At 44.6% G+C, this 72,089-nt stretch overlaps 1 protein-coding gene across 2 annotated transcripts; it reads right to left on the bottom strand.

Moving 5' to 3' along the window:
- Positions 1 to 36,527: 36,527 nt before the first annotated feature.
- SHOX (SHOX homeobox) lies at positions 36,528 to 57,998 on the bottom strand. Of its 2 annotated transcripts, none has more exons than XM_083611905.1 (5): positions 57,099 to 57,998; positions 52,776 to 52,984; positions 44,423 to 44,480; positions 44,207 to 44,298; positions 36,528 to 38,646 (listed from the first exon to the last, which is right to left on the bottom strand). In XM_083611905.1, the coding sequence occupies exons 1-5, from the start codon at positions 57,439 to 57,441 to the stop codon at positions 38,401 to 38,403; spliced, it is 948 nt and encodes a 315-aa protein (XP_083468031.1). In that variant the 5' UTR covers positions 57,442 to 57,998; the 3' UTR covers positions 36,528 to 38,400. The 2 variants fall into 2 exon arrangements, with proteins under 2 accessions (XP_083468031.1, XP_083468032.1); XM_083611906.1 differs by having other exon boundaries at positions 44,210 to 44,298.
- Positions 57,999 to 72,089: the final 14,091 nt, after the last annotated feature.

The raw sequence follows: 72,089 nt of genomic DNA, 5'->3' as shown, positions 1-72,089 counted from the left end.
AAACATTAAACACTTCCTACCATCAAACAGATCCGCTGGTCTCAAACAAAGTGTTCTGTGCTAGAAGAATCTGATGAAGATCCTTTTGCACAGCACTTTGGACCTGTTATATATTTTGGGAGTGTGTGGGGAACATTTAAATCTGCCTGCACGTTTTATTGGTTGCTTACTTAAAGGTTGCTAACTTTTCATACAAGATGCTTACACCCATTACTTATATTTCCCACACCTGTAAATCTTCATGGGCTAGAATACATATTTTATTCTATTTTAAATGGCATCCAGTTTCTGTCCTGCGTTTAACAACATTCACACGCACCTTGAGAGTGTGTGAGAAGCCAAAAGCTGTGATCAGGCCCATGTGTGAAAACACTCTGACAAGATGCAAGAGAGTGTCGGGCTGAGAATTCATAGACCTGGAATTCATTAGCAAAGTGAGTACAGTATCTTGTGGCTTAAATAAGGATTGTACACATTACAGTGTTACTGTCCCCCTTTGGTGTTACAATGATCCTTTAATATTCATGCTTTGATGTTCTCTCAAATGCAGGACTTCTGTTGGAGGAAGGGAACCTTTAGATCTCTAGATGCAACCCAAGCAGTTTTGCATACACTAGAGATGTCAGAAAAACCAGGCCCAGAAAATACATTTGGGGACTTGTAAAGACTGCCATAAAAAGAGATAAGCTTTACCAGTCCCCCAAAGTTTTCTCAGGGAGGGAAACTGGGGTGAAACTTGGGAATTTGTCTCCAATATTAATGTGAGCCAGATTTTAATATTATCTGACTTTATTATGTATGCCAGCAGTTGCCAACATAGCACCAAGGGCCCTCCCTGGTAGTCACAAAGTCTCTGAGCACACGCATACACACTCCACACTGTCCCTTTGGTCATGAGATCGTGAAGGTGATCACGAGTGCTACAGAATATTCCACACTTGGGGGGACGACTAAACCTTGTGTGGCAGTTCCTACACTTGGATCTTTCTGTGCATTGATATTAGGCAAACACTTTTATGGTTTTGTTTTCAGCTCCTGCTAAAAATGTGTTTGTTCCAGCAAGCCTAGCCAGGCATGTAATTTTGACACATAATTTTGGTAGAAATAAGTGTTTTTAAATTGCTGGTTTTATTTTCTTTTTTTAATTTTAAAAAACCCTTGCTTTTGATGTTTGTATTTTACTGACATTAAAATAAATATTTTAAACTGTCTTGTAACCCGCTTAGAAGTCTTTTGCTCTAATAAGCTTTATATAAATGGAAAGAAAGAAAGAAAGAAAGAAAGAAAGAAAGAAAGAAAGAAAGAAGCCAAGCTCCTGTGAGTGGGAGAAGCAGGCCTGCCTTTGTCCATGTCAAATATTGGCGTTTTCATTAGGAGAATGGTATCTAGACTTGCTGCATGGTGTATTGTCACCAAACCCCTCTTTCCCCAAATCCAGCCGGCAATGATGATCTTTTTTCAGTTTTTGTCATGAGCTGACAGATGATCCCATTAGCCGCAACTCTTCTCCATGAAGTGCAGTCGTGGGGAGACAAATAGACCTTTATGAAACCTTCGCTATTAACACTATTTGTTTTGCCACCAGTTGACAACTTTAGGAAATTGCTCATAATTGGCTGCTGTTGTGAAAGCACAGGACTCTCTGCCATTATTATGCTATTGATTTTCAATAATTCCTTCCCTCTTCCCACCCCGTTCTCCCCACCTTCGCTCTTTCCTCTCTTAGATGCTTTTGTGTTTCTGCTATAAAGGCCCGCAAAGAGAGTCGTTGAGTAGGGTCTGTTGTACATCTGGAAGTTCCATGTGGAAAGAGGCCCATAAAATGCACATCAGGAACAGCTGAAGTAGATATTTTTCCCTCCTTGAAGTGTTACATTTTCACCCTGGAAGAGGAGAATAGAATTAGTGTGTAACTAAACAGGAGGGCAGCCTCTGTAAGATATTCACACTGGTCAAAGGCTGATAGTTATATCACTACATTTAGAAAGAAAGAAAGAAAGAAAGAAAGAAAGAAAGAAAGAAAGAAAGAAAGAAAGAAAGAAGAGAACATCTCTACAAGAAAGAAAGAAAGACTGCCTCCATTGGGTTGTTTTAAATATTCATTTGGTAACACACAGATTTGTGTGCAATGGCTGATGAATCCAGTCTTGTTGTTGATGTTGTCATCAGAAACTAGACAACGAAAATTGTCCTCACTTTCATAGAGATTCACCACCCACCCAATTTCCTTTTCAGTGTTCATTCCCCTTTCTTAATTGATCTACACTAATCTTGCAATACAAAAGTGTTGTTGTATATTATTACTCGGTACCTGCTTGCGTTCTTTACCTTCTTTTCCTACTCTCTCTGTTTCCCCCCTTTTTATTCAAAGTGCATGCAATTATGCCTGTGGCCCAAACTTTACATCTCCTGCTATGTTTCCCCTCCTCCCTTTCTTTTTCTTTTCTTTCTTTCCAGATGAAAGGAATAATGATGCTTAGAAGAAATGTAAAGACAGTCTAGCTGGTGCTTCCCAACAGGTAGACGGTTTTCTTATAAAAAATAAAAAAATGCTGACAAGCACTTAACGTTTCCATGCAGGGTAGCTGTCAGTGATGTAGAGAGATCATTTGCCATTCAATTAATACTCAGGTCTGAGATCAGAGGGAACGGGCGATGGCTTGGTGCTGCTTCTTTCTTCCACTTCATATTGTAAACCTGCCGTCGGTGTTGACTCACTTTCCTGGCCAACCTTTTTTTCGGGTTGTGGGGGGAGGTCACAGGAGAACTGTTTGAATTCTCTCCTCATCCCTTTTTTTGCTCCCGAGATGTCAAGTGATTACAATGAAACACTGGAAAAAGTCAAGTTCAGAAGATTTACCCCTCCCAGGAGATTTTTGCCCAGATCTGCTATAAAACTCCATCCAATCTTTGATCTTCCAACAACTTGTACTCTTCTCTGTTACTCGAAACCCAGCATTATTATTAAGCTTAAGTCAATGGCTTTAAACTTTTCAAATATTTACTCTCCTGCCTCCCAATGGGATGTTAACAATAAAAAGAATGAAGGGCTCCTACATTTGTTTTTACTTTACATAAACGAATTAGGTCCTTTCGGCTAGTCCCGTTTATACCCTCAGCAATGTAAACTAAAGGACTTAAAAGGCAGTCTGCACCCTTTTGTGCCAAATAAAAATCAGGAGATTTCAGGAAGGCCTCTACCTTCTCTCCCCTTCCTAAATGTGAATAAATGTCCTGGCCTTTCTTTTCATAAGGGAAACATGCAACATTAGCAGCCAAATTGTTTGCCTTTGCTTTTTTTTAGGGTTTAAAAAAAACACTTCAAAGGGGTTTCACTTGATTATATGCCTTCCCCACCCCCATGTTTCATCCCTCATAACCATTGTTTAATGAATTTTTATTAGAAAAGCATGGCTGCACTTATGCGGGGGGGACCTTTCTTTGAAACCAGGAGAAGAGAGTGTTTTCCCTAGCATTAGCCTGTTAGTTTTTAATATCAGGTTTGCACTAAGGTTGACTCCTGGTGCATTTTGGAACCATAAGCCAACAAAGTGAAGCTAATAGGAGAGGAAATAATGGAGGAGAGGCAAGAGAGAGAGCAGGAGAGAGAGAGAGAGAGAGTCCCTTTTGAAGTACAGACAGGAAATAAGTACAACTTTCTATTTCTCTCTCCTCCACCCCACCCCAAGCGCCATTTATTAAGTTTACTTCCCTCCCTCAAAGTTTGCATAGGAGAAAAAAAGCAAGGTTAATATAGATTTGGGAGGAGAAAGAAAGACCCATTGAAACCGAAAAGAATCGAGAATTGTAATACTGTAATGATTGAAATGTTGGGGTTGCTCTTTGACCCATCCTTGTCATTGGAAGCCCAGGTGACTCCAGTGGCTAGGAGCACCATGGTATACCAGCTGTGATCATTCTTTGCCACTCTGCCTCAGGCATTGGTAACCTCAAAATTAGACTACTGCAATGAGTTTTATGTTGAGCTGGTCTTAAGTCCGGAAGTTTTGCAGGTAGTGCAAAATGAACAAGCATTATGTCATCCTTAAAAGAGCTGTACTGGCTTCCAGTTAGTTACTGACTCAGGTGTAAAGTTCTGTTCTTAACCTTTAGCCCTAAACAACTTAGGACCAGGTTACATGGAACAGCAACTTCTCCCTTATTGCCCTATTTGATCAATAAAGTCCTCTTGGTTTTGTCGCAACCAAGGGAGGTTCTATCAGTGGGAAGTCTTTTACTGGAGGGCTGTCCTCCCTATGGAATCACCTCCAACCCATCCATCCCTTGAGCTCAGGTGAGCACGTATTACTACATATCAAAGCATGTGCATATGCTTCCAAGCTTTTGCAGGTGCTTCTTCTCCATTAGGTTGATCATTAAATCCAAATATAGCTTGAACCCTGCTCTAAGTTTTCAGCAGGTGTGATGAGAAGGGTTCAGATGGTGTTCTACAGCTCATTGCCAAATGTCAACCACCTTACAGCTATCCAATCCCACTTCACTGCCACCCATTTCATCAAGCTTGCACGCTGCTAGACAATTTTCAGAGGACTTCTGCACCTGTAAGAACTCACTTGCTACAATAGAGCAGAAGAATATTTAAGGATAAATGCAAAGCATGCTGTAGATTCATACAATTTTATCTCATTTTTATAGACGTGCCCTAAATTGAAAATTGTGGTATTGGTTACTTGGATATGCCTGAAGCCCTCATGGTAACTGGAAGATTTTAAAAACATTGAACACATCTAAGCTTGATCTAGATGTAGTTGCATGTAGCCATGTCAACAGAGTTTCGGGAAGGTGTTGCATATACAAATTTCCATTTGCAATGCAAGTATACATATGACATCAACCAAGAAAACACCATGCAGCACCATTGGGTCAGCCTTTCATTAGATGCTCATCCAGATTTGTTTCAAGGCCTGACAGAGTCACAGGTTGAAGAAAAGTCCTGTTAGATCAGACCAGAGGCCTACCAGGCCCTGAATCCTGTTCCCCACAGTAGCCAATGAGTTGCCTCTGGGAGGCTCACCAGCAGAACATAAGAGTTTCCACGTGCAGAATCTGCCTCTCCATGGATGTCGCTCTTTCTGAATTGGGCCATCAAGGGAAATATTTCACTTTTGTTATTTAAAAGATCAAGGGGGTGGAGGCAACCCAACTGAGAAAAGCAATGTGGCTTCATTCCCTGAGGAATGAAAACACTTCAGAAAAGGGCAAGGGGGGGAAACACCTAAATGCATGAAAGCTCATAAAAAACTAGATGATGTGAAAACGTTTTAAATCAAAGCAGCAGGTAAAGCTGGAAATAAGGTTATCCTCACTAAGGATCTCGATGTTCCACATTCATAGTAATGCTTCATTTCCTGCAGACTATGAGTAAATCAAAGCCTACTTTGGGCCCCCATATCTGTCTAAGATCTCATCTCCAAGAATTTATTATTTTGGCATTTCCCACATCAGCATTACCTCTGGTCCAAATTTGGGTAATGGAGTATAACAACATATTAACCAGTAATAAGCGTGAAATTTTTATCCCATTTAAAATGGATACTTAAGTGCAAAGGAAAACAAACACATCAGAAGTGTGAACGTTTCCACGGTGATTGGCGACCCAGGATTGAGAAAACAAAAGGACTTCGGTCAAAAGTGGAAAATGAAAAGAAAAGAAAAGTCTAGCTAATTGGTGGCACTTTTTGCTGTGAAAGAATGTGAGAGGAAAACTCCAAAGCAAGTTCGGAAAAGCGAAACAGATGTGTGCAATGTCAGGCTGGGCTATTGTTTTAGCTATGTAATCTCAAATCACTGATTTGATTTCACTTTAACAAGGGATTACTTTAGCAGGCAGTTTGGATTAACAGCAACACATATAAATAAACAGGCTACTCCTGAATTTTAAATACAACACTAACAAAAGGCCGGGCAAAAAGTACTTGGGGGGAGGGCGATTTTAGACATCCAGATTACAAACCCATTCCACAGAACACTGTCAAGTTATGTTTAAAATCACGGACCCTCCACAGGCCCAGATTTACAGAAGCCGTCATGGTTTCTGATTTGATTCCGGAATGTCTCGGTTTTCCTTAGGACGTCCCTGTTTACATTGGAGAAATGTTGGAGGGTATGGAGTTATGTGACCTGCGAGCCAAGGAGATGTTAGTATGCAAGCCAAACCCAGTCCCAAGCCAGGCCCACTCTCCTCAAGCTGCACCTTTCACCAGCCCTTCCCTTGATTGTCTTTGCCTAGCTAGATTGTGTCCTGGACCTGTGATGATGCTCTTGCTCACATGGATGGAGAGATGCATGTTGTGTGTCTGTGTACATGTAGAAACTTCTGAATTCTATATGGCCGGAATATATCCTATTGAAGAAAGGTAAGAGTTGCAGCTTTGGATCCACCCACTTTTGCCTCTGGCCCTGCCCCCTGCTGACATACAGCTGCCAGAAGGTTGCCCACCATGGAATCTGCCCACAGCTGCCAGAAGGTTGCCCACCTCGTAAAGACTGAAAGAAGTTCCCCACTTTTGCTTTAAAAAGCCTCGGCGCACTATTCAGACAACAGTTCCTGCCTTCATCTACTATGATGCTGGTTGCAACACAACAGGGCCTATCCTGCCTACCCGTAAATCAATCAATCAATCAATCAATCAATCAATCTTTATTACGGTCCAGAGACCCAACAAATCGTTACAAAGCAATGCACAATTCAGACAGCCTACCTCCAGGTTAAACAAGCATTTTGTTCAGACCTAAAGATAGGGATCATTGGTTCTTGCAACCACCGATAAAAACTTTGCCACTGCTAATGTTCTAGCGTTTGTCCAGTCTTCCAATAGGAACCTGACATAGTGAGCCTCTGATTTTCCTGGGGAAAGTAACAGCAAAGGTAATACCCATATATTTAATGGTACCAAGGCACCAGGAGCAGCTGCAGGACCTTTCCTTCCCAGATCCCATTGCTTGCTTGCAATCTGCTTCTATGTACTATGAGGCAACAGTAATGTCCCACTTGTTTTAGCAGATGGAGAAGAAAATATGTAAAGTGACCTAGGAAGGAAGGAAGAGGGCAGGAGGCACAGCACTGGTTGGTAACATTAAATGGTGGAGGCTGGTCCATTAGGGCCACCATGCCACCATTTCAGTCTGCCCTCAGTGGGACAAAATATATAAGAGATGTCCCCTGTGGTCTTCAGTCACACGCTTCTCTTAAAATCAGAGACAAAGTCACATTAATCACAGATCAACTGGATTAAAACACCACAATCCTAAACACGTTTACTTGGGAGTAAATTCCATATGGTGTTGCTGTATCTTAACACAAAAATAGAAAGTCCATCTGACCACATTTGGCAGGGTTTTCTCCTTTTTTCACATCCCGTTCTTTTGCTGGCAAGAAGAGGGACAGAGTGGATCACTGATGAAGCAGGACGCTGCCTGAGCCACAGTGGTGACAGAACGTTGAATGCACCTGGGTTTCATTTCAGTTCTCTCAGATGTATTGTATAAAGCTAAGTGTTTTTCCCCTATGCCACCTCATTTATTTGTCAGTGAGCTGAGTATTCCAAATCATGCTGCAAACCACAGAAACTACTAAGGGCAACTTCTTTTTTGCTGATTTCTCCAAACTCAGAATCATATAAGACAATCTACATAGGGAATGCCTAATTGCCATTACTTGACGTGTTTGCATAAGTGACCCAAATTATCTGGTCTGGAGAATAGGGTTGCAATAAATCTGATATGCCGCTTCAATCAAAGGACTGTGATTTAAGATGGGCAGGCTAGATCAGAGGCATTAGGCAAATAGGGAAATATATACCAAGTCAGATCATTGGCCCATTTAGTTCACTGACCATCAGTGGCTCCTCAGGGATTCAGGTAGGGGATATTCTGAGACCAACCTGGAGATGCTGAGGATTGGATTTGGGACCTTGTACATGCAAGACAGATACTTGACCACTGAGCTATGGCCCTTCCATGGAAAATATAAGTTTAGCTCCTAAATTCATGTTCTTCATTAAAGACCTAAACTTAATGCTAATTCCAGTGGTTGGAGGTCAGTTTGGTGTGTCAAATGACAGCGCTGAAAACGACTGGTTCACATTTCACTGAAAAAACTGGATTACTGATACAGTACTGGGAATACAAATTTATCTGCTGAATCACAACCGGAACATTTGGATTTATGGTATGTAGGACCCAGTTTTCCCAGTGAAATCTAAGCATGGATTTCCTGCAAAAGCGGGAAGACACCCATTCACTCTGTGTGAACATGGGTCTTCCTTTTTCATAGCCAGCGATAGGAAATCCATAAACTCAAGCTGTTTATTACAGCGACCAATAATCTTCTCTTCATTGGGAGTGTAATCATTGGCTTCATTTATGCAGGGTTGATTAGCTAACTCATTGACTATCCATTTCTTCATGTCACATTTTTCTTCAGTTCTACAATGAATAAGCATCACTTGGTATAGACAATCCAGGAATTAACAGAAAACTCAAACAGAAGCATTATCATTGGGTTGAGTTGTGGACAAGGCAATCGCTGACAAAAAATAATAACCTATGGTACAGTAGTTTTTTATTCTCTTTTAATCCCCTTTTATGTATTTTGTAATCCATATACAAAAGAAATAGATCAACTATGATTCCCTCTTTTAAAAACTCAGCATTAAAAACAGCATCATGAAGAGATAATAAATGCAAATGACGCAACATAAAAGGCAATACCAGTTGAAATAAACTATAATTTTCTTCTACCACAACCTAATTAAAAATGTCCTTAGCAACGATATGAAAAGAACTTTCAGTGCAAGGATGGGGAACCTATGACATGGCAGATGTTGTCGGACTACAACTCCCATCATCCCTGACAACTAATCATGCTGGCTGGGGCTGGTGGGAGTTGGAGTCCAACAACATCCAAAGGGCCACTGTTTCCCTATCCCTGGAAGCATTTATAGGTTGGGGGAGGGGTCAATAATGGTTACAAATAGTTAGTAAAGCTCCATCAAGCAGCTTCAACTTTATTAATTGGCATACTCCTACTGTGACTTGAGATGCAGGAATTTAACTGTTGGGTGTTTTTATGAACTCACTTCAAGCCTAGGTTTCTCCCTGTCAAATCAGTTTTCTATGTACAAAGAGTTTTTAATATATTCAGACATGTGATTCCCCACCTCCAGTCTATAATGGTGCACCCTAATAAATGCCATGTCACACTGCTGTTCCAGTCATCTGTTTGGAACAGAATCTCATGAATCACCCCCATGTCTGAAATCCCTAATTATTCTCATGTAGGTCTGAATCAGTGTAACTATATAGTCAATAGAACTAATGGTTTTCAATACCAAACAGAAGACTCAACACCTCTGCTATTGGAAAATGAAAGCTGTAAGGTAATTTGTCTTATCTCAATGGCTGCCCCCACACTTTTCACTGCCGCTACAAAAACAATATTATAATATTTGCATTACAATCATTCCAACAACAATTTAGAGTGTGTGGAGCTTTCTAATAATTTTTAATTAAATACAATGGATTGGGAAGCCTGTAGCAATGCAGCTTAATTTGGCCATCTATCAGCACTTCGCAACATTACCTTGACCAGCAGTCTGAAATATGAACAAACTGGACCTTTGACAAGGTTGAGTCCCAAGAGAGGAGAAAAGCCAAATGAAGATGAGGTAGAGAGAATGGACAGTAAAAAGGATCTAAAGAATTGAAATTACTGTCTGTTAACACTGGTAAATAAGAAAAATGGATACCAGTCCACACAGTTTTATTATCTTTAGACTGTGAGGAAACTGACTGATTTTTCTTGAGAATTTGTGTGCTTGTGGAGTTAGGTAAAGTTATAGCCTGATGAAGAATACTGGGATAGGACTTAGTTAAATATTGGCCTTCCTTTAAACACACATATTCACCTGTAATCTGTCATTCAAGCTAACGCAATGCTATTCAGATTTATATAAAACAATAGGGTCCAAACGTAGAGGCTCAAAGTGCCTTACACCAGAACAGTCTCAAAATGTGTTTTGTGTTTTTACAATGTATTTTTAAGCTGTGAACCGCCATGAGATCTACAGATGAAGGGAGATACAAAAAATTGTTTTATTTTTATTTTTATATAAGTACTTTAGAATAGATTAGCTAACATTCTTCCCGGATTTATTTCAATCTGATGAAAATTTTAGTTCCATTTGAAAGGTATTAGTTTGTTCTCTGTGTTCTGTAAGAGCTGCTTCTGATCCTACAGTGTATTGTCAGTGCAAAAGACAGAATATAAAATGCATGTACACTGTTTATATTGGAACCAGCACATGCACTTTTAAATCACTGCATTTCATGACAAAATACTCAAGAATGATCAGAAAAAGACCAGACTCAATAATATTTGTGATTCTGAGAAAACAGCAGTTTGAACATGTGTGTGCCATTCATGATGTAGACACGCATGTTTTGAACTTGGATATCTATTAGAGTGCACTGAAAGTATTATTAAAAGCAGCCGTAACTCTTAAATAGTCAATTTAACGATAAAATGTTCTAAGATCGTCAAGTCAATGACCTACTTTGCATCTGACCAGAAGGAACTTTTCACAATTGGAAAGTTGGATCTCCTTTGCTATCCCTGGCTGATTTAAACATTTCCAGCTCTGTGTCTTCGGTTTATGAAGTTTTAATGAAAATATATGTTGGAATACCTGCTACATGATGAGCCGCCGTTCATACATTGTTTTGGAATGGAAGATTATTTTTTGAGCCTCAAGAGGGGATTTGGGCCATACTTTTGTTGCTCTACAGCTCAGGACTTGCACTTTCAGTGTGTTTCTATCACTAAGATTAATTTTGGTCCTGCCAATATAATAAAGTGTGTTCACTGTGGAATTTGCTAGCACCAGTCTTGTGTCAGGACTGGCTCAAGACATTTCATTGCCTGAGGTGGAACAGAAAATGACAACAAAAATCCACCCCCAGCCAAGATGCACAGTACCCAAGGCTCTTGAGTTATTTTGGTGCCTCAGACAGAAAATCCCACAAGCACCTCTCCTTGAGAGTAAATAATAAGTTGAATAATTAGAGATTATTCAGAAAGGGGTTGAAAATAAAACTGCTAATATTATAATGCCACCATACAGATTGATGGTGCCACGTCACTCAGAATACTGTGTACAGTTCTGCTTGCCTTACCCCAAAAAGATTATTGTGGCACAGGAAAAGATTTCAAAAAAGGGGACAAAATGTTCTAAGGGTTGGAGCAACTTCCCCATGAAGCACAGTCACAACATTTGTGGCTTTTAGTTTAGAGGAAATGTGAGTAAAGGTGTATAAAACAGTACATGCTGTGGTGAAAGTGGATAGGAAGATTCCCCCCCCCCCCGCCCCGCTTTCTCATAATATGAGAGCTTGGGGTTATCCAATGAAACTGAATGATGGGGCACTTTGAGAACATGGTATTTGATTTGGCGGGCCTTTGGCCTGATGCAACAGGATCCTTCCTATGAATCCTTCCTGCCAGTGTTGCTGCTCCCTGCAGTGGTGTAGCAGAGGTTGCCAGTGTCCGGGGCCACGTGGAGAGGGTAAGTGGCAGGGGTGAAATGGATGGAGTACACATGCGCATTCAGCTGCCTAACAGTCTCTATGTCACCCCAGGAGATCACAGCCATAGAAATAAGAAAAGACGAGTCGCTCCGCTGTCTGGAGAGGTCACTTCCTGGTTTGCATGGAGAAGCAGTTTTCAAGGGAGCCCAGTGATAGAAGCATGCAACTGTATTAAGGCAGAACCAGGTGTTTAAATTTTGCGCCCCTGACAAGTCTGTGCCCAACACACTATGCCAGTGGCTCCCTGTTCACTTGTCCTCTCCATTTGGGCTCAGTCTGCGCCACAAACTTGAGAGAGAGCACAAGGTAACTAAGTGAAGGGTGCTTGTTCTATCTCCTAACTCTTTTTAGGGCTTGCAAGTTCAGAAAGGGGTGGTGAATATGCAGTGAGAGCAAGGAGAAAGAGAAGCAAGGCCAGGACCTGTTTTAGAAATGCATATTCAGAGAGGGAAGACAGGGATTCAGGTCTTGCTCTGTGGAAGACTAAGGAGGTTAATGGTTTTGGTTTAGTGTCCAGTCCTAAGACTTTGTACAGTGTAATTCAAAAGGCTCAAGAAAATGCTACATCAAAATGAGAGCAATTACAGCTGGGAGGCTAAACTTCTTATGACTCATTGCAGTCCACTCACTTCGTCACTTCTATATAGGTCTGAAATCCTCTGAGGAGTGATACAAATGAGTTTGCATTTTGATCTTTGATATTATTATGAAAATGACGTACAGCCAGACAACTTCCAATTAACCAAATGTTTTGAAATGAAATATTTTTGAAAAGCTGTTATATAGGAAGGAGGGTAGATTTTGAGGAGATTTAAAATGCTATGTATGTATAAGCAAAAGATTTGAATATTACACATGCACACATACATTCAGAGGGGGGGTTACTACTTATATTATGCATATATTTGATGGCATAAATTATTAGGCTGTGAATAAGACAGTGTTTTTATATAAAACATACCAATTTGGTTGGAAAGAATGCCGCATTAACATAAAACATTGGACCAACCTTTTCCAGAGGGTGGGGAAGACAAAAAAAAAATGACAAAAGAAAGAAAGAACTTTGCATGCTGATAGTGCCACAGAAGCCTCAATTATTCCATTTTTTTGATTATATACATATGTCAATCTTAGAGGAAAACTGAGCCCTAAGGCAAAATTCTCTTCTCAGATTCACACATCAATGGGAGATTCCACATGCAATTCCACAGTCCGTTGGAGCTGAGGGATAGGCTGTAGATCTGAGTGTAGAATTTTATCTGTTTACCATTTTAAACACTGTGTTTAAAGTATATTTATAACCTTACCTCAAAAAGAAAAGATAATAATCTCTGGATGAGACATTCCGAGGGGCGCCACAAGCTTAACATGTGTGGGCTTCCTCTTCTTCCCCTGAGCCTACATATTTGGCTAGCAATAGATTTTTCCAGTCTATTAGGTGTGCCTGGCTCAAATGGAATAATCGGTTAATTGATTAAATGGATTAATATGATTAATTTAGTCATCAATTACAGTTGAGTACTTGCAAGCATAGAAAACCTGGAGTCGAATCCTAGGAGCCTAGGAAGCAGCCTTACATGTTTGGCCATTTAGCCCATTGTTTTTCTCCAGCAGAAAGAAAGGTCTTTCACATCAGCTACTACCTGACCCTTTTAAGTAAGGGGTGGCGAACTTTCTTCAACCCAAAGGCATTATTATTATTATTATTATTATTATTATTATTATTAATTATTTCAATTTATATACCACCCTTCATCAAAAGATCTCAGGACAGTGTACAGCACTAGAAACACATTACCGATAAGGTACTGATGTTCTTAGAACAAAACCTGCAAGCAGAACTCAAATCCACCTGGGACGAGTTATGGATTGTTTCTGATAATTCTTGGGCCGTGTCTTGTGGGTGAAAACCCAGAAAACACAACACAAACCAAAGGAAAGAGAACCAGCCAAATATATATATACATGCTTGACGCCCCTCTATACCGAAATATGTCATCTCCTCAACGTCTACGTTTTCTTGTTTTTGCAAAAGTATTTCATATGTGAAAGTATGACCTCTTGCGAATTTTCAATTACCTTTTCTGTTTTGACGGACTAGAAATATTTACATTAATTGTTCCATACTTCTGGGACGCGGCTTAACAGCTTCCAATAGCCTCGTTAGACCATTTCTACATAGCAGCTTGTTGTTTTTTTCCTCCAGACACTGAGCCCCTCTCTTGATTTGAGCTTTAGCACTGGGGGAAGTTGGCTTTGGAAAGATGCTGGAGATCAAACGCTTGGCTTACCGCCGCCACCGCCGCCGCATCAACCATTCATATCAGTGCATAAATGTTACATTGCATAATTCTCTACGAGTTAATTTCACCCACATTCGGACTCCTACAACAGCCATTTGGATCCCTTTAGTCCCACTTAAGCCCCACTAAATATGCTTAAGTGATTCACAGGCGTCAGGTGGACCCTCTGGACTGGTGTTCATTTTCTCCTAAAAGCCTAGAGTGGCAATGATATCACCTCTTTATGCTTTGCCGTTTCAATTAGTGTTCAAAGGCTGTCGTTTCACTCATGCCATTTGCTCTGTTTCAACACCTTGCTGCATTAAGGCTTCCATATTCATTAGTCAGTATCAAGTTCATTAGTACACATCTTAGGTTCTCCATAACCTAAACAAACCTGGGAGCCTCTTGATCATGTTTCATACTCCGGTTTTAGAAACAAATCATTGCCCCTCATGCAGAAGGGGAAGAAAAATCACAACACAAGGCAGATAGAATCTGAATGTGGAAGGACAGCCAGGGACATCTGCTCATGTTATATATAGAAAAAGAAACTTTAAATGATAGGAATAAAGCATTCCTAAATAAAGCAGTTGCTCTTAGTGTTAACATGATCACCCCCCCCTCCCGACTAGTTATCTCCCAACAAAAATGTTTAGGATTTTTGTAAGCATTTATTTAAATTATCGTCCATTCCACCTGTTTCCCATTTCCCATTCTGAATGTTTACTTGGAAGTCTTTTAGGGTTTTTTGGTTTTTTTGACAACAGACTGAATGGATTTCAGACCGCAAAAGAGAGACAGACTGTGGGCCCTTTCAGACTGTCGCTATTTTCGAGTAGGATTCAATCACATTCCTGAAAATTCAGGTTCTGCAGTTAAAGCAGTCTGAAGCTCTCGCTCGAGAAACCTGCTTACCCTTCCTGCAAAGACTGGACATTTTGTGATAAGGAATGTGATGGGAGAATATCTCCTAAGATCCCTGCAATAAAAAATAAAAAATCAGAATGAACGCTCATTTAAATAGCCAATGTCATCCTTGTAATCAAATCAAGTTGAATGCCCAATAAACAGGTCATCTGGAAGCAACTGGACATGAAATGGGGGAAGAGCGTAAAGAAAAAGATGGTACATTTTATCATATGTGGTGGGAATATAAGAAAGTGAAAAGCTTCTGGGAGCTGATATATAATGAATTGAAAAAAATGTTGAAATATACATTTGTTAAGAAACCAGAGGCCTTTCTCTTAGGAATTGTCGGAAATGAAATAAATAGAAAGGATCATAAACTTTTCCAATATGTAGTAACAGCGGCAAGAATATTACTGGCCCAGAAATGGAAACAAGAACAAATACCAACGTTGGAGGAGTGGAGAATGAAGCTGATGGACTATGCAGAACTTGATAAATTGACTGGGAAGATCAGATATCTACGAGATCAAAAGTTCATCGAGGACTGGGAAAAATTAGTTGAATACTGGGAATGTATAAGTGATAATGGAATAACGCTAGTGGCATTTAAAGAAGCTCTGTAACAACACAAGAAATATTGTAAAAAGGCAAAATAGAAGTGGGGGGTAGGCATAAAGGCAATAGCAAAATTTGGAAATGTGTAATTAAAGAAGTTAGAATTCGGATGATTGGCAGAGAAGCCGAAGGAAGTCAAAAATGGAAAATGTAATAGAAGTTGTAATGTGGCATGAATATATGGAAAATCAATAAAATATAATTCGGGGGGGAAAAGAAAAAGAAATGGAGGGAGAGCATCACTCACCCCCCCAGCCTTTCTTTCTTTTAAACCACTTTGGAAATAAGACTTTGTGATCACTGAGAACAAACTTTGTCATGGTGTTGTTGGATGGGAATACTCATGTTCTTTAAGTATTGGTGCTAATCTAAGAGATAAGATGATTCTCATATGAGATTTAGCCTTGTGCTGTTCTTCACTGGCAAAAAGGCAAATGGCATTTGAAAAAGGATTTGCGAAATTTGTAGTATGCATAAAACAATAATTGAAGAATCTATCCTTTTCCAACCGAGCGGCTGCTTGTGTTTGTTATTTAAAATACAACACAGGTGGGTTGCCATAGTTACAGTGAGTTTCTGAAATAAACTTTATTTCTCTGTCAACCCTTTACTTGTATACAAATAACCAAAGAGCACTCATCCTTTCAACCCCTGACAGTGTTAACAGAATGAAGGCATTGGGTTTCGTAGTAATCTTAGAGGACGTGAGGCCACTAGATATGGTTGTGAAAGTGTAAGCAATGTATCACTTGGCATTAATGTCTCTGGAATAATCACTGCTTCCAAATGATCATAATGAGTCATTAGTGACTGGTGATATTCATCATTTCTTCTAAAGCAATAGAGGTGTGGCATGGACTATTGGCCTTCACAGTCCCCATTAAATTTCCTCATGGAGTTACCCTCTTGAGAGAGTTGGGAAAGTCGGCTTGCTTGGCCGGTGGCTGCCCCGGAAGTGCATTTTTGTGTTTTTTATATTGTAAACAGTCCTGTGATCCTTGGATGAACGGCGGTATTAAAATAATAATTAATTAATTAATAAGGCATTGAGTCCCATTGGTCTCAATGAGAGACACACAGGTCAACCTCCTGTGGTCCTCCAAGTGGTGTTGAACTCCAGCCTCCATCATCCCCAGCCACCATGGCCCAGGGTTGTGGATTATGGGAGCTGTAGTCCATCAATATCTGGAGTAACACAGGTTGCCCACACCTCCATTTATTGCAAAGGAAGTCTTGCACAAATCCCCTGTAAAGGGATACAGCATATGCAGTAAAATTGCTTGTCATGTTGTGCCCCACTTCCTCATTTTTCATAGCAGAAGTTAACAATGCAAATTACTACTACGTTGCTGGGCCAGGCCAGCCTTTGTAAGAGGTGTCACCAAAGTCAGGGATCTTGATGGCCTCACTGTGTATAGCTTTCATCACATGCTGAAGCCACACCTCTTTAACTTGACACCTGATATATAGATAAAGGCACATCCTATTCTTCTGATTGATTTAACTGATTTCAAACTTGTATGCTTATATTGATGAAACCTACGGTACTTTGGGACCTTATGGTAAAGGGTGTGTAAGAAATCCAATTAACAACAACAGACAGACAGATAGATGTTACAGAGCAGATCAAGCCTCTGTCTCAGACTGCAGTGGTGAGGATTTGAAGGGGAAATGTGAAGGGCTCAGAATCCAGCCATGAGAAAATAATAATAATAATAATAATAATAATAATAATAATAATAAATTTCTGGCTGAGTTTCCCCAGCCACTCTGGGCAACTCCCAACAGAATATTAAAAACACAATAAAATATCAAACATTAAAAACTTCGCTAAACAGGGCTTCCTTCAGATGTTTTCAAAAAGTCAGATAGTTGTTTATTTCCTTGACATCTGATGGGAGGGTGTTCCACAGGGTGGGTGCCACTATCAAGAAGGCCCTCTGCCTGGTACCCTGTAACCTCACTTCTGGCAATGAGGGAACCGCCAGAAGGCCCTTGGAGCTGGACCTCTGTGTCCGGGCTGGACGATGGGGGTGGAGACACTCCTTCAGGTGTAATAATAATAATAATAATAATAATAATAATAATAATAATTTATTTGTACCCCGCCCATCTGGCTGGGTTTCCCCAGCCACTCTGGGCAGCTTCCAACAAAGATGAAAGATACACTAAAATGTCACATATTAAAAACTTCCCTGAACAGGGCTGCCTTCAGATGTCTTCTGAATGTCAGGTAGATGTTTATCGCTTTGACATCTGATGGGAGGGCATTCCACAGGGCGGGCGCCACTACCGAGAAGGCCTTCTGCCTGGTTCCCTGTAACTTGGCCTCTTGCAGTGAGGGAACCGCCAGAAGGCCCTCGGAGCTGGACCTCAGTGTCCGGGCAGAACGATGGGGGAGGAGACGCTCCTTCAGATATACTGGACCGAGGCCGTTTAGGGCTTTAAAGGTCAGCACCAACACTTTGAATTGTGCTCGGAAACGTACTGGGAGCCAATGTAGGTCTTTCAAGACCGGTGTTATATGGTCTCGGTGGCCGCTCCCAGTCACCAGTCTAGCTGCCGCATTCTGGATTAGTTGTAGTTTCCGGGTCACCTTCAAAGGTAGCCCCACGTAGAGCGCATTGCAGTAGTCCAAGCGGGAGATAACCAGAGCATGTACCACTCTGGCGAGACAGTCTGCAGGCAGATAGGGTCTCAGCCTACGTACCAGATGGAGCTGGTAAACAGCTGCCCTGGATACAGATTTGACCTGTGCCTCCATGGAGAGCTGTGAGTCCAAAATGACTCCCAGGCTGCGCACCTGGTCCTTCAGGGGCACAGCTACCCCATTCAGGACCAGGGAATCCTCCACACCTGCCCGCCTCCTGTCCCCCAAAAACAGTACTTCTGTCTTGTCAGGATTCAACCTCAATCTGTTAGCCGCCATCCATCCTCCAACTGCTTCCAGACACTCACACAGGACCTTCACTGCCTTCACTGGTTCTGATTTAAAAGAGAGGTAGAGCTGGGTATCATCCGCATACTGATGAACACCCAGCCCAAACCTCCTGATGATCTCTTCCAGTGGCTGCATGTAAATGTTGAAAAGCATGGGGGAGAGGACAGAACCCTGAGGCACCCCACAAGTGAGAGCCCAGGGGTCTGAACACTCATCCCCCACCACCACTTTCTGAACACAGCCCAGGAGGAAGGAGCGGAACCACTGTATGACAGTGCCCCCAGCTCCCAGCCCCTCAAGACGGTCCAGAAGGATGTTATGGTCGATGGTATCAAACGCTGCTGAGAGATCCAGCAGAACTAGGAAACAGCTCTCACCTTTGTCCCTAGCCCGCCGGAGATCATCAACTGGGCCAAAGCCATTTAGGACTTTAAAGGTCAACACCAACACTTTGAATTGCGCTTGGAAACATACTGGGAGCCAATGTAGGTCTTTCAGGACCAGTGTTATATTATCTTGGCGACCACTCCCAATCACCAGCCTGATGGGAAAATGGTGACAGGGGAAGCTTTCTTTGGGTGCTTTGGTTTTTATACTTGTAAGCTGCTTAAATGCCTGTTTTGGCATTAAGAGATATATAAATGTTGTTGTTCTTGTTGCTTCTAAAGAAGCAGTCTTCGATAGGAATCAGAAATTCATTCCCACCTGCCCACCTCTTCTCCCCTTGCCATCCCACACACATTGCTCATTTTCTATTGTTCAGAAGCAACCTGTGTTCTTTAAAAAGAAACCTGTCAAAGTTGTTTGGCCTTAACTGTGGTGGTCTATTATTATAGCTCCTGTATGAATGGCAAGCAAATCAAAGAGAGAAATTTTTCAAGAAAGAAAACAATGCCGCTTTTCCCCACTGACAGCATATAAGAACTCTATTCTGTTATCGTGTTTATTTGTACTTAATTGAATTCAAAAAAATAAATAAACCTACAAAGGAAAACTAGAGACACCTCCCCAAATTGCTCATGGCAGTGGGTCAGCCCATACGTTTTTGGAATGGGAAATAATTTCTCAGCTAGAGCAGAAACCATGCATAGACGAAATCACAGGGATAAAAAGCCTCAAAACAGAACAGCTTCAGGAAACAAAAGAGGGAAAGTGACATTTGACAATGCACGCTTAATTCAAAGAGCAACAGAGAAGTGAAGCCGTTTTTCAGATAAAAACTTTCTTACACAATAAAGCCTAAGCAGCATTTTGCTTTTGCTTTACCCGTTAAAATCAATGGAATTATTCTTTTCCATACATTAAATGAAGATTAATAGAAAATTGCTAGATTTTATTAATCAAACTTCTTTGTTTGTGTGGTTGTTCATTTAGGCTGCAGTCCTATACAGTTTTTCACCCATACGTTCAGTTTACATCATTGATAAATACTTGTTCTTAACTGGATTGTATATTGAATTATTTGTAGTTGAACTCATGCTCTTTATTCATCATCCATTAAAGACCATGTTTACCAAGGGCACAATCCATTTCTGGTACCCATATTCTGTTTTCCTTCACCTTCACAGTAAATAGAAGTCTTGGGGGAATTAAACTGGAGAAGCAACATGGGGAAATGGCTAAAACCCTTGCCCTCACCCCAAGCACCATGCCTGATCCATATTGGGTTACTGAGGAACTTCTCTTAAAGAAATAAAAAGGAAGACATCAGGAGTTCTGATCTTCTTTGTCATGGCTGCATTCAGCCATGGGGTTTATTGCATTAGTTTTACGGGTTATAATGCTGGTACTTCTGTCCCAATTTCCAGCCTTCCTTTTCCACACCAGTACTTGTTGCATTATGAGACCATGGCTATTTGATCCATATCCCACCATCTTGTACTAAATTTCATTCACACCAAGGGGCATGGCATGACACAACAGCAAACATCATTGGCTATATTGGTACTCCCCAACTTTTTCCAGGCATGTTTCCCCACTAAACTTGGGAAGCACTAAACTTCCACTAGATTTCCAGAAGTCAATTTTATCTTGAGTAAAAGATCACATAAAATGCAAGAGCTAACAGGTAATGAAAAATCTCACCAAAGTCCATATAAAATCATGGAGCTACGGATTTAAGACTTTCCTCCTTAGGGTGTAATCTTATACACAGTTATCTGGGATAAGTCTCATCAAACTTGGAAAGACTTCCTTCTGAGTAGACCTGCATGGGATTTCAATGCTTGTCAAGTCATTTGCACTGAAAGTAGTGACCTGTCCAGATTATTATTTTTTTAAAGCATCATGGATACTTTTTCTGAGATTCCTGCATTGTAGGGGATTGGACTAGATGGCCCTTGGGATCGCTTCCAACTCTACAATTCTATGATTCTTTTAAAAAGAATGGGAGTCCAATGGATTTCAGTGGGACTTAAATGTAGTTAATATTCTCTGAGCTATATCCATTGCAACAGACTGGAAGCATTAATCAGTTCATCAGCATTTATTTATTAACTCGGGATTTCAAATGCGGACCTTACTCTCCCCAATGCTTTTCAACATCTTTATGCGCCCCCTCGCCCAGCTTGTCCGGAGTTTTGGGCTGGGTTGCCATCAGTATGCCGATGACACCCAACTCTATCTGTTGATGGATGGCCATCCTGACTCGGCCCCAGACACACTGACCAGATGTCTGGAAGCTGTGGCTGGATGGTTACGTGGGAGCCGGTTGAAGCTAAATCCTTCGAAGACAGAGGTCCTGTGGCTGGGACGGGACGATATGGGATTGGGGGGGCAACTCCCATCTCTTGCGGGGGCGCAGTTAGTGCCAGCACCGTCCGTTAAGAGTTTGGGTGTAATCTTCGACACCTCCCTTTCCATGGAGGCGCAGATTGCAGCTATAACAAAGGCGGCATTTTTCCATCTCCGCCAAGCTAAGCAGTTGGCTCCTTACCTCTCTCGCCCTGACCTAGCCACTGTGATCCACGCGACGGTCACCTCCAGACTGGATTATTGTAACTCGCTCTACGTGGGGCTGCCCTTAAGACTGACCCAGAAACTCCAGCGGGTGCAGAATGCTGCAGCGAGACTCCTTACGGGGTCTTCGCTACGAGATCACATTCATCCGGTGCTATATCAACTGCACTGGCTCCCGGTGGAGTACAGGATCAGGTTTAAGGTGCTGGTTTTAACCTTTAAAGCCCTATACGGCCTTGGACCCTCGTACCTACGGGACCGCCTCTCCTGGTATGCCCCACAGAGAAACTTACGGTCTTCAAATAAAAATATCTTGAAGGTCCCAGGCCACAGAGAAGTTAGGCTGGCCTCAACTAGAGCCAGGGCTTTTTCGGCTGTGGCTCCGACCTGGTGGAACACTCTGTCACAAGAGACTAGGGCCCTGCAGGACTTGACATCTTTCCGCAGGGCCTGCAAGACAGAGCTGTTCCGCCAGGCCTTTGGCCAGGGCACAGCCTGACTCCCTCCCTCGGCAATCTTCGCGGAGCTCTGGCCCAATAGTGGCCAGTGGCTTGAACTTAATTAATTTTATAATGAATGATTTTAGAGCGTTGTTTGTGTTGTACTTTTGTATTGTTTTATTGTTGTTAGCCGCCCTGAGCCCAGCTTCGGCTGGGGAGGGCGGGATATAAATAAAATTTATTATTATTTATTTATTATTTAATCGGCTCTCTCTCTCTCAAGCCAAAGAGTGTGTATTGCTGATGGCATGATTGTAAGCTGCTTTCGTGCTTCACTTAATTCAGGAGGTGTGTTTGAGGTTCTTCGCATGAGGAATTATTCATAAATGTTATTGAGTCAAAAGAAAGCGTTCTCATTACATTTCGCAGGGTCGGGAAACCACCTGCTTTCAAATACTGTAAAACAGTGGTAGGTAAACCGTGGCCTTCAAGATGTTGTTGGAGCCCATCAGCCTCTGCCAGCAGGCCTAATGGTCAGGCATGAAGGGAGTTGTAGTCCAATAACAACAGGAGGGCCATAATGTGTCCCAACCCTGCTGTAAATGCTAATCAAATTATTAATTAGTTATTAAGACTGGGAGAACTGGAGCTCTTTGGTATATACTTTGCATGCAAAAGGTCCCAGATTCTATTCCTTGAACTCTCCAGGTAGACCAGGAAAGACTGCCTGGAATAATATGATACCCACTGCTAGTCAGTGTTGGCAATCTCAAACTAAATGGGTCAGGTTTCTAACTCTGTATAAGGCAGCTTCCTTTGAGTCCAAGCCCATTCTCTGGTTAAAAGCACCCTCAATAACTATAGGGAAACTACAGTTTTCAAGACGTTGGACTACAGTTCCCATCATCTCTTATACTGGCCATGTTGGCTGGGTCTAATGGAAGTTAGAGTCAAAAGAACATCTGGCACGCCACAGTTTCTCCATCCCTGACCTTTTCATCTGTGTTGTTAACCTCTGGAGTTTTCAGAAGAACAACAGAGAGCAAAGGGATACATTTCGACCAGGTTAGATGCGATTGCTGAGGCAGGCGAGTTTGTACGATGCTTTCGATTTGACACACATTTTAAAACTAAATACGGTTCTTTTGAAAGGGCACACATTTGGGAGAGCTAAAGGGTCATTTAGGGAGAGTAAAGAACTCTCTCCCACTCCCAGAAAGGGTGGTAAATTTTGTGGAAGATTGCAGTCAAATACAACAATGCATATTCTTGCTAGTTAGTAAATTTAGGGGCTAACCACCACAGAGTTGTATTGCAGATAGGCAGAGACACAGGCCATAGAAATGTAATGGGTAGAGAGGGCTCTGTGTGATGTCATTTCCCCTCCTCTCCTGAGTGGGAGGAATCAAATAAGTATATTTTGCTCCTACCCGCCCCCTTTCTTCCTATGACCAGCAATGGGGGCAGACATGCCCTCCACTGCTCCTGCCCAGGCACATATAGTTATCTGCATAGATTTTACTGGTGCTGTAGCTGAGAACCAATGCAAAGACTATGAGTAAGTAAACCATATTTTAAACTTACTTTTCAGTCTGTTGTCTGATTCTTTGTTATGCAAAGTAAGAAAGGGGGGAGCCAGCTTGCTTCACAGCTGGACTTACCGGTAATTAAAAGAAGGCTTCATGGCCTATTCCAATATGCTTTCTGTTTTTCTGCTAAGGATGGGACTTTTAAACTCTGCTCAGTGTATGTTCAGCCCCCACACATGGGGGTCTGGGGAGATAAATTGCAATTAATATATCCTCTCCTACTTATTAAAACACATCCCACAAAGCTAATACAAAACATAACATGATTCCATTCTAAGGCACACCATTTTCAAACAGTGTTCTTAGCAGCTTTGAGATTCCTTGGAAACTTATCAAGGATTCTTTGACATGAATCTCAGTCATGGCATCCAAACTTCTCTGAAATACAAACTGTCTCCCATTGTTGCCATCTCCTGCAATGAGTTGCCCGGACAGGAGTTGTTGACTGCATTCCTGCATTCATTCCCAGCTTATGGGGGACAAGAGTTAAATACGAGCAAGTGAGCCATTTTAAATGTTTGTGTGTGTTTTTATTGTGTGCATAACGTTGTCTGGTGTTTTGTATGAAATTGCAGTTTACAAGCATTTTTTAAAAAAATAATCTGCCAGTAAGAACATTTATATGCCAGAGGCAAAAATAAATAAATAAATAAACATGGCACCTGCATGGTAGGAAAAAGATAAATCTGTATCCAACATTCTCTGAGTTTTAAGTTGCAGAATCCAGTGCAACAGTTGTGCTAGTGGAAGCTCATTGTACAACAGATGGTACTATGCTGAGTAAGGAAATTAACAGACGGCTTCTTTTGCATTTTCTTCTGCAACAACATCCCACCTAGTGCAAAACATTTCACCAGTGGAACAAGTATAGCGCTATGTGACTATACTTTAGTGCTGGATGAGAAAGACTGTTTCCATGTGGTTCCAATATTCATACGCACTCTGTAGTCATGTGTGATTATACCAGAGGGATACACTATGTGAGTTGTGTGTTTGTGTCTGATTAGAGCCTTAGTACAAGAAGTGAAGTCAACAGGATTTAGATACAGTAAACAAAGCGTAGAACATTTTCCTCTCCAGTAAGTTTTGTTGCAAAAAGGGAGAATGGAAACAAAAGTATTTTTTTCCCTAGCACTAGACTAGATTTCTTTTTTAAGCATGGAATTGAAAAGGATCCAACATGTTAATTGGTGTTGACAATAATTTAAGCTATCCTGCCACACTTAAATGTTTAATTTTCTCCATTGGAACTGCTACTCAGAGTCATGGCAGGTTATATATTTTATGCTGCATCATAAGCTGCATCTTATTTGCTTTTACAAATGTAAAGATGAAAAATAAGAAACAATCGCTCTGTCTATTTAATGCAAAGAGTCCATTATGAAATATTTCCTTTGGCACCGCTTCTTTTTGAGTGTCTTTGAACACGGGATTACAAATATTTATAAGTTTATTCATATCTCACTTTTACAAGGTGTACATTCATAGCATGTGATTTGACATAATACAGTCTGGAACTGGAGCTCAGAGTATCTGATGGATTTATGCAGGAGCATGCTGACATACCTAAAATTATAAAAGGTGTCTGTTTTCTTTTTAATTCCACAATACCAGAGGCTTACATAATTTAAGACCAGTTGGTTCTAGATAGGGTTGTTTCTTCTATTACAGAAATCCCTGAAATGTCTGTAAATTCAGACTGTGTATACAGAATCAATACAATGCAAGGATATTGTAAATCATATCGACTGCCTGTAATTCAGCAAAAGCAACTTCTTCAAAATATTTTTTTTTAAATGCAAAAGCGGTATGAATATACACTCACCATTAATTTACATATTATACATTTAGAACGTTAAAAGATAAAACAATAAATAAAGCATCCACTTACACCAAAACAAAGAAACAAATAAATCAGCCTGCATGTGCTGTAATTCACACATATTGTAATTCACACATATCCCAATTCAGTCTTGATATTTTCTACATTCCTTGGACGATTATTGATAAATGCAACATATCATCAATCAAATGCATCTAGATTGTTTTAATATTCAGTCTTCTGAACTCCACCTTAACTATTTGGGTGACTTTGGACAAACAATGCAATAGCAAATATACTGCTATATTATTATTATTAATCAACTTAAACACCCATACCCAGATATAGAGGGTGCCATTTCCCCTGTTCTCTTTCTTTCTGCAGGCATCCCATTAAATTCATCAGCAAGAGTACTGAAAAGAGATAGCAAACAGCTGACCATTCTGCATGGGCTCTGTTTGAGGGATCCCCTACCACATAGCAATGGTTATATCATGGATCATTGGTTTATATTTGAGGTAAAACCTTTTTAAGAGACAGATTACCAACACAGCATAATGTTACAGACAGGTTAATTCAAAACAGATAGTAAAAAAAGAGAAGTTAGCACTGAAGGCAGCTGTAGTTTAGCACTGCTGAATCCCATAAATTTGATAAGATACTTGAGCATGTACTTAAACTCAAATCGATGAAACAAAGGAGCTCATTTTGACTGAATAATTATGCTTTTAGAAAGATACACTTAGAATCATAGAATCATAGAATCATAGAAGAGTTGGAAGAGACCACAAGGGCCATCGAGTCCAACCCCCTGCCAAGCAGGAAACACCATCAGAGCACTCCTGACATATGGTTGTCAAGCCTCTGCTTAAAGACCTCCAAAGAAGGAGACTCCACCACACTCCTTGGCAGCAAATTCCACTGTCGAACAGCTCTTACTGTCAGGACGTTCTTCCTAAAGTTTAGGTGGAATCTTCTTTCTTGTAGTTTGGATCCATTGCTCCATGTCCGCTTCTCTGGAGCAGCAGAAAACAACCTTTCTCCCTCCTCTATGTGACATCCTTTTATATATTTGAACATGGCTATCATATCACCCCTTAACCTCCTCTTCTCCAGGCTAAACATGCCCAGCTCCCTTAGCCGTTCCTCATAAGGCATCGTTTCCAGGCCTTTGACCATTTTGGTTGCCCTCCTCTGGACACGTTCCAGTTTGTCAGTGTCCTTCTTGAACTGTGGTGCCCAGAACTGGACACAGTACTCCAGGTGAGGTCTGACCAGAGCAGAATACAGTGGCACTATTACTTCCCTTGATCTAGATGCTATCCTCCTATTGATGCAGCCCAGAATTGCATTGGCTTTTTTAGCTGCCGCGTCACACTGTTGGCTCATGTCAAGTTTGTGGTCAACCAAGACTCCTAGATCCTTTTCACATGTACTGCTCTCAAGCCAGGTGTCACCCATCTTGTATTTGTGCCTCTCATTTTTTTTGCCCAAGTGCAATACTTTACATTTCTCCCTGTTAAAATTCATCTTGTTTGTTTTGGCCCAGTTCTCTAATCTGTCAAGGTCGTTTTGAAGTGTGATCCTGTCCTCTGGGGTGTTAGCCACCCCTCCCAGTTTGGTGTCATCTGCAAATTTGATCAGGATGCCCTTGAGTCCATCATCCAAGTCGTTGATAAAGATGTTGAATAAGACCGGGCCCAAGACAGAACCCTGTGGCACCCCACTAGTCACTCTTCTCCAGGATGAAGAGGAACCATTGATGAGCACCCTTTGGGTTCGGTCAGTCAGCCAGTTACAAATCCACTGAGTGGTAGCATAGTCAAGACCGCATTTTACCAGCTTCTTTACAAGAATATCATGGGGCACCTTGTCAAATGCCTTGCTGAAATCAAGGTAGGCTACATCCACTGCGTTCCCTTCATCTACCAGGCTTGTAATTCTGTCAAAAAACGAGATCAGGTTAGTCTGACATGACTTATTTTTCAGAAATCCATGCTGACTATTGGTGATCACAGCATTCCTTTCTAGGTGCTCACAGACTGTTTGCTTAATGATCTGCTCCAGAATCTTCCCTGGTATTGATGTCAGACTGACTGGGCGGTAATTATTTGGGTCCTCTCTTTCCCCCTTTTTGAAAATAGGGACAACATTTGCCCTCCTCCAGTCTGCCGGGACTTCGCCTGTTCTCCAGGAATTCTCAAAGATGACTGCCAGTGGTTCTGAAATCACATCTGCCAGTTCTTTTAATACTCTTGGATGCAGTTCATCTGGCCCTGGAGACTTGAATACATCTAGAGTAGCCAAGTATTCTTGTACTATCTCCTTAGTTATTCTGGGCTGTGTTTCCTCTGCTGAATCATTTGCTCCAAATTCTTCAGGTCGGACATTGTTTTCTTTATCGGAGAAGACTGAGGCAAAGAAGGCATTGAGGAGTTCAGCCCTTTCTGTGTCCCCTGTTTGCATTTCACTTACATGACTTCCATAAACCCAGCTAATAGTTGCTTGGAATCACTGGTTCTACTCAAACCTCTCTGATTTTTTTACACAATATTTCAAGATATCAGTTATTTTGATATATTCAACCAGAGGTCCAGCTCTGTCAACACATTGCCACTTGGCATTTGAATTCCTGATGATAATCTATAATCATGGCATGTTAAGAGGGTAATACAATACAAAGAATATAACGTTTACAGAAATGGAAGCAGCTGTCATTGGAAACATCTAGCAATTCAAAGGTCATTTCTCAAAGAATTAAGTTGGAAAGTGTTTATTAAGAATGTGCAAGGCTTTTAGGCAGCGATTCTATTTTCACACCTGCCTGGGAAAAAGTTTCAATGAACAGAGTTTGACTTTCTTCCAAGTAAACATGGATTGGGCTGTTTCATCCATATTTCATCAGAAGTGGTAAATCTTCCACTTCTAGAATTATATTTTCCTTCATTAAAATAATCTGATTAGTTTGTGCTGTTGTTTCACATAAGGATAATGATGAGATAACATCGCTCTATTATCCTTTCTAAATAGCGTCACTAAGAAAGTGCAGACTTTCATGACAAAACCTCAAATCTCAACAGCCTGCACTAAACCAATTAAATTAGTTCCAGTTACAAAGAATATTGAAGGTTTACCCATCATGGTTGTAGCCTGAGCTCATGTACATTTGGCACATTGGTTGCCCTGATTCAGTAATCCACCAGACACCATACGGAGAGAGCAACATGCATGCACCACGGCCTACAACCATTTCACATCAACAACTTTTCATGAAATTCTGCAGCTCATTGAGAAAAAATATCTACATCCAAGATCGGTTTCTACGTGTGCAGTTGCCAATTCACTATTTTGGATCCTAACCTGGGCAATGTCTTGTGCATGCAGAATAGTGAACAGACTTCTGGTTCGGGGCAAGAAAACTTCTCTGGGATCACAACAATGGAATGTGCACATTAACAGTCATTACATCAAATGTTGTTTGTAGCATTTGATGCCACTTAGAAAAGGTGTCCAGGAACTCAGTTTATGGCCCATTATTAGCCCTGCACCAACTCTGACCTGGATCTATCTCACTTGGGTCACAAAATTACTTATGCGGGGAGGGCCCTGCCTAAATATGATTCCCAGGGTGTTACCTTCATGCTTGAAGTAATTGGGTTCTGATTAAACAGGCTTGATTCTGAGTCAACTAGAAGCAAGAGTTTTCAGCATGTTTCTAGATTACCCCAAAATAAATTAGGTGAGTCCAAGCCTATTGTCCTCAGTTTGTGATTATCACACTCTATGGGTTGGTCAGTAAAGCCTTCACAAGTGTAACTATATAAACCATAGTAGCATTAGGTTCTAGAGCAGTGTTCCTCAAACTTGGGTCCCCAGCTGTTGTTGGACTACAACTCCCACCATCCCTAGCTAGCAGGACTAGTGGTCAGGGGTGATGAGAGTTGTAGTCCAACAACAGCTGGAGACCCAAGCTTGAGAAACACTGTTCTAGAGCAATGTTCTTCATCTTATGCCTGGAGCTAAGTTGAAGACCACCTCTTAATTATTTCTGTCACCAAGCCACTTTAAGCATAGAGAGAAGCATGTGGTATAGCCCTTCCATGGACCTGAACCACCTTACAATGTAGAAGTGCCCTCAATGAAAAGGTTCATTGCATATGGGAAGCTGATATATCATAAAATTAGAATGTGTTAGCTTTTGAAGTCAAAGAAACTTTGGACATGAGAGCCGTTTCAAGCAGTAATTTCCTCTTATGAATTATGAGGTGATACAGGCCCAAGAAGATGAGCAAAATTCATATTATTTGTGATTTCTTACTCCTGGATGTGACAGTATTCAAACTATTCCATCGCTGCTAGCATAGTAGCTCTGAAATTCTGCAACACATTAAAAAGAAATAAAAACTATTCAGTCATCAGGCAAAATTCTTCAGTAATGTGAATCAGGCCTACAACAGCTTAGATAATCATTCCACTTTCCATCAGAGCTGACATATCGCCTTTCTTGGTGACACTTAACAATCAAGAGGTATATTATATATTCCTGCTTATAAAGGCATGGTCACTCAGAAAGGGGGCTGTATGCAGGATTATTTAGTGCCAGAACCATTCATCAATTTAAACTGATTGTCACTCTGACGGTCCATCTGATGAGACAGGAAAATCTGAACCAGAACTGTCATCTGCAAAATGCGAGATTCATCATTTAGGTGGCTGATAGCAGACAAAAATAAATAAAAACTGAATGGGGAGGGGCCATCCATTCATTTCTTTTGTTCCGGTTGTTTCTGCATCAAATAGGTTTTACATGTTTTTGAAATGGAAGTAAATCGAGCAAAACTTGTGAGTAGAGGCAGTGCTCAGATGAGTGTGTGTTCACATGCCATCTCTCACCAGCCTTTGTAAGGACAGCATTTGCCATTATTATTCATGTTGTTCTGAATACTATTTCTTCTTATACTGAGATGGACTTTTCTATTCCATTCATTCTTCAGAATGCATCTTTCTTAAGCAGCATCTATGACAGTTGATACAAGATGTTTACCTCTTCCCTGGAAGAAAAAAGAAATCTCTCCAGACCATCTGCTGAAATAACCAAGAGCTATTTGAGATGTGCCATTTTTTCCAACACTGAGATGTCCTCTGTGTTAGGAGGCAACACATATACCACCGAATATGAGGTGACTTGAGAGTGTGTATTGCATCACAAGCACATGGACTGGAAAGTGGTATGTGCACTTGTGGCAAAATAAGCATAAATAACTCACATTATGTATGATAGCATATATCTATTTTCCTCAACTGAAGTTAGTTCCAAGTTGAAAAAATATTTCATGTGAAACAGCCCTTTCTGAAGAGTAAGAATAGTAGCTCTGCAGTCTGTTCCTAAACAAAATGAGAGTTCAGTACAACGTTATATGCACATAAGGTCATTTATGGTCAATGGGACTTGTGTGCACCAGATTGTGGCCATAATGCGAAGTTTCATTGTGTATGATCGGCGTGTAAATCAACCATTTATCTTCTGGACAGAGGGTTACTACTGGCCCAGTCTAGTTTTAGTAATAAATACAACCTCACACTTAATGCAGTACACTGTCTCTAGCCATGTTCAATACAAAGAAAGTGTACAGGAATGTTAAACTGCACAAAACAGATGATCTGGCACAGGTGTGTGTGTGTGTGTTTGTGGTGGGTGGGTGGGTGTGTCACAGTACAAATCCCCAAGTGTAAGAGAATATAAGGTTTACCAAATAGAAAAGAAACTGTGTTATAGTAAGTTCATTGATCAGGAGATGCAGCTACTAGGAACAAGGGCAACAATAAACTTCACCTGTTAAAATGCAGGCGTATTTATAAAGCAGGTTTCCCAAACTTGGGTCTCCATCTGTTGTTGGATTACATGTCCCATCATCCCTGACCATGGGTCCTGCTAGCTAGGGATGGTGTGAATTGTAGTCCAAAAACACCTAGAGACCCAAGTTTGGGAAACCCTGCTGTTAAGAGATTTCAAAGGCACAAAATGGCAGGTCAACGCTACTCCCGCCAATTTCGTTAGGGCCTTCTGTGCTTTGAAAAATCTCCCCACTGAGCCCCATTTTCAAAGGCCAAATGAATCCCATTAAATATGGCCATCTGAACACCCTGTTAGTCCATGGCAGGGTGGGGAACCTGTTGCCCTCCAGATGCTGTTGGATTCCAAATTCCAAACAGCATCATTTTTGATCAGGTCTGGGATGGAAGGAAGGAGCTGTAGTCCAGAAATATCCAGAGGCCCCCAAATTCCCCATTCCTGGCCATCAAACATAAAATCAAGGTCAAATGCATTTCTACTGAAAAAGGCATGCTCAGGGTGTGAGAGATGGGTGCCTCCTTCTGAAAACAAGTATGCCTGTCATAGATGGTGTATGATTTAAATAAGCATTGTATCACATAGACTTTATTTAGTCTTGTCGGGGGGGGTCAGATTTCAAGTCAAGCAGAACAGATCTGTCATATCCAACTTTGCGCATGAGACAAGTCATAATAATTGTGAATTTCCAGCAAAACTGGGCACTACCACACATTGGCACATCTTTATGGTGAATTAAAAATGGAATGTGCTGGCTACGCTTTAGTTAATTAGACCCAAACAGTTCTCTTCTCCCATCTATTTATTCAAAGTGCAGGAATTGTATGAGAAACAGGAGGAAGATTTGCAGTTTTTGTTATACTGCATTAGCACTGGGTGGGGTTAATGGGAGTTGTATTCCAAAACAGCTGGAGATCACCAGTTTGGGGAAGGCTAAAATATTTAACCCCTTCATGGATCACTGCCTTGCCGTGGCGAAGGGGCTTGAAGAACTCAGAGAAGCTATGAACTACGCCGAGCAGGGCACACAAGATGAACAGGTCATAGTGGAGAGTTTTGACCAAACGTGATCCACCTGGAGGAGGAACCGGCAAGCCACTCCAGTATCCTTGCCAAGAAAACTCCATGGACAAAGACAACAGGCATATAAAAGTTATGACGCTGGAAGATGAGCCCCTCAGGTCGGAAGGCGTCCAACATGCTACTGGGGAAGAGCGGAGGGCAAGTACAAGTAGATCCAGAGCTGATGAAGCGGCTGGGCCAAAGCCGAAAGGACGCTCAGTTGCGGATATGCCTGGAAGCGAAAGGAAAGTCCAATGCTGTAAAGAAAAATATTGCATAGGAACCTGGAATGTAAGAACCATGAACCTGGGTAAGTTGGAGGTGGTCAAAAATGAGATGGCAAGAATAAATATTGACATCCTGGGCATCAGTGAACTAAAATGGACGGGAATGGGCGAATTCAGTTCGGATGACCATCACATCTACTACTGTGGGCAAGAAACCCGTAAAAGAAATGGAGTGGCCCTCATAGTCAACAAAAGAGTGGCGAAAGCTGTACTGGGATGCAATCTCAAAAATGATAGAATGATCTCGATACGAATCCAAGGCAGACCTTTTAACATCACAGTAATCCAAGTTTATGCACCAACCACTGGTGCTGAAGAAACTGAAATAGACCAATTCTATGAAGACTTACAAGACCTTATAGAAGTGACACCAAAGAAGGATGTTCTTCTCATTATAGGGGATTGGAATGCTAAAGTAGGGAATCAAGAGATAAAAGGAACAACTGGCAAGTTTGGCCTTGGAGATCAAAACGAAGCAGGGCAAAGGCTAATAGAGTTCTGTCAAGAGAACAAGCTGGTCATCACAAACACGCTTTTCCAACAACACAAGAGACGACTCTACACATGGACATCACCAGATGGGCAGTATCGAAATCAGATTGATTATATTCTCTGCAGCCAAAGATGGAGAAGCTCTATACAGTCAGCAAAAACAAGACCTGGAGCTGACTGTGGCTCAGATCATCAGCTTCTTATAGCAAAATTCAAGCTTAAACTGAAGAAAGTAGGAAAAACCACTGGGCCGGTAAGATACAATCTAAGTCAAATCCCTTATGAGTACACAGTGGAAGTGACGAACAGGTTTAAGGATTTAGATTTGGTGGACAGAGTGCCTGAAGAACTATGGATGGAGGCTCGTAACATTGTACAGGAGGCAGCAACGAAAACCATCCCAATGAAAAGGAAATGCAAGAAAGCAAAGTGGCTGTCCAACGAGGCCTTACAAATAGCGGAGGAGAGAAGGCAAGCAAAATGCGAGGGAGATAGTGAAAGATACAGGAAATTGATTGCAGATTTCCAAAGAATAGCAAGGAGAGACAAGAAGGCCTTCTTAAACGAGCAATGCAAACAAATAGAGGAAAACAACAGAATAGGAAGAACCAGAGATCTGTTCAAGAAAATTGGAGATATGAAAGGAACATTTCGTACAAAGATTACCATAATAAAAGACAAAAGTGGTAAGGACCTAACAGAAGCAGAAGACATCAAGAAGAGGTGGCAAGAATACACAGAGGAATTATACCAGAAAGATATGGATGTCTCGTACACCCCAGGTAGTGTGGTTGCTGACCTTGAGCCAGACATCCTGGAAAGTGAAGTCAAATGGGCCTTAGAAAGCACTGCAAATAACAAGGCCAGTGGAAGTGATGGTATTCCAGCTGAACTATTTAAAATTTTAAAAGATGATGCTGTTAAGGTGCTACACTCAATATGCCAGCAAATTTGGAAAACTCAGCAGTGGCCAGAAGATTGGAGAAGATCAGTCTACATCCCAATCTCAAAGAAGGGCAGTGCCAAAGAATGCTCCAACTACCGCACAATTGCACTCATTTCACACGCTAGCAAGGTTATGCTTAAAATTCTCCAAGGAAGGCTCAAGCAGTATGTGGACCGAGAACTCCCAGAAGTGCAAGCTGGATTTAGAAGAGGCAGAGGAACCAGAGACCAAATTGCAAACATGCGCTGGATTATGGAGAAAGCTAGAGAGTTCCAGAAAGACATCTACTTCTGCTTCATTGACTATGCAAAAGCCTTTGACTGTGTCGACCACAGCAAACTATGGCAAGTTCTTAAAGAAATGGGAGTGCCTGATCACCTCATCTGTCTCCTGAGAAATCTCTATGTGGGACAAGAAGCTACAGTTAGAACTGGATATGGAACAACTGATTGGTTCAAAATTGGGAAAGGCGTACGACAAGGCTGTATTTTGTCTCCCTGCTTATTTAATTTATACGCAGAATACATCATGCGAAAGGCTGGGCTGGATGAATCCCAAGCTGGAATTAAGATTGCTGGAAGAAATATCAACAACCTCAGATATGCAGATGACACAACCTTGATGGCAGAAAGTGAGGAGGAATTAAAGAACCTTTTAATGAGGGTGAAAGAGGAGAGCGCAAAATATGGTCTGAGGCTCAACATCAAAAAAACGAAGATCATGGCCACTGGTCCCATCACCTCCTGGCAAATAGAAGGGGAAGAAATGGAGGCAGTGAGAGATTTTACTTTCTTGGGCTCCATGATCACTGCAGATGGTGACAGCAGCCACGAAATTAAAAGACGCCTGCTTCTTGGGAGAAGGGCAATGACAGGCCTAGACAGCATCTTGAGAAGTAGAGACATCACCTTGCCAACAAAGGTCCGTATAGTTAAAGCCATGGTTTTCCCAGTAGTGATGTATGGAAGTGAGAGCTGGACCATAAAGAAGGCTGATCGCCGAAGAATTGATGCTTTTGAATTATGGTGCTGGAGAAGACTCTTGAGAGTCCCATGGACTGCAAGAAGATCAAACGCATCCATTCTTAATGAAATCAGCCCTGAGTGCTCACTGGAAGGACAGATCGTGAAGCTGAGGCTCCAGTACTTTGGCCACCTCATGAGAAGAGAAGACTCCCTGGAGAAGACACTGATGCTGGGAAAGATGGAGGGCAGAAGGAGAAGGGGGCGACAGAGGATGAGATGGTTGGATAGTGTTCTCGAAGCCACAAACATGAGTCTGACCAAACTGCGGGAGGTAGTGGAGGACAGAGGTGCCTGGCGTGCTCTGGTCCATGGGGTCACGAAGAGTCGGACACGACTAAACGACTAAACAACAACAACAACAACAACAAAATATTTAATGATCTGTTATTAGTATTATGTTTAAATTCTCTACTTGGTGTTACCTACAGCTTCATAGAGGGACGTGGGTGGCGCTGTGGGTTAAACCACAGAGCCTAGGGCTTGCCGGTCAGAAGGTCGGCGATTCGAATCCCCACGACGGAGCTAGCTCCCGTTGCTCGGTCACTGCTCCTGCCCACCTAGCAGTTTGAAAGCACGTCAAAGTGCAAGTAGATACATAGGTACCGCTCCGGCGGGAAGGTAAACGGCGTTTCCGTGCGCTGCTCTGGTTTGCCAGAAGCGGCTTAGTCATGCTGGCCACATGACCCGGAAGCTGTACGCCGGCTCCCTTGGCCAATAAAGCGAGATGAGCGCCGCAACCCCAGAGTCGGTCACGACTGGACCTAATGGTCCCTTTACCTTTACAGCTTCATAAACCACTTTCTAGCTGGTTTTTCCCTAGCTCAGGAGCACACACCACAATTGTTCCTCCCTCCTATTGGTTTCATTCTGTGGGATTTCCACACAGCACATCCCTCACAGATTGCACCCTTTGGCTGTAGCATAGAGCTACCCGCATTTGAGGCCAGATCCACACTACCAACATAAATCCAGTTTAACCATTATCACTGTTCTCCAAGGCACCCTGGGAATTGTAGTTTTTCAGGGAACTCAAGATGTCAGAGAGCTTTCACTAAAGCTTTACAAGAGTACAATTCACAGTTGTAGGTTAGCCTCTATAAAACTAGTGTTCAGATTGTAGTGTGTTGACATAAACACACTTCCTTCCATGTGATTCAAGCATAGGCAAACTCACTCCTCCAGGTGTTTTGGGACTACAACTCCCATCATCCCTAGCTAACAGGACCAGTGGTCAGGGATGATGGGAGTTGTAGTCCCAAAACAGCCAAAGGCCCGAGTTTGCCTATGCCTGATGTGATTGATAGATATGCATACATTGGTGTGCAGGGCTGCCGCAGCTATTTTTAATTTCAGGTTTCCACCATACCCTTGACAGAAAGGTACTGGGGCTTTCACAAAGAGGTAGGAAAGTCGGGCAAAATGTTTCAATTCTGAAAACTTGTCGAAAATATAATTGTTTTGCGAAGAATAAATAAACTGAGAAAAGAGAACCATCCTGACAACGAGATTGCACGCTGGTTAGAAAAGAGAGAGTGAGGGAGAGGGAGAGAGAGATAGAGATGAAAATATTGACTTTTTAAGAAATACAATACATTCTGTCCTACGGACACTTCGCTGGGGTGGGGGAGGATATCAACAAAAACCTCCCAAACTATTAATGGGTTGCTTCAAAAAAGAAATACACTGGAAGGTCAATGGAACAGACTTAATGATTTTATGCTGTTGAGATGCAAAGATTCCATCAATGAGACTTGGATATCATATGCAAAAACAGATTTAGAAGTAGACAAGAGCAGTATTTGTTTCCAGAAGAAGCACCAGTTAATAAATTGGTTGAAAGGAATTTACATGTAAGTGAGCAATGTGGGTATAATAAACTTAGACACTTTGGTAATATAATTTCAAGGAGTTCTCCTCAATTTCTATGAGTCGTAGTAGCAGCTCATACTAGCTGATAAGCTCCAATGAGCTTGCATTTGGTGTATAAAATTGGCTTCAATTTCCCCACCCCCCCACCCCCCAAAAAACCCCACTGAACTTGTCCACCTCTACATGACATTGACTTGGTTGTTGTTTCCTTACTTTAAAACAATTGCCAAATAAAAATAAAATTATAGTTATAATAATTAATACAGGCATTTGAGCTTAGTTCCCAGAAATATGGCACATGAACTGGATTCATAATCATGGCGGTTCTCTTTTATATATGCAATTCATATTTCTTTCCCAATCTGTAGAAGGCCCAGAGTTTATCATTTTGGCAACAAATGGCAATTCCCAGGTCTGAACACAAAGAACCAGGTTACAGTTCCTGCAGAGTTGGTTTTTAACAGAAAAAGAATGCGCGGCTATTTCCCCGCCCCCCCCCTTTAATCTATAATATTTACAGTATTGCACTTTACTGCACTTAATTGCATTTCACTAAAATTAACGCTGCATCAGTATTATGCTTTTTTAAAAAAACTGTGTCCATCTTTGACAGATGAATCAACCCCTCTAGATCCTGTAAACCAAGCAGGCCTTCCGCAGAGATCCAGACATCTGGAAATAAAAACGGTGAAGTAAACCTGTTCACATAGTACAAGCATTTCAGCATGTTCAGGTGGTTCTCAGTAAAACAGATGTGTTCATCATTGTTCCCGTCATTTGGATCACCAACTAATTTGGGTGTCTCTTTCTCACACGCACACTCAGTTGTTGTTGTTCTTGTTGTTCCTTGTGAAGGATGTAGTCATTTGGACACCCCATTGTGTTATTGCTGCTTTGTTTAGAAAACACTGCCTTGTCTCAGATCTGAAATTCCACGTTTAAATTCAAACCAGTTCTGCAGCAGCAGCAGCTCCATAGCGATGGAAGAGATTCATGAGATTGAAATAATACCGTTGGCAACAAAGAAGAAATGTCATCTTAATGGAGACCAGCCCCACGATGTTGTTAAGCTTTTTCCTTTTTTTCTGTTTCATTTTTGTTTCAGTATACTTGGCGATTTTCAAACGTTGTTTAAAGTTAGGCACATGCATGACGTAGCAAAACTGGCAGCAGCAAATGGTGTTGGGCTGACATGATCATCTTCGGTTTGGCCAGGGTCCACTTCCATTTGTCCCAAGATTCATGGATGCCACGTGATTGGAGGGTTCTGTTCCCCGCCCCCCAAAAAATCTACTTTCCTCCAAAGTTTTCTCAATATTTTTTTCCAAAACTGACACTTATAACTGAGATCCAGACTGATTTCAAACCTAGTATTTATGCATCTGGTGGCTGAAGAACAGTTTAACTGCAATCATTAGCACTAAGTGCTTTTTGAAATTAAAATTTAAAACAGAAAATAGGCCAGCAGGTCCTTCAGTCCTCAGATCAACTGAACAAGTTGCTGAAGTCTTTGAAAAAAATAAAAGGAGAGGATGAGAAAGGGAGGAAAGAAGGAACAGGCCAGCACTGAGCCTGTCTACAAGTACTTGTGGGCCTTTAAAAAGGTACCAGTTGTCCTTATCGCAGCCAAGCTCGAAGACTGGATAGAGGAAAGATACTATTGTCCATCCCTGGCAACAAAATGGCTTCTGGGGAGGAAATGTCAGAGCCCCAGGGCCTCGGCGTGTTTCCGAGCCTTGAGCCTCAAGTCAGCGATGCTGGAATTCTTGCTGTTGCTCTTCGCGGCCGCTGCTACTACTGCGGCCGCAGAGGCGGAATCTGCCAAGGAGGCAATGGGAAGTCCAAAAGGGGGCGGGGGAAACATCAGATAAGGGGCGTGTGCAGCCAGGTGAGGGTGGAGGTGAGGGTGGGCATGGGTGACGCCTTCCAGCTGCAGCTGAGCTTGGACCTGAGGGAGCAAAAGAAGGACACAGAAGCAAAAGGGACAATGAGTAAAGGAGTTTCCATGAGGGTAAACAAATGAGTGTCATTCTGTGCATCTGTAAATAGGCCGGGTTTTCAAGGGGACATACACCAGGATAGGTCTGCAGCCTGTAGGAATAGAATAGCTTTCCGTAACAGGCAGATGTGGATTCCTGGTAAACTGGGCTAGGTGGTTAAAAGGTATGTAAGCTAATACCACAATAAAGTCGACAGGATATCACAATGTTGTTTTTGCTTCTAAGCACTGTCATCTGCAGCAACAGAAAGATGCTCTCACTCTGTTGTCAGCATAACATATCAGAAACCACTTAAGGTCCAGACCCAAATAACCACGAGCACTTCTTATGTCTCAGCATATTAATCTACTGTTGCACATTGCCACTCTTTGTACATGGTGGTCAATCCTTTACCGATGTTCCTTCACTTGTTGAATTGCCACATTCCACTCATTATTTTACTGCCATTGACTTAGAACTGCAGAGTTCCCCTTTTCCAGATCTTCCAGACACACAAACTATTTCCTTTTCTGTAGCATGGTTCCTCTACATAATGATACCTATTCAAACGTCCCCTTGGCTGGGAGAGAACGGCTTAATGGCAGTGTAATAAAGGTAAAGGGACCCCTGACCATTAGGTCCAGTCGCGAACAACTCTGGGGTTGCGGCGCTCATCTCGCTTTATTGGCCGAGGGAGCCGGCATACAGCTTCCAGGTCATGTGGCCAGCATGACTTAGCCGCTTCCGGCGAACCAGAGCAGCACACAGAAACGCCGTTTACCTTCCTGCCGGAGCGGTACCTATTTATCTACTTGCACTTTGACGTGCTTTCGAACTGCTAGGTTGGCAGGAGCAGGGACCGAGCAATGGGAGCTCACTCCATCGCGGGGATTCGAACCACTGACAGTCTGATCGGCAAGCCCTAGGCTCTGTGGTTTAACCCACAGCGTAGTGCACCCTGAATACTGCATATCAGGCTCTGGGCACTTTGCAGCACCCCCGCAGTGTTGTCCAGCGGTATTAGACCCCTATTGCACATTGGAGATCAGCAGAAGCTGAATTTGCAGAACCCTGCATTCCTTTATTTTTTTATTCCCACACTGCAGGTAGAACTGAGAGAGCAGGATAGAGCAAACCTGCAATGTAGTTCACTTTTTTTCCCCAGTTGCAGATTGGAGGGCTGTGCCGAGAAAGAGCAACTTACAGCAGCTGTGCAATGTAGGCCACTGTTATATATCAGGCCAGATGTAGAGCTATATGAATGGCCTTCTCAAACCTCCTCCCAGGCCACACCAAGCACTTGTTTGCAAGAAAAGCCTTGTGTTCAATTGGCTTGCATGCAGACTGGTGTTTGTTTGTTTTTCAAATAAAAAGTGGGCATGAAGTAAGACCTGTGTTATAGCAGGGGCATAGCTGTCAACTTTTCTCTTTTTTTAAGGAAAATTCCCTTATTCCGAATAGGATTCCTCGAAAGAAAAGGGAAAAGTTGACAGCTATGAGCAGGGGACACCTATCTTTTCTGCTAACTCAAATTTTTCAACCCCCTTAGCCATAGACTCTGGTAAAACCTGCACATTTCGTTTCAGATCCTCACTTGTGGTCTGATATTATAATGTAAGGCCCTACCCCATGGTGTTTTTTATCAAGCAAAATTAATGCTTCCTGGGATGTCACACAGACATTTTTTCCTTCTTCGAGGAACTAAAAAAGGAGAACCATACCCACAAGGGTGTGCAGGAGAGAAAGTGCAGCTACACACATTTGCAGTTACTGCAGTTACTGCTAAAGTCCTTGTGGCACACATCCAGCAAGTGAAGGACTTCTGAATAGTAATAACAATAATAACGTTAAAAAGGTGACGGTGTAATTAAATAGCTGCAAAAGTGAGTTTGAACTGGTCCTAAACACCACTGGACTTTCAACAGGAACACGTGCTGCCAGATCTGATGCAGAGTTATGGCCCCAAGGTGCCAGATAACTTCTCTGGTCTTTGTTTATAAGGTTTATAAGTCCTATTGTAAAATTTGTTTTAAGATGGCTATAAATAATTTTTCCTGAGTATAGCTTTTTAGCTTTGAAGCTGTTGGATTTTTTTTTAAAGTATAGGGCGGGGTGGAATGGGGAAATTTGGCTCTGTTGCTAGCCTGATCCAATTCTATTATCATTATCATTATTTACATTTATATACTACCTTTATCATCCAAGGATCTCAAGGTAGTGTTCTCCTCCTCCCCATTTTATCCTCCCAACAACCCTGTGATGTAGGGTGAGGCTAAAAGGTGGTGAGTCACCCAGGGAGCTACATAGCTAAGTGGGGATTCGAACGCTGATCTCCCAAGTCCTACTCCAACACTCTAACTATTACACCACATGTAAGGCATGCCAGGTATACAGGATCAGTCTGTGAACAGAATCACATCCCCTTCATCTCTTTATTTTTGACCACTTTCTAAGAATACTTAACAATGGTTCAGGGACACTTATGGCTATTTTAAAGCATATTTATTTGTGGCCGTCTGAAACATAAGGGACTAGGGACTAGACACTTATCAAGGCCTGAGAGGGTTTAGGTGAATAGGAGAAGATTTGTTGTATGTGTGTGTGATTAAATTTAATCTCTTTGACAACCTGTATGAGAGAGAAGGTGGCTATTCAAATATTTGAATAAAACTGAGCAAGAAGAGCCAAGTGCTTGTCAATAGTCTCCACGCCTTCCCACTCCCACTGCCCGGAAGTGTGGAGGCTTTTACTGCCTGGACAGACATCTCTGTATATAAAAGGGTAAGATACATTTAAGAGAGGGAAGAGAAAAGTCAAGAGAAAGGCTTTGGATCTTCCTGAGCTAGCTACTCATCTGCAAGCCTCCTGCCATGTGGCCTGCAGGCTTGCTTATTTTCTCCTCTTCCTCCCTTGTCCTTGGGTGGGAGAAATCCATCAAAAACTATGGCCATCTTATTCACGCCACAGTTCCCCTTAACACGTCTAACTTCGAAAATAAATGGAGCCGTTTTTCTAGTCAGTTTCACCCTCAAGCTAATGAAGGTGAAATTGACAAAGTAGCAAAGGTTTCACATATTTGGGCAGCCATTGAGAGGCAAAGAAAGGTAAAGAATCATCTCCCCAATATTTTCTTCCTCCTGCCTGTGTTTTTTAAGGAAAGAAAGTGGAACAAGTTCTAGTTCTCTGTGTCTCAGTGGCTAGGGTGCTTTTGCAGGGAATCGGCCAGTTTCCTTGACAGAGGTTGTTTCTGACACATTTCCACCCTGAGAAGTACCCAAGCCCCACTGACACGCATGGGGGGGCTGAAAGAAGGACCCGCCTGCCTGCCTATCCCTCACATCCTGCCTCACTAAGTAAGTGTTTTTGGGTTGTTACTTTTTTCCCCTTATCATTTGCATTGGAGACATTCACTAGACTGGTCTGAATGGCAGCATTTCTGGGTGACTTTCAAAAAAGTAAGATAGTCCACACGAGTAGCTTTGAGGCAATGTGAGGTTACAACCTCTTAAAGAGGAATTTTCACATGAGACCACAACAACCCCACACCCCGAGTTCTCTTTGTAAGAGGATCGCCAAATTTCCACCCAGCTCTTCTAGGTGTGCCTTTTTAGCAGCAACTTGATCTACAGCAAATTAGGAGATGAAGCGCTTCACAACATGGAGAGAAACAGTCACCACCACTGCTGCTTTGCTGCAGAACAAGCCCCTGTTAAACGGCACAAGCATTCGTGAGTGAAAAGCTGACAACTCTTGATGTCCTTCTTAAATCTGTTAACAACGCAGGATCTAATTCAAAACAGAAACCAAATGTGTGTTGATTTCTTCTCCTTGGACCACCCTGATTTAAGCCTTGAGTGTGAAATCACCAAGGGCGACGTTGCTCTAGTTCTGCAAGGGATACACACTGCCGCAGAAGAAATCAACTACCTAGGCCCCACTTTTCTGAAACCCTGATTGAAATAAATGAGACCTTTCCAGAAGCCCAAGAATCACAGGGGTGCTTAATTATATAGGAGGATGTAAATAGAAGAGAGCTGAGGCATCTCTGCTGCTTACTGACTTTTCCCTATGGCTTGTGTTTGAGACTACATTCAGTTCCCAGTTATGAAGACTAATGGGGCAAAAAGAGTGAGCAAAGCATGGTTTTTGCATTCCATACAGTGCTAGTGCATCATAGTGACTGGAAGGTTAAAGACCTGCATTCAAATCCCCTTGCAAGTAGCCGGTTTACAGTGAATTTAAGGGCAGAGAATGCATCATTCAGTACTCCTTACTTAAATCAATCTAATAAGGTAGGTCTCTATTATTGCCCATATCAGAAGATGGCTGAGCCTGAGAAACAGACTTCTTCATGGCCATGCAAGTTTGGGAGGTGGTTTCGTTGTGTGAGTCCTGAAACATGCTTGCGCTACAGTATTTTCTCTGTTGCTTTGATAAAGATTAGCTTTGAACAAAGAGCAGTTTCTCAGCCTAACCTACTTCACAGGAATGTTGAATTCACACCACGCATTTGTAGCACATGGCTTTCCCCAGTCTCAGTGAAAAGTAGCTTGCTACGGGTGCTGGGAACTGTAGCTCTGTGAGGAATGAGTGACAGTTCCCAGCATTTGGGGGGTGCGGAGGGGGAATAAGTGTGTTGAATGTGTTTTAAATGTATGGTGTGGATCCACCTGTCCCTTAAGCAAAATACAGATCAAGCTATGATCCTGTATATACTTACCAAGAACGATGTCCCCATTAAAAGCAACATGATTTACTTCTGAGTGAACATTTCTAGGACTGCAATGCAGGTGTGCTTTAGGATGACTACTTAGGAGAGAGGAACAAAAATAATGGAATTCTACATTTAGGTATTTGGGGGAGTTAAGCTACAATTACCTGGATTTATTTTCTTCCCCTCTGTATTCAATATTCTTTCCACCACAGGTAAGAACTGTTGTGCCTTTAAAGACTACTTGAAAGGCAGAAATTTAAGTGGTTCAGTACAGAGATTAACGGGTTTGGTTTCTACTAACAGTAGCTGAGGCAAATCAACTACTCATCTTTCCAAGAGGATGAGTAAAAGTAGCTGGAAATTTTGTTTTTCCAAACGATGCAACACTCCACATTACTATCCTACACAGTGTTCACTCAGAAATAAGTCCTACTGGTTTCAATGGCGCTTACTCCCACATTGAGCGTGAACAGGATTGCAGCCAGACTTGGAAGCCACAGTGAGCAAGTCCTCGTTCCAAACCTGGGGACGCTTGTCGACAAGGGCGCCTCTGAGGGCGCGCAGAGTGCACTCCTTCGCCACTGACCCATCCCAGCCTTGAAAAACGCCCGAACGCCAGGAGGCGTGGCTTCCTGACGGACCTGCGCTCCGGCCACGCCTCCTGCCCAGCGAGAGGCGTATAAGCACCGCCCCCTTCCGTCTGACAGCCCGCGCGGAAGAGGCGTGTCCTTTCCTACAGCGCCCCTCCCCTCCCGAACCTCGATTCGCCTCGGACGTACAGGGAGAGAAACGGGTCAAAAGGAATCAAAACGAGCTACCTGCTGGAAAGGCATCCTCAGGGCGCCCATGTTGACGTAAGGGGCCACTCGGCAGGCGTCTAAGTGGCTGGCCGTCCCCAAGATCACACCTGCAAAGCGGGGGAGGGGAGAGACACGTGTCTTGGTTAGGAAGGAACCTCGGGGGTCCGGATAGCGCCCGCCAACCCCCTCCCCTCCTCCAGCCCACCCAAGCACTTTCCAGCTCGAACTCACCTTTATGCATCTGGTTCTCCTGCTTCCGGCATTTGGCTCTTCGGTTCTGGAACCAAACCTGCAATCAAAGAAAATGAGGGGTGGAGAGAGGTTTGTCACCATCAGTTCTGAAGCGTCTGGCAGCCACCCGTGCTTATAAAAACAAACTTTTTTGACCAATACAGACATTTTTCCCCCTTACCCACACACACGCTTGCTTAATATTCAGTCCTGTTGGGCTCGGAAGCTTGCTCCCTGTTTTGTGTCATTTTGATTGCTCGTACAATAAAGGAGTTTTATTTTGGTCGAAACGTTTTATTGATTTTCACGGGACAGGTAAGTTCCTACCCACCTACAGAAGGACAAGCTTTTGAGGATATTCAGAACACACGAAAGTATAGAGTCCGAATGTCAGAGGACAGAAGCTATCTCAGCCTGTTTTCCACAGTCTCAGAGAGGCAGAGGAAAGATGAAAACCTTATACTTCGCTTCCCCCCGCCTTCTTATTCCAAAATCAAAGTGGCAGTTTTGCTATGCACGCTACTGAAACTTCTCTCTTTCCTCTGCTCTGCTCATCTGGTGGCTTTCTCTCTGAGAAATGCTTGTTTATTTGGCATACAGGTAACAGTATACATCACGCAAAACAGCAGGACTAGTCAAAGGCCCTTTTAAGACAAGGGTCGTGGTATTGGTAAGCAGGTTTCAAGGGACTCACAGCGTGATTCTTATAAGTGTCAGAAGTAAATCCCGTTGGGTTCAATGGCGCTTCCTGTCGAGTAAGCGTGTATAGGATTGCAGCCTGAGGTGTTTCGAAATAAGAAAATAGGAAAGCGTTCTCCCTCCCATCCTATATAGCCTGTGCTATACCACTAAAACGGTATAAATGCAGCATTTTCTTTCCCGCTGTTGGAATGACAAGCAATCCTGACGTCTGAACTGGTAGGGGTTGCCACAGTTGTGCACTAGAATGGGGGACTGTGTAAACCTCTTAGAGGTTTTTGTTGATTGTGCACACACACACACCCATATACACACATAGTTCAGTTTTTTTAAAAAAATAATACAAATGACCTGAGAACAGTGACTTTCTGTATTATTCTTATTGCTATTAAAAAGCATAAAGGAGCCACTAGATCAGAAAATGTGGGCTGCAAGTGATGAGACGAGTTTCAATGCAACAATTATAGGTGCAAATAGAGCAGGTGAGATCCGAGTGCGAACAGAGAATCGGACAAGAATCGAAATGGGATTCATTCGCACTTCTGCTAAAAAAAACCCACCAACGGAACAATGCTCAGCTTGGAGAAAGTCGTCGCCTGTTGTAAAATGCAGAGTTTGCATCTTGATCCTCCCAAGCATTGCTGGTGTCAAAGTCAAGCAAACAAGCGCTTTTAAGAGGAGCAGTCAAGCCAGGAGCGACCTCCCTCCTAAGGTTGCGAATCCAAATTCGCAAAGCACTGCGAAGTTGATGCGGGGGTGTAGCCGCTCTCACCCCGCGCATGCGTACTCTCTCTTTTTCCTTTCCCCCCCCCCCTTTCTTTAAAGTCCTGGTCAAAAGGAGACTTTGCTTCCCCCATCTCAAGGGATTCAGAGGAAGGGGCTGCCAGTGTGGCGCAAGGGAGCCCCAAGGGCAGCAACCCTTCGAACGTATAAGAGGCAATACATGGATTGGCCTGTGGGGGCGCTAGACACAGCCATGAAACAGCCCCAAAGTTCCGCTCCCAGAGACCATTAGGCTGGTGCAGAGGAAATGAAGCTCTTCTCGTGTTTTTAATACTGTATGGAGAACCGGTCAAGCATATGAGCCCTCACCTACAGGGTCAAGTGCGACAGCCCGGGCACAAACTGACCGCTTGCACAACTGCTCAGTTTATAGCACTTTGGATATCAGTAAGGAGGAGGGACAATTTGGATCCCCCCCGCAGTAGGGAAGGAATTTTGCAAGGATATATTCAAGGCTTAGACCTCAAACAAGTCAATGTATTTTAAGAGCTATGCGTGTAGTTCAGTATCCCATAACGTGAACGATACAGGTCCACGCGCGCACTTCTTTAAACCAAAGAATATGTTCCGATCTAAAGGTTTAGATTTAGAACAGCAGTCACTCTTGAGGGACCCGGCCAGAAATAGAGAGGACACCCGAAGAACAAACAAATAAGGTCTGAAATGGGAGGGGACACTATTCTCCTCCCTAAAAGTGTGTGTTTGTAATGTTTTTATGTTGCCAGCCGCCTTGTGCTCCCTTTCACCGGGAAAGGCGGAATATTAAAAGGGGGCAAATCATTATATCGAACTAGCCGATGAACAAAATGCCTCAGGGGCTATCCAAAGAAAGAAACTGTTTAGTCCAGCAACAAAGACGGCCCGCTTGCCTAGCTTTTAAACCGGGGGAGCGAAGCAAAAAAGAGCCTCTCGTTGGCATCTCCTATTCGAAATCAGGAAAACAGGCAGATGGCGTTCAGAAACAGAGAGCCAAGCCGCAATCCAATGCCCACCGCGACCTTGGAGCATGCCCCATGGAAGTCAATGGGGTTTACTGCCGAGAGAACAAGTATAGGTTTCTGGCAGGCAGCTAAGGGAGATTTCCCCGTGGGGAAGAGGTTATCGGCTCACACACTAAACAATGAGACATAAATGTGACAGATCGCCACACACACACACCCAAAAAGTGCCCAGTACTAAGTGCCGATTTACAATTCACATCCATCTCTCATACATCCACACACACACACACCCTTTGCTCTCTCACGTCCAGCGTTCCTTCAATTTGCCTGAATGTGGCTTCCTTTCCCCCTGTGTGCCAGGCAGTGGCGTTTCCTCGAGGTTAATTTTGAACGCATATAAATAAAGGACCAGTTTTAGTGGGTTTCCCCCTATGTCGACTCGTGCGGCATCGCTTTTTTCCCCTATTTAAGGAAAAATAGGCGGGGCGGGCGGGGTGAGTTTCAGCTAAACCCTTTTATTCCCGAATTTTTGCCAGGGTTTATTAGGGCTTTGTCATATGCTTCCATGCTGACCTTTTGAATTGCCCACTAAAATGGCCAACCATGGATCCACACCCAAACACTCCCATCACGGTTCAGTGGAGGGACTCTTCATTTACTTGGGATTTACTCCCGAGCAACCATGCAACAGAAGAGGCTGCCAGCGGCTAAGGTTGCGATCCTAGAAGAACTTCACAGAAAGCAATTCTAGAAAAGTAGCGAAACCAGTAAAGTTTCCTTGAAGATTAAAAAGTATATTGTGGCATGAACCTGTTTCGTTACAGGCAAGGCACAGCATTTCGTTGAATTCCGCCGGGCTTACTTTCGAGTAAACGATGCTCAGGACCGCCCTGCATAGCCACGACCCCCAAACCCTCCCTTGAAAGTCAATTCAACTTCGAATGCAAATTCCGTTTATGAGGAAATCAATTAATTCCACGCAAATCATCCAGAAGGATTATTCAAAGGGGGTTAATCCAACAGATTTCAATTACCCCTTTCCATTTGTCTTTTGGCTGGGTTATGGATCCCACCATAAATCCCTTTTTCAGAGCCACGATTGACTTTTAAATAGGCTTGACTTCCACGCGACAATCAAACACTTTCCAAATTTGGGTGGAAGGAATTATTTATAATTCTGCCATCAGATTTTATTCTTTTTCTTTTTTAAAAAAAATAAAAAATTGTCATCCTACTAATCCCCCCCTAATTCCGGAAATTCCCGTGTATTATAAATTGAGGCAGGGAGGGGGGTGTCCTTAGATCTCTCTGGCGTACCAAACAGCATGGGAGCCTTCTCCCATGAGAGGGGAAGGAGATGATTTTTTACAAATATGTTTAAAGCATTACGTCTACCGTCAAATGCTCAGTGTCTCCACCCCCCTCCTCTTACTAAATCAAACTTTAGTCAGCCTCTGTCTGCTGAGACAGATCAAATCTGGGAGTTAAGCAAACATCGCTCCCATTCGCCCCGCCCCCCCTCCAAGTTCCTCAGCTTGCCAAGTTGATCATACGGTTAATTAATACTAACTGCACTTCCTACATCACATTTCGCCTCCGAGCTTTCTTCAATTGCCTTAATGATGGCCATTTACAACGGAGTAATTAGTGCAAAGAAAGGCTTCCAAAGACATTAATTATCCAGGGGTACTGGAATGGGTTTCTTCAACAGGAATTGGCCGCCTTCACACGTGCGCTAGTGGCGTCGCTTTCCCCTCCCTGATCCGGGTCTCTAATAGGCGATGTCTCAAATTAAAAGATGGGGGAACGGGGGAAGGGGAGTTTGCTCAATTTCTGAGCGATCCCTGAACTTTTTGAAAGGGAGCTTTCTTTAGGAGTGGAAATGTCCCCTTTCCCTTTTAATGTCCTGGTCTCTGGCTCCCTTGGATTTGCTGGTTCTGTGAAGAGCGCAACACGCAGCACAGCCTTTTGGAATAGATAGACGGCCCTCAACACGCCCAGTCTCGTGGGATCTCCGAAGCTAAGCAGGGTCAGGCCTGGTTAGTACTTGGATGGGAGACCACTGCCTGGGAATACTGGGTGCCGTGGGCTTGCCACAGCAAGGCATTCTTAGCTCAGTCGTGAGACTCTTGATCTCAGGGAGCTGCATTCAAGCCCCACGTTGGGCAAACGATTCCTGCACTGCAGGGAGTTGGACTAGATGGGCCCTTGCGACCCCTTCCAATTTTACAATTCTAAGACTCTTTCGAACACCTCTGGAAACTTAGCCACTTCAAGCGGACTAACGTTTGGAGTCTCAACCCCCCGCCATCTCTCCGCCTCCCTTGGGAGAAAGGGCCATTGCTTTCAGCGAAACACCGGTGTGCTGAGTCAAATTCAGCCGAAATATTTGGGTTCTAGCTAGGTTTTGTTCCGACCGTTAGCACTGTGAACGCCCCACTTGAAACGAAAATATTAGTTTCTTAATATAACCACCTACCATTCATATAAACCTTGAGAATGGGGGTCTTTTTATGGTGTGTCAGAATAATAATAATGATAATAATAATAATGAATTTACCCTAAATCAGAGTTTTAAATAATCCTGCTTAATTAAGCCGGGGAAGGAAATGTGCATTTAAAAGTTGTAAACAGAAAACCTTCAGCTATCCTGTCTGAGGACAGAGGGGGGCTGTACTGTATTGACAGATAACTAACCAATGAGTAAAAATGAATATGCCCCTCATGTTATTTATTCTTCATTCCATATCCCCTTCTCTCTCTCTCTCTCTCTCTCTCTCTGTGTGTGTGTGTGTAGCTCTTTATCCAGCATTAATGATTTTGGAATGACTCCCATGACCTGACTCTGTGCTAATTCCGATCTCTACGCCACTCGTCATAATATAATTTATACCAATTCCGGGGAGAGTTCCTTCCCCACCCCCCAAGGGTCGTTTGGTCGTCTGTTATCCTGTTAAAGGAGGCAGACTTTATTTTTATTTTTTAATCACACATCGGGTGCAGATATGTGGCAAATTCTGGGGCAAAAAAATGTCCTTTTACCCAGCTTTAACCACCCGGTCAGGAGCAGCGTGCGAGAGGCGTGTGATGTGGGGGACTAATCCGTGTTAAACGCTGCCGGCTCGTACCAGTGGAGCCTGAAATGCACTTCTTAAAAAGACTCCCTGTGCCCAGCTGGGCAAGGAAACGCGTCCCTTCCCATTTTTTTATTTTTTTATTTTTTCGCTTTGGAAAAAGGCGAAAGTGATGAGTAATAAAAGTGATGAATTAGCCCGCGCGCGCAGCCATCATAAATCAGCCCGGGTGTGATTCCCGATCAATTCCGAGTAGTCATGAATATGCTAAGTAAAGCGCAGGACAGTGTTTTAGACAGTTATTTCTTCATTAAGGATCACTCAGTGATTTCTTTCACAAATGCTCTAATCTGATTTCCTTTTGATTTCCATTAGAGACAGTGAATAATGACATTTAATTTAGCCTTGCGCCATAAAAACCCGAAGATATTTGCTCGTAATTGAATTACTGCCTGCTCCTCACTATGGTCTCATAACTTTCAATTATAACCCTGACAGCTGGGCGATATGAGTTGCCGGTACAACACTAAAAATAAAAGGTTAATAAGAAGTAGCTACCGTAGGAGCTCCAATTTATTTACAGCACATTTCCACACTAAATTGAAACTAGATCCTTTAACAACAAGGGACAGGCGCTACAGACGGGGATTAGGAGGCAATTCGGGGAGTATTAAAATATCTTTGGGTTGTTGTTGCTTTCGCCCTTCGGTCTCCTTCCTTTTCTCTTCCTACTTTAATAAGATACCGACCGAGTCCTTCTTAGCCGATCGAATCCTGATTATGTTTTAATTAAGGGTTATCTCTAAAACGGCTTTCTCTGGACTTTATTTTTTGGGGGTGGGGAGAGACTGAAAGATGTTTTCCCCCTTCAGAAATATGAGAGAGAGAGAGAGAGAGAGAGAGAGAGAGAGAGAGAGAGAGAGAGAGAGAGAGAGTTGCTGGGGAGGGGGAGGTGAGAGGGTGGAATATTTCATGAAACCTGCAAGCACTTGGAACGCCAATTTTCCTGTAACTATGAATATCCTGTTAAGGTGCCGCACTACTCCGGTAATAAACTACTTGAAAGAAAGAGTGCGGAATTCAATTACAAGTAATTTATTTTTATAGAAACACTACGAGTAATTTATTTTTATAGAAACGCTACATCAAGGCTCTGGCAAGATATTATACCGGCTCGCCTAGAAGGAGCTGGGAAGATGACATAAAAGTTGATGTCCCCTTCAGCCAAAGTTTAATCTTTTCATTCATTTATCTTGGGCGGTTAGATCAATCTTCGGCGCGGGGGGTGGGAGCCACGACTTCTCTCCCCCTCCCCCTCTCAGTATTCCCCCTCGTAAGCTCTCCTTTCCAAGAAGAGCACACCAGTAAGCGTTATTCCGTTCCTGGGGAATATTTCATTTATTGTTGTATTTATTTAAAACCCGAACTGTTCAGCAGCCTAGTTTTCCCAGCTATTTCAGGGGGGAAACAGCCTACAAAGAAATGTTTCAAAAGTTAAATGGCAGGCCTGCCCTGGAAAGAGGAATTGCACGCAGGCGTTCTAGGCGCACAAAAATGCTGCTCAACGCTGGACGTGGAAGTCAACCCCACGAATATTAGTGGGGCGTTCATACTAAAAGTAGGGGTGGCCAACTCTTCTGTTAGAGTCGTGGGGCTCTAACCCCCCAAAGTCCCAGCCAGCCTGGGAAGTGGTCAGGGATTATGGGAAATTTGGTCCAGCAACATCTGGCGGGGTCAACATCTGGCGAGCCACCCCTGACTTAAAGCATTTAGACTGAGATTCCCCTTTCCTAGTGTGACTCCCACCATCACCTCCGAGGAAAAACACTGGGGGAACTGGAAGCATGGTTCATTAAAATAGTTTTTTGTTGCTGTGGGAGTTCAGCCAGAATAAAAGCTCAGCTGGAGCTCAGCCTTCCCCACATACCTTTGACCCTAAAGCCATCCTACAGGTTGATCACTTCCATGGAATCATAGAATTGTCGAGTTGGAAGGGACCTTAAGGGTCATCTAGCCCAACCCCCTTCTTCCCTCCTTTTTGCACAACCTCTGTTTGAGGGGGATCGATGCTGCGACAGTCGGCACATCCTGCACCATCCTTTTTAAATTCTATTTTCTTGTTTGCTTCTTTTCCAGCCCCCACCCCCCTTTAGTGAGCAAGGCTAAAGGCCTTTTTAAAAAATAAAAAATAAATGCATTTTTAAAGGCAACAATCTGTTCTTGTATAGAGCATATGCCTTGGCCGCATGACCAGCAGGCAGGCCCCACAACCCAAACATCTCCTCGAGGATTGGGAGACGTTCTGTTTTCCAGGGGATCGACAAACGGAGCAGATGGGGCACCATGAATTCATACCCTTGTTATGCAAGTCAAATAGAGGCACGTTTCCCACCACCACCACTCCACTCCCGGCTCTGGATAATCCAGTCCCAGAGCACCCAAGCAGCCTAGCTTGATCTACACCAATTGTTCTCCGAAGTTGCTCCCACCCTCTCCCTGTTAAAAAAATTAAAAAATAAAATAAAAGAGGAGCAGTAGAACCTCAAGGGAAAAGGGAAAGGTTTTTCGTTCCTGGCTGGGGCTACTAATCAGGCCTCTGATTGGTTAGCGAGCGGCACTCAGGGATGTTTCGAACGCTCCGTGTCTGCTGAAGATTCTAAAGGGGCGAGAAATCAAGAGCAGCGCCAGTGGCTGGAATTTCCCCCCATGGCTGCTGGCCCCCCCTCCCCCACGCCGTCACACGTGTCTGGGTGCTGCGCGTGACAAAAAGGAGGGGATTTTGATGGGGTAGACAGAGATCCGAAACAAGGCCAGGAGGAGGAGGAGGACTCTGGTCTTCTTCTAAGGCTGCCTTACCTGAACCCTGGCTTCCGACAGCCCCAGCCTCTGGCTCAGCTCCTCCCTCATGAAGGCGTCCGGATAGTGCGTCTCGTCGAAGAGCCTCTCCAGCTCGTTCAGCTGCTCCAGTGTGAAATTGGTTCGACTCCTCCTCTGCTTCAGCTTGGTCTGGCCGTCCTCGTCTTCGGATTTCACCTCTTCCCGCTTGTCTTTGCACTCATAGATCCCTGCCGGGGGGGTGGATGGGGATAGGGAAGAGGAAACGAATACAACAAAGTTGCGCATCATAGAAGCCTCCTTAATTTCCGCCTTAAAGCCCTCGAGGCGGGAGAATTGGGCACATAGTTTCCCCAGCCAAGACTAAGGACGGTCGCCCTATGAGCCACCAAAAGAAAGGCAAGCGAAAGTTGGCATCGTCCCATATGCTCAGATGACACATTTGGGGGGTTGAGTGAAATATTCGTTAGTAAATTTTCGGAGCGCACGGAGAGCTTCCTCTGATAAAAACGTAATTGACTGCTACGCAGCCAGGGTAGATTTTTTTCTCTGTGTTTCCTTGCATTTCTCCTGTTGCAGCGAGAAAATTCTTTATTTATTTGGGCGCAGAACAGGTGATGGTCCTTAGAGAGACCTTGTGTGACTCACATATTCTCCAGCTAAGGTTGCTAACTGCCCCTTGTAAGGGACATCTCCCGTCTCTCCACGCATACAAACTTCATCATCATCTTTTTTTTTTTTTTTTAGACTGCAGGATCATACCTTGGTGGCAATAGGTTGTCGCGGCTACGAAGTGTGGCCTAGGTTTTCTGAACTGACAAGCCTCCTGAGGAAAGTTAAAGATCCAAATACCCCACGCAAGCCAAGAGTAGCAAAGATTTTACGCGAAACAAGTGTAAAGAGGAAATGGCCACTTTCAGATGAGAAAGGCTCTGAGACTTGTCCACTCTTCCTGGCCAGTCGCCTCCACCGGGAGGGGATCAGGGCCTCATTTTGCAGTCTAGACATGGCGGAAGGGGATCGGAAACACGCTTTTTAAAGACATGGGGACCCTCCCCCCTTAAATAGCTACTGAGCAATAAGAAAAGCACCAGAAAAACGGCATGTTTGTTTCGCTCCGTTACGCGCGCTTTAAAATAAATCCAAAGAATATTAGAATCCATAGTCCCCAACTGAGAGGCTTTAGGAATGTGGGAACCCACACACACACACGATATGAACCCAGCTTTCCTGTGACCAGGTAACCATTAGAAATGATTCAGGCGACATAATCGGGGTGACCTTTGGCCGGAGCAGGTTAAATGCTGCCTTTTGCGGGCTGTGCTTAAAAAACAAAAACAAATGGCACAGGACGATATTCTTATAACCCATCGCCTTTCCAATATATTAATGATAAAAGCCACCAAGCCTCAGGTATGGTCCGTTTGGGGGAAGATTCCTCCCTCGGGATAGAAATCGATAAGAAAGGAATCACCCAGAGGAAATGACAGCGCCTCTGTTGCAGCAGCAGCAGCAGCAGCAGCCTGGGCCCGGTGCGCTCTGGGTGGCAGAAAGAGCGTGGCCTGGACGCCCTCTCTGCACCGCAGCCACGGCTGGCCTTCCGAGGAGCCAGCACGTCACTCCCGCAGCAAAACGTCACGTTTGCAAAGAACAGGAGCGCGTGAAGATGTAACGAGGGACTGGGCAGAGGGCGGGGGAGAGAGGACTTCATCTCGCCTGTTCTGAAAGGGAATTGGAAATTCGGGGGTTGGCGCAGGGACTTCCTCTTGCCGCCTTTACCTGGGGAGCTCAGGTCACACTAACGGCAATAACCTCGACGTGAGCGCTCTCCAGCCAGATGCAAAGGACCCCTTCCCACCCTAGGGAAGGAAGCCTTGTTGGGCCCAATAGGGCACCATTCCTCTCCGTGGAACTTATTTACTGGCAAGTTCAGCGGCAACGCGGAGGACTGCAGCCTGTCGGACAGCAGATTTACACAGACGTGCCCGTCTCCAAGCGCATTCCCTGGAAGTAAATCCCCTCGATTCCAGTCTCACTGGCCTCCCAAGGGAAAGTGGGTTGGCATCAGGAGTGACACGGTTAAACCTCTGCTGTCCAGTTCTGTTGTTTTGGTTTGACTTTAAGGGAGCAGTGTTGTGTTCCAGCCTACTACCTCTTACATGCAAATCTTCTGACATCGAAAGGCTTTACAGTATTATATACCTCCAAGTAAAATAAGTTTAAGAATCAGAGCATTTGGTTTAAAGCAGAATTTTAACTGATGGGACACACCGAATTGCCTAAGAATCCCCAGGCAAGCCTCAAATTGAACATAAAACTATATATAAATGTATCCTCAGCCACAGAGGTTTTTACTGTCGTGGCTTTTTAGAAATACGACGAATTAAGAGGGGAAATTTTTAATTCAAATACAGTGTTGTGGTTACCTACAGGGTTTTGTTTTGCACAACCGCTACCAAACACAGGTGTGAAGCTAACGGATTTTTGACACTAGGAGCAAGATCTTTCAACACACACTTTCCATTAGTCTCTTGCCCTGATTCCGCTGAAACTCACTTCCGGCCCACGATCGCGACATTTTTTGCTCCCTACGAACGTTCGAGGGGTTGCCTCCCTTACAACTCCCTTTAATGGAGACACGTTCCAGCGTTCCAACCATTCACAAATATGGTAATGATTTTTCGCTTGTAATGTTTGTTGTACCGCTGGAAACCAGTCTTCCTCCATGGATTCTCCCTGAGGTTGATACCCTTTTGAATTACTTTCTTTTTTAACCGAAAAACAATTACAAACTTGAGATGTGTGTGTGAGAGAGAGATTACAATACATTTTATGACATTTCAGAGTTGCGTGTTCAGGTGACTGCTGAGAATGAAGCACGTTTTCAATAAACGGGTATCTATGTATATAAAATATTAGATATGTATATTGTTTCCCAAAACAATAACCGTGCATTGGAACTGACAGCATTTTAGGAAACTCGAAGGATTTCACACCTTACTATTTTAAAAAATGTATTCTGAAAAGCCCTTCTCTCTCTCTCTCTAATATATATATGAAATTGGAATTATTAAAGTTTCCCAGAAATTAAATTCTCATTTATTTAGCAATGCGTCTAAGATTTCCTTCCGATTATAACGAATCTAATAGAACATAAAAAAGAATTATTAATAATATGTAGAATTGATATTAAAGGAGCGAGCAGATTTGAGTGATAGGGCTTTTCTATAAAGGACAGAATGCTGTTTCGTTTCGTTTTGTTCTGTTTATGGTACAAGTGGCCCAAATCTCCTAAATACTATCGATCCAACACACCGTTATTATTTTACGAAGCGAAGGAGGAGAACGAATGGCGGAGTAAAACATATTTTAAGGAAGGGAGATTAACATAACTGAGCAGCCCTGCTGAATTTTAATTTTAAGTTTTCCCTTCTCACACCTAAGGGATTGCTGCATTTAATCCCATCGCGTCTGCCCTGGAGGAAACCTGTCTTAAATCGCCAAAAAACGTTTTATCAACTTTCTTAAAAATTTACTTTCCCTCACCCTCAGAATGCTCCCTTCTATAGGCTATCGACCTGGTGGCCCGGGGTGAAGGGACTCTATCTTACACATCAGGAAGGAAGGAAGGAAGGAAGGAAGGAAGGAAGGAAGGAAGGAAGGAAGGAAGGAAGGAACTGACACCCGAAGAAACTATCGACACGGGCTCGGTACAAAATCCTAAATGCGCTTTTCCTTCCTTCCCTTCCTTCTTTTCTGCTTCGATCCTCCCCGCAGGCCTCTGACCAGTTTACCCTGAGCTTGGCTTCCCTTACGCCTCTTTTTAATGGAAGAAAAGAAACAGAAAAGAAGCCATAATTGAAGCCACGACGTTGGAGGCTCGTTCCAGAACAAGCTCCTTCGGGCAGCAACACAGGCAGGCAACAGGGCAAAGGATACCCGGGCTCCGGATCGAATCGGGTCGTCGATGCGAAACCTGCTTCTTTCTTTTTCCTCCCCGCCCCGCATCTCCACGCACTCCTATTGTTCCCAGAAAAGCTAAGGGGAAAGTTTGGGTGTTTCTCTCCCTCCTCTCCCTTTTCCTTCTACTTTCCAGTCCAGAAGTGCTCCACGATCCCAGCGGCCGTTCCTGCTGTTGCTAGACAAGTGGAGTATTATTATTATTATTATTATTATTATTATTATTATTATTAGATCGCCCCCTGCCCAACCTCTCCTCCCCACCAAAAAAGCCTCGAGGCCTTCGGCGCTGGTGTCTGGGGCAGGGAGAGGAGGTGGAGAGACAGAGCCCCCCTCCACACACCCACACACCGCCTCGCCTGGTGGGTCCGGTGCCCTCCTTACCTTCCGAGGTCCTGCTGGCGTGGTTGAAGTCCTTGAGCTTGTCCTTGTCTCCGTCTCCGTGCTCCTTGAAGAGGTGCACCGGGCAGTGCGCGCCGCTCTCGGCCAGCTCCTGCAGGCTGCCGGCTTCCGAGGCGCCCAGCTCCCGCGAGCGCGCCAGCCCACTCTCCAAAACTTCCCGGTACGTGATAGTCTCCTTCTTGTGGCCGGTGCCTCCTCCGCCGCTGCTGCCGCCGCCTCCTCCTCCACCACCACCTCCGCCGCCACCACCACCTCCTCCTCCGCTGCTGCTCTCCTTGCTTTTCTGGTCGAAAGATTTGGAGACAAACGCAGTAAGTTCTTCCATGGCGACCCGGTGGCTGGGGAGGGGGAGGGGGAGAGAAGAAGCGCACGCTCGCGATCCACAGTGAAAAGGTCCTCCGAGCTGCAGCGGCTGGATCTGGGCGTGGGTCGTGGTGGTGGGGCTGGTGGGGTGGAGATCTGCACTCAGGAGGTCCAGGGGGCCGCCTCGTCGGTCCAGGCTGCTGCTACTGCTGCTGCTTGAAGGTGGTGTTGCGCGTTGCGTGCGCGTGTTTTGTTTTAAATCCTCCTCCTCGTGACAAGCAGCGAGGAAGACCACGTCGAAGAGCAGAGACGGGGCGCTGTCTCGGGGCTTAGATCCCTCCCGCTGTTATTTATGCCTTTCAATGGGGAGATCACACTATTTATACATGGCTACCTCAGCCCAGCCCCCCAGCTCTCTCTGTCTCCAGCAATTACTGCCTCTTCCAGAGTCGCAGGCAGGACTCCGAGGAGCGATCTCCCCCCACCTCGGGCCAGCAATTGGCTTTCTTTGCATTTCATCGCGCTTTGGCACCCGTCGCACCTTGATTTAAGGGTGGCAAAGAGCAGGGAGAGGGAGGGAGGGAGGGAGAGAGGGAGGAATCCAATGAAACTCTTTCCCTCTCCTCTTTCTCCCCCACCCTCCCTCCCCCACTCCATCCCATAGCCTCCTCCCAAACAGGTATCTCTCCGCATTCTTTTCAATGGCTCGCAGGAACCAAACGGAAAGGAGGGCGTGGGGGCGGCGGCGGCGGCGGCGGGGGTGGGAGAGACTCGAGGAAGACCTGACTGGCTACCAGGAGATCTTCTGCTTATTATGGACACGCTAGGAGCGGGGGGAGAAAAGCTGGGCCGCCAACTCTTGCTAGACAACCGGGAAGGGGGAGGAAATGACAACAAAAAGAGCGGACTCTGGTTGTTCAATAAAAAGGTAAATCCGTGCCAGTTGGAGACGAGTTTTTCTTGGGCGACCGGGGGGTTGTTTCATTGTCGTTCTTGATGTGTATGTTTTGAATGTAGAAACCTGTTATAGAAAAAAAAGGCATCTTTCGTTCAAATGTCTTTCTCCTCAGGAACGTGGTCTTCCCTTCCTCTAATGCTAAGGGAGGGTTAGGAAGACCCCCCCTCCTTGGGTGTTTGTGTCTTTGTAGGGAGAGGGGCTCCCAGTGGCTCGAGAGAGGATAAGGTCGGGGGGGGGGTCTGTGTGTGTATTTGCAGCAAATGGCAAGGAAGAGTCCCGGAGCCCCGTGAGGACTAACAAATGCGATCTGTAGCCTAAGGTTTCGTGGGTCACAGCACCCGCCACCCCTCTGTCCGGTGGAGGAGGCTTGGGCCCGCGGAAGGCTTACGCCAGAATGGATGGGGTGGGTTTCTTACATCGAAGTCTACTGGGGAGTTCAGTGGAACTTGTTCCCAAGTACAGTGGTACCTCGGGTTAAGTACTTAATTCGTTCCGGAGGTCCGTTCTTAACCTGAAACTGTTCTTAACCTGAAGCACCACTTTGGTTAATGGGGCCTCCCGCTGCCGGAGCACGATTTCTGTTCTCATCCTGAAGCAAAGTTCTTAACCCGAGGTACTATTTCTGGGTTAGCGGAGTCTGTAACCTGAAGCGTATGTAACCCGAGGTACCACTGTGCGTGGAAAGTGGGTGACAGGCAGCAGCCTTAGACTTCAAAGCGCCGGGAGATGTTGAAATTTCTAAACTCTGCTCTCTCGCCCGGCGAGATGAAATGCTGGATGAGTCTGTCTCTGTGTGTCTGTCGATCGAATCGACAGTTATGCCAATTTGCCATGGGGGGTTCTTATTGGGACTATCTGCAAAAAAAAAGAATGCTGGTACCTGTGAACAGGATTAAAACTATTTATTTCGAATTACACACACACATCCAAACACGTGCAGTCAGACTAAAAGCAGGAATCCGGCTGGTTTCTCCAACTGCAGTCTTGCAGACTGTTCTTGCTTCCGTTTGCTTAGGGCGAACTCCTTTTAAAAAGAAAACTCATTTAAAAAGAAGAATAAGAAGCTTAGGTTCTATGCATGCTTACTCAGAAGTAACCCCCCCCCCCGCTGCTCCTTAGTACTGTAAATATAATTGGAATTGGGAAAATCCTAAACGTGTTTACCCGGAAACAAGTCATTATATTAAATTCAGTGGCACTAATTTCCAAGTGAACATTCGTCTGGCGCTCTTACTCGCAAGTAAAATGCCAATGGATTTTTATTCCGTAAAGTAAATTACATTTTCTCGCTCGGATGCTGGCATCTTCATTCCCACTGTCGGCATCAACGCCCGTCTCCATAAAATGACGTTTATTTGCACATATTGGCAAATGTGCAGCGATAGATGGGAATTTCTAGTTGGTTGTTTCCCCTCCTCCTTTGTGTGTGTCTGGGGTGGCGGGGGGGAAGAATGCACGATTACAACTCAAATCTCAAAGGATTTAGCCTTTCACAGACTGATGACAATTGTTAAAGGATCCAGCGGGGTATATCCGGTCCATTCTGGTGCCTTAAAAACACCAGATTTTCCCACCTAAAGCGTGCCACAAACACCAGGCAAGAATGTTCTAATCGCCTCTTCTGGTCTGGCGTCCTTAAGGGGAGAATTGATTAATGAAGCTGCGTGCACCGCGTCGCCTCCCCTTTCCCTCGTCTCCAATTTTAACAAATCTTGTTGGGGCATTGAATTATTGTTTCCTGTCTAGCACGGCCCTCTCCTCCCCCCGCCCTTCCTTCTGAAGCTGCGACCCTCGTGCACACTTCCGAGTAAGCGCGCATAGGATCTCGCTGCGTCGTGCATCTTTGATTTGCAAGTGCAAGATGCCACTCCGTTCCGCCTTCTGCGTTTCGGATCGGGGAGCAAGAAACTTTCCGGATGGCTCTAAATCATTAACAGGACCCTAAAACAACGCCCGCGCGCGCGCACCCTCCCGCTCTCTCTTTCCCCACCTCTCCCCGGAGGCTGTTTTTAATTAATCCGCCGGTGCGCATAAACAGCAGCCTCAGCCACCTCCACCAAGGAAGAGAGGAGGAGAGGGAGAGGAAACAATTAATAAAAGCGCTTTTTAAAAGGAGATCAATTCCGGCGTGAATTTTAAAATAATTATCTGGAGGAACTAGGATTGATCGTTTGATCTCGGCGCAGTCGACGGGCCTCCTGACGTTTACGAGGGGTCTTGCTCCCCACCCCCACCCCACGCCCAGCTGAGAGCTGGTTCAACAAGCGAAGGGGGCGAGGGCTTCCCTAGATCAGAAGGAACTGGTCGTCAAGCCTGCGCGCAAAAACCAATCAGACGCGAGGGAATCAGCCACGGAAATCGAGGATCAATGTGGAAAGCGAATAATGGCGCGCGCGCGCAGAAACTGCGCTCCTGGAGCATCCATGGCGGAAGGCGCTTCCTGACCAGGAGGGGGCAACCCAGGGCCCGATCCTAACCTCACCTTCTTGAACCTGGTCACAAATACAGCCACGTAGATTTGCCACCTGGCCCTTCCTCCAAGGAACTCAGGGGAAGGCATATTTGGTGGTTGTCTCGTTTGTATCCCGCCAACAACTCTGTAAGAAGCGACGCCCGACACAATTCACTTTGCTACAGTGTTTTACCTAGCGGAGAAAGCGAGTTGGGGCAACAACAAAACAAGCTCCCGCTTTTAAGCCGGTTAAGGCAGGTGGGTCGGAGGTCACTGATCTGCATTAGGAGATCTGGAGTAAGGCACTTGATGGAAAGCTGGGGTATGGCCTGGATGAAAAGGGAGATGCGATTAATCAATGCAAACCACCAAAGTTCCAAACCACTTTTGTTCTCTGGAGGTACCAAAAAAGCAGAGAGGGGAGGAGAGGAAGTGACCTTGAAACAGGTGCCCCGCCATTTTTATTGTCCAATATTCCTTCTATCTGAAGGTCATTCCTTTTCTTCTTATGTTTATTTTATTTGAGGGCTACTCTTCTGTTTTCTTTTGCTATCTCCGAAAAGACCACCGCCAGAAATGGTCCAGGTGGGAGGATTTCACCCACAGGGGGAAAGATTCTTGTCATGTGCCCCAAGCCCCACCCGCCTGCCATCCCTAACTACCACTTCTGTGCAAAACACTTAAAGAGTTTTCTCTACACTGTCAAGTGTGAAGATCACGCCACGTGTCTATCTTCTCCTACCAATCGCAGTTTCTGGGAAAAATAGGCCCGTGTGAAATCGTTGGCATAGAACAGTGCAGACAGACTTTCCTTCATACTTATCACGCTCTTGTAGCGTGAAAGATCGTGAATGCATTACTGTAGGAAGAAATTGCGTTTAAACTGGTGGAATTTAATTCCAAATTAACGTTTCTTCCACGTTCACTAGAATGTTTGGATGATGATAATACTTCCCAGAGATATTTCTCTGGCAAATCTCATGACAAAATAGGGTGACTATTTAATCTATTTCCAATAGCCCTGAAAGGAAGTTAATTTCCTTGGATCGCAAAGCACCAGCATCATTTGATCGATTTGTAAATACTGTATTGTTGTTGCTGGTGACTTCGGAGGCGGTAATCCCCATTACTAACAATGTTCTCTAAGCTCCCTCTTGCACCCTTTCTTAAACAGAAGTAAGCCCTCGTAGACACCCAAGCTGCGCCTGTGGTCGCCTGTCTCGCCCTCCCCGTGGCAAGGAAGACTTGAGGCGCGCATCAGGTGCAGATGCTTGGCGGAGATTGCGCGCGCTTAAAGTGGTCGTCCGCATGCCTCCCACATCTGTCTCGTCAGATGACGGATTTCAAAGCTCCCTTCTTCTGGAAGGCTGATATGATCTAGCCTTGGTCTCTGGGCCTGGCAGCTCGGTACTTCCAGGGCCCCGGGAAGCAGACAGGTCCGATACCACTCCCAGCTGTTCAGGAAGAATGGAGGCGTTTGGTAGGGAGTGGGGCGGCTTGCTGCTTCCATATAAGGGCCCTACTGAACTCAAGCCGGGGAAGCAAAACCGCTTCCATATTTCTCGCCCTGACATTTTTACGAGCGTCCCGTGGCAAACATAGGTTCGCCTATTTGCAACACAAATTAGGGTTCGTTCTCTGCTCGGAGTTGATGAATTGGGCCATGGTGGAAGCGGGGAAAGGAGGGCAAAGGGAAGAGGGGGTGGGGGGAGATGGAGAATGAAAAGCCAGACATTTGATTTCTCAGGAAGGAGCGATCTGAAAAATGAATTGGGGTTTGCAACTTTGTTCCTCGGCGTGGAACTCGGGAACTTTCTCCGAGTTGCCTGCTTGGCGGCTGGATCCAGACCCGGCGCAGCCCTCGCTCCCGTTCAGACGACTGGGAGTGGGAGCGCTGCTTGTCCCAGTGAATGAGTCCTTTGGGAAACCTTTCCCCGCTCCCTGCCTCCGCCAGACAAGGAGACACACTGCCCAGGGGTGCCCACACAGGGAGAAACAGAACTGACAAACCAGAATCTGCATGCCAACTGCTAACGTTTTCACAAGCCCAGGGAGACGAGTGTGTCTGAGAGAGAGAGAGAAATTTTATGCCAGTGTTTCAGCCTGTATCCTTATTAAATCCGAATCTAATGGTTTCGCCCACCAACACCAGTTTCTCCTTCTCCTTCCGTCTTGATCCGGATTAATGAAGTGTATCCTTCGTCTTCTGTGCCCTCGTTCCCTCCTCCTAGTTTTACAGGAAAATGGCTTTTTAAAAATACTGGGTTTCTTTCCTGTGGCTTAAAAACAAAACAAACAAAACAAAACTCTCTTATGAGAAGGGGAGACCGCACCCTCTTCTTCCCACACAGCTGTTTGGGACTGGCTCTGGACCTCCTCGATTTTGCCTCTGGTTTCAGTTCCAACCCTCCCTTCCCAGGCGGCCCGCCTCGACTGAAGGACTCCAGAGATTCCCTCACCCAAAGACAAGCACCTTTGCTTCGATTTCAGGGTCCCCGGGTCAGAGCGGAACATTTCCACGGAGCAGCGGTCAAGTGGGAGGACAAACAGGGCAGCTGTAAGGGCGCAGCAGACCAGATTTTCTTTTCATGGCATCTGGCTATGGGCTAGTTCTCCTCGTGCTAGCTCACATAGATCGGGGAGCGGTGTGTGTGTGTGTGTGTGTGTGTGTGTGGAGATGATAGAATATGAATGTGGGACTCCCGGGCCTTTCCCCGCGGAAGCGAGGGATGTGAGCTGCGTCTAGATGCCCAGAGGAGAAGCTTATCCTATATATTTATTGCGCATCTGAATGCGTCTTTATGTTCCCTAATCTAACATAACTCTTAAGATCCGCGTGCCCCAGGGAGGCCTACCAAGCCCTGGGGAAATGTTATCCGGTAGAGAGAGTAACATAACGAAGTCTTCGTCCGCAGCAGCCTCAGACAGAACATTTCGCCAGAGGTCTTGCAGGAGAACTTATTTCCCTTTCTTTCTTTCTTTCTTTCTTTCTTTCTTTCTTTCTTTCTTTCTTTCTTTCTTTCTTTCTTTCAAAACGCCATTTGTCTTTAGCTTCAATTCGTCTTTCTGATCCTTTTCTCTGGCGACGACTGGATAGTTTTTCTCTTCTTTTCCCCCTGCCTCTAATCCGGAAACAGTTCCTGAACGTGGCTCTCGCATTGGCAAGCTGGCATTTCCCCTAGGCCGAGAGCGACGGGCTGACTCTCCCGGCGCCGTGGGGGCGCGGTTCCCAGTAGCTAGACAGCGACGCCGAAGGATGCCGGCGATGAGTAAAGGCGGTGATGCTGGTCAAGCTCCCGAGATCAGCTGTAAAGACCAAGTTGAGAGTGAGCGGCTGTTTTAGCATCTTAATCCTGGGCGTCATTAGACCCTAACCAGTTTTAAAATGTCGTTTAGCAAAGGCATCTCCCCCCCCCCCACTTTAAAGCTGCTCTGGCCATTGTCCATCAGCGTCCCCGACCCTGAGAGTCTTTTGACCACCTTACATGAAGACGAGCAAATAATATTTCTCAGAAAAAACAATCAACCTGGCCTTTCCATTCCGTTTCTCTCTCGTCTTTCCCCACATTTTCGCTGCTCATCAGTCTAGGGACAATTTGTTTTATTAATCCGAATGGATGCAGTGTTAATGCGTTTCGCTTTTTCTGCGAATAATTAAATGGGCTTCTTCCTTCCTTTATTTTTTCTTTCTTTCCTCTCCGAAGCCTTTAAATATTTATAAGGATCGATCGAGAGATTTCAGAGTGAAGGGGTTTTTTTTTTCTTCCTTAACACATTTCATAGGAGAGGTTAAAAAGAAAGAAAGAGAAAGAAAGAGAGAGAAAGAAAGAAAGAGCCCGCGTCTTCTCTGTATATGTTCTTTATTGATTTAAGCAATAGCCGCATCTCCCATAGAGGGGCTAATAGATTTTAATTCAAATAGGGGCCTTCAATGGTGATTATGAATGGATTGGATTGATCCACCCCAGCCACACTGCCCATCTAGAAAATTTAATAAAAGGCGTGATTATGGCTAGGGAATGCGTGGCGGTCGTCATGTGACATCCCTCCTCCCCACCCACCCCATCCCCCAATTTAAAGATTTATTTTGGGATCATCCTGATGGTCGCCACAGGAGGGAAATACGGTGGGATGAATCAGCTTTTTATATTCTGAGCACAGGCAGGAGAGTCTTTCGCGCGCACCCGAACGGGAGCTGTGGGGTGCTCTTGCGCATATACCCCAGTCATTTCAGCGGGACTTTCGCAGGATAAATCCCCCCACCCCGATTGCACACAGATTTGTGTGCGCCTCTATCTCCGTGAGAAAGACTGCTTCCCTGCCCTTCCCCTTTAAAGTGGGAAGCATTTGAATTTCCAAAGATTTATATTACAGTCTTTGGGATTTCAAATGCTTCCCAATTTGAAAAAGAAAAGGAACCAATATTACCCCTCCCCCAACTCCTCGCCACACACACACAAACACACTCCTGCTTCTTTAGGAACCAGCCAGATGTCTTGAGTGGCTTTTGACGTTGTGTTTTTAAGACGGAGATTTTCTACTTCAAACTAGCAATAGGCTCAGGCTCTCTCTGAGTCCACAGCCGCGCAGAAAGGATTTGTTCAGAAGCTTCAGGGTTAATTTCTACGGTAATTAACAGAACGTGTCGTGTACTCGTATTCTTAGACGTTAAAGGCCGGGGCGCAATAAGGAGCGGAGTTACGCTGGTTTTAGGCTCTGGGCGTCCTGGTCTTGGGAAAGGGGCCCATCTGTAGATGATAACGCGCGTTCTTGCTTCCTATCTAAAATGTGTTTAGACAGCCCAGATCTGTTTGGGAGCCATTCTGCTCCTTCTGCTGGGCGGGATCCTGGACTTGCCTGCATGGTGATCCGGAGTTGTGCATTCCCCTTCCAGCTTACAGAAAAGGGAGAAATAAACCCAAGAGAAAGAAAGACAGAAAGATCAACTTCTTCCTAGTCCCTCGAAGTTAGTTTTAACCAATACCCAGGGGAGTAATCCATTCATCACAATGAGCAGTCGATCGATTTATTAATCTAGGGTGGTTTTTAAAACGCAGCTTATCTTTCTAGTAACCCGCTCGTTTGTTTATCTCGTTACAATTAGCCTGTAAATATCTCTTGACTCATTCAGTGCTGGGAAGCGGCGGCTTCGTATTTCCAGTTAAGAAAGCAAAGCAATCATACTATCCCACCCCCCAGAGCCCTTTGGGTGTGGGCGTGTCCGTAAGGCATTCATCACATTCACAACAACCCTGTGAAGTCGGCCCATTTGATCCCAATTTTTCAACGGAGTTTCTCAGAGCTCAGCTCCAAAGCCTGTTTTATATGCCTTGCGCCTGGGTCTGGAGGCATATGTAGAGTGCCTTTCTCTGATCCCCAAAGACACTCTCACAGATCTGAGATTCGAGGTGAGAATTTCCAGGACGGAGAGTAAGACACCCGGATAAATGTAAACCCCCCCCCCCAGGACCTTCATTTTAGAAATTACACGGGAAAAACTGACCTACCTAAGCCAGGAACAGCTCTACTGCAGCCGGAAGCTGTTTCATATTATCCCTGCCACCCTGACAGCAAGGCGGTTCAATGTAATATTTAAACCATGGAAACTTGGTGGCAGTCGCCTATGCCTTTTGGAGGCCCGGAGCCTTCTTAACTAAGGATTCAAGAGGTTCAGCTGATCTAACCACCCTTTGTTGGAGAGATTCCTACCAATAGGGGGATGGATGGAGGAGACTCCGGGTCTCTTCACTCAGTGCTTCTATGACAGAGAATGGCCAGAGTAGCCAGCCCATCTTTTATATACGAGGAAGTCTGAGCTGCAGAGGAAATCTTTGGCCTCTGAGACTGAGAGGGCACTGGAGAGGCTCGGATGTGGCCTGCAGACTCCTGCGCCTGACCAGAAGGAGAGGAACGTGTGTTTGAAGAAATCGTTAAGGGCGACTCTTTCTTTCTTCTTCTTTTTTCCAAACTCGCAATAACGATTCGTAACTGAGTGAACTCGGCATATTTGTCTTTCGATGGCTTTTCGGCGCTCAATGGAATATTTTGCAAGGAGAAGAGAAGAGAAGAGAAGAGAAGAGAAGAGAAGAGAAGAGAAGAGAAGAGAAGAGAGAAAGTCTTGTAAATTGTTAACATTTTTTTTTTCAGTTATTTCCCCAACTAGCATTCCATTCCAAGGAACTGTTACTTTCCACCAATTCTCAAGGACGATTTATGGGATCACGAAGGCGGCTAGTGGAAATATTATACAGTGGAAGTTTGCCGTCTCTCTGGGATTGCACACCATTTGATAGCCATTTCCAGATGTTAATATCTTTTGCGTGCGCACACACAAATTAGTGTATTAGAAAGGAAGCCATTTCCTTACTGAATTAGATGAGGCCGAGGAGACAGTCCTAGGGGGGCACACATATACACGCACCCGCGCGCGCACACACAGAATACATACCGGATCCGAGAAAATGCACACACACACACACAAAATAATTATATATACACACTTTAGTAATATTTGCAGACACGATCCCCTTGGAGCTGGAAAGAAAGTGGCAGTATGAAATTGGCACGGCTAAAAGGGCCCGATTCACCCAGGGGTGCCCAGCTACGCTTGTATGCCTAAGCGATTTCTGCGGGCATAGAGAGTATTTGCGCACACACACACACCCTCCCATTAGACCCAGACAGCGCCGCTGCTTGCTAGGAAAGCGATTAAATTCCGCCGTGCCGGTGGCTCCCTCTCTACCCCACCCCGAGCCGGCCTCCTCTAATAACTGGGAAGATGAAAAGCACCTTTTCAGCCCTTTTTGCCTCTGTTTGGAGGTAAATCCCATTTGTGTCTCTGGAAACCCCTTCGAATCCAATCCTAAAGCCATTTGGAATTATGTCCGGACAGGAAAAACAGGCCTGGGTGATGTCAGCGGAATTTTAACTCGCAACTAATTATGCTTAAAATGGCAAGTCGAAAATCCCTTCTTGGATGAGATCTACTTTAAGACTAATATACTGCACCGCCTCGGGTCATTTCGAACAAGATCCAGCCAAAGACAAGCACTTGTTTTTAAATGGGAGAGGGAGAAAGGCGTGCATTTCATTTCAACTCTCAGGAATTGACAGAGAAATCCCTATACCAATCTACTGTATTCAGAAGGAAACCCTGTTGAGTTCCCCGGGACTTACTCCCGGGTGAGGGGGAGTAGTAGGACTGCAGCCTAAAAGTGCGTAGTACTGTCTGGATCGGGCCCTACTGGTTTCAAAGGAACTCCTCCGACCCCCCTCAGGATTTCGGTGTCATTGCTCGAACTTTGCGTAGTCCTGCCCCAATCAACTACATTTATTCGGAAATTCAACCCCAGTTTATAAATCTATTTTACTCACCCTGAATGAGGCCAGTTCAAATCACCGCAGGGAAAGTTAGCGGCGCACTGGAAACTGTGGGACTGCAAGTGCACACTGGATTCCTCAAAAGACTGAACTCAGTTTTACTAGGAAACCAAAGGCACTTTCCCGGGTCAGTTATCTGTTTAGGGTTGCAGCAGCCACGTGCTTAGCTTCGGTAACGACGCCAAGCCCATCGCCACCGTACTCCTCGCTCTCACTCGCGCGCTTTGTCCCGAATACACGGGTTCGAAAGGTTCACACGTGCACAAGTATCCCGCGATTTGCTGAGGCGTGGCATGACTCTCTGCCGGATGGGAAGAGGTGTGAACTGCGGTAAGGGCCGCGTGGGAAGAGTCACGGAAGCCACGGAACCGCGACTCTGCCACCACTCCCACGTGCGAGCGTGGCGCAGATGACCCAGGGGCGCGCGTGCACGCGTCCCCACCAGTCCCTGAGTCCCGTGGATTTCCATGGAGCTTGTTTCCCATCTGGGTAAGCTCCATTTCTCAACAACACGCGACTTGCGCCAGCCAGCGGCGAAATAGGTCATTGCAGAGGGTTGGACTCGATGGCCCCTAAGGTCCCTTCCAACACTATGATTCTATGAGTTCAATTGCCCACCCAGGGACGGAGTGGTCTTCCATTTGAGCTGGAGGTGAGGAGCGGAGGGGGCCGTGAGTTGCCCTCACTCGGCCCATCTGCTTTCAATCTCCCTAGGCCACGGCAGACAATGCAGGAGGGAGGCCCGGGAGCTCGCCTGGCCCCTGGGCCATCTAATTGAGGAGCCGGAGCCCAGCTGCAGCCCCGGGCTCCCTAACACGGGATTCCTAGCCAGGGCTTAGGGACGGCTCCTTCTCCCCGCCAACCCTCCTCCACCTCCCACCCTCGGCAGGGGCTTCTGGCCCCAGGCTAAGCCCAGGGCGAAAAGAACAGCTCGACCCGGCTGCTGGACGCCAGCCAGACGCCCGCCTGCCTTGGCGCAGCGGTCCTTAAGCTGCCTTTGCCGGAGAGAAGGAGAGCCTATGCTAATAGAGAAGAGGCTGGATGGAGAATGAAGAAGGCTGGCTTCTCTCCCTCCCCGCCCGCCCCCCACACCTTTGGCACACAGCACATGGAGAGATGCTCACTTTCTCCAAAGTGGTCCTTCCAACAGAAAAAAAAAATGGGAGTCCCAGTTGCGAGTCTTGGGTTCAAGTTCCACCACTGCCCATTCAAGTCGTGACCCTATGCACACTTGCCAGAGAGTAAGGCTGCATCTGTACTAAAGCCGTTTCATGCCACTTTAAACACTCATTCCCGTCTCATTCCTTGGAACGATAGTTTATTAAGGGTTGTTCAGAGAGCCCTCACAGAGTGGTTCAACAATCAATCCCTCTTTCTCTGGGAACTGTAGCTCTGTGGGGATAGTGGCCTCCTAACACTACTCTCGGCGCCCTTAACAAACCACAGTCCTCAAGTCTCCATGGAGGAAGCCATGACGCTTTAAAGTGGTATCAAAGCGTTTTAAAGATATAGTGCAGATGGGGCCTAAGAGTTACATTGAATTCAGTGGGACTTCCTTCCTCGGGGCTAGACTGGCAGCCAGCAAGTCGCACTTTGGTGGACTACACTAAGGGGATCATGTATGAACCAGTGGAGTTCATACATGATCCATTGTCATTCTATACTTCTGATAGGTCACAAAGAGGGCTGCGATCCTATACACACTTACCTGGGAGGGAGGTAGTAAACGGGGCTTACTTCTGAGTTGATACGGACAGGATTCCAGTCTGCGAATCATTTTGCCTGATAATATGTTCTTATATACAAGATCACAGCCAGCTTCCTAGACAGTTGATGTACCCGGAATAATCACCGCTCACACACAAATCTTCATGCTGCCTGTTTAAAAACGAGAACCCTTTAAACCCCTCTTCAATTCCCGTCCCGCAAAAATTAAGCAGAGTGATTAACGCGTGTTACGGAACAAGTGGCTGGAGCTAAAGACCCTGTCCTTGCTTTTTGTCCTCTGCAGCTGGTACCCAAGGTTTACACAGCCACTGACCGCGTTGCTTCCGGGCACGGCAGCAGATTTATTCTTATTCTTTTTCAGCGCAATCTTCATCGAGGACATGGAGAAAAAAGCAGCAGGGCCTGTGGAGAACCCGCCGTGCTGAAGCGAGGCAGAGCTGGATCTGATCAGGGCCTGGATGCGACCCTACATGTATTATGAGAACGGGCGCACACAAAGAAAAGCTCCCCGAGTTTCACGGTTAAAGGACCCACGGGATCCACATGAGTCAAATAAATGAGCAAATAAATGAGCTGGTTCTTACGCGTGTTTCCAAAACGTAATAACCACCAAGAAGAGAGGTCTCCCCCACCTCCTTACGCACAGAGAAAGAAGGCCCCTGATTTTCTGTGGGAGCCTCTCAGACGACTCCACCAGGCGACCTGAGTGATCAAGTAGCAAGAAGTAGCAAGGGAGAGGGACGCCAAGCCGAAAGTGGAGAAAGAAAAACTCCTCTTGAATTGCAGCTGGGTGGCCGAAACTCCCAGTTAGAAAGAAATGTAGAGCTGAAAGGTGTCCCCAGGGGTCATTTAGTGCAATTCCCCTGCAATACAGGAATCTCAACTAAAGCATCCATGGAAGATGGCCACCCAATCTCTGCTTAAAAACTTCCAAGGAACCCACAACCTTCTGAGGCAGGCCGTTCCACGGTTAAACAGCTCTTACTGCCAGCAAGTTCTTCCTGATGTTTAGCTGGAATCTCATTTCTTGCCACTTGAATCCATTGGTTCATTCGCCAGGAGGCCCCGCCGCCCCTCGATTTGAAGAGAACACTCTCTACCCCGAGGCTAAGGGCCAGATCTTCCTCCCTGAGCGCTGGGTGTTTGTTGCCTCTTCTACCCTGAAGAAGCAGGAAACCGTAGGCGCTGCCGGGTTCCAAAAGTCCTTATTGGACGAGGCGGGAGTCCTTTAGAACGTTGATATTTCTATGGAATTTTGACCCCTGACGGCATTCTAGGTCCTGGGGAAAATCCTACCAGTCAGGGCGCAGTTAGGGTATATCCTATATAACTACATTTCCCAGAATTCTTTGGGGCGAAGCCAGACTGTCGCACAGATCCAATCCGATCCAATTCGGAAAGGGGACGTACGCTAAGGCTCGTATAGTGGGATTCGTTGGTTTGGCGTGTAAAATGGGTTTGTTGGGAGGGCTGAGGGAGCGTGGGGCGACAACAGAAGACCCAGACTACTTGATGTCACCCATCCAGTTTAAAATCAAGCCGAGGGTTAAACAGCAACTGTTTCCAACTCAAGACCATGAGAAGTCAGAGTGGAGAAGAGACTCTCTCCCGCAGAGATGAAAAACCTCAGCTGACCTCCAATCATTAGGTTTCTCGGGGAGAAAATTTCCAGTTTTCTAGGGTGCGAGCCGAGCTGGAACCCTCGAGCTCGCGATCGGTCCTTTCCATAATCTAGAATCAAATAAGCCCCCGCCCCCCCATCAACAACCACAAATGTAGACCCACCATCGTGTTTCCAGCAGACCAGTAACCCCTCTGAAAGAGCTCTTTTTGTGCGGCAGCCGAGGAGGTGGCAGAGTGAACGGTTCCCTCTCATTCTTACGCGTGGTCTGTGCGCATTAGCGTCCGCAAAGGCGCAGTCAGGAGCGGCGCTGAAGACGGGTTGCACATTTGATAGAAAGGGCTGCGATGTGGAAGGCCTTTAAACCAAAGGGAATGCCCTCGGGAGCGCGTTATACGCGGGACTTCCCTATCGACGGTGGCCTCAGGATCGTTCTCGCGATCGGGCCCTTTCCCTTGGAATGAGCCGCAACCTCGCCGAGCTGAGGCCCCTCGTCAGCAAAGTATCAGAGGACAGGAAAATACCTTTTTA

Source organism: Podarcis filfolensis, assembly GCF_964270895.1.
Source record: "Podarcis filfolensis genome assembly, chromosome: 4".
Lineage (NCBI taxonomy): Eukaryota > Metazoa > Chordata > Lepidosauria > Squamata > Lacertidae > Podarcis > Podarcis filfolensis.
This window is presented reverse-complemented; position numbering and strand designations above follow the sequence as displayed.

What these genes read in the sequence shown, in the direction of transcription:
- SHOX (XM_083611905.1), bottom strand. Translation starts at nt 57,441, where the DNA reads ATGGAAGAACTTACTGCGTTTGTCTCCAAATCTTTCGACCAGAAAAGC. An exon ending in CGCCAGCAGGACCTCGGAAG is followed by an intron (nt 52,985 to 57,098) that starts GTAAGGAGGGCA and finishes CCCCCCCGGCAG; the next exon opens with GGATCTATGAGTGCAAAGAC. An exon ending in GGAGAACCAGATGCATAAAG is followed by an intron (nt 44,299 to 44,422) that starts GTGAGTTCGAGC and finishes CCCGCTTTGCAG; the next exon opens with GTGTGATCTTGGGGACGGCC.